We start from the raw sequence: 72,089 nt of genomic DNA on the forward strand, positions 1-72,089 counted from the left end.
ATTTGATTTGATTGTAAGCCTGAATTAAGGGGCAATGTTTTATAAAATTCTTTCATTCTTTGATCCCTATAATAAGAGAAAAGGGAAAACATTTTCAAACATGACAGTTTCAAGTGTGAAAGGTCCTTGAAGCTTTTGAGACTCATTATGCCTCTATTGGAGAAAAGGAATAAGCAATGCCAGAACATGAAGCATTCCATAATCTTGAAGTAAATGGTCCAAGAGAACAGAATGAATGAAGAATGAAACTTATTTTCCTTGTGACGTTGTCAATTACCCATCAAGAAGAAGATGATCTCATTATTCAGAAGGGGCACATATTACAGCTTGTATAAAATGCAAGACATTTGTTAGAAGAATTGACCACTTCTTAAGTGTTTGAGACAATGCGAAGAGACGCCCTCGAGCTATTCAACATTACTGTGTAGTGACACCAGAATGAGAACATTCAAGTTAGGATATGTTGGGCACGAAGAGACCCAAGAATACCCACTTTGAGACATGACCAGAAACCCAGATCATGTTGGGATGACAAGATTCATACCAAGAAGATATTGAGAATGAGTCTCACAACTTGAAGTGTTAGGGACATACCGTGAATTTGAGTTGAGCTTACCACGTAAGGCAAACCAACCGAGCATCAATCAATGGTAGAGTCCGGAAAGAACAACTTAGAAAGCGTAATTGAGCCAAGGATGGAAATGGGGCAACACAGCGGTATTTCTGATCATAGCAAGAAGTTGGGAGAGAAAGCAATTTCTCCGAAATGAAGATAGAAAATGAAGACAACAAGAAGATAAAGAAGATCAGAAGGCTCTTCAAAAATGCAAGTTAAAAATTATGAGTTGTTATATGGATATCTAAAGAAAAACCCCGAAGAGGAATCAAGTAGAAGAAGACTAAGTTTGTCACTTTGAGGTCAAATGAAGATGGAATCGATATTTATGCATTCATGAGAACATCATTTGCATAAAAGAAATGCATTACATTGATACATTTAATTGCATTCGTGTTTCATGCATAAACACATAGTTTTGACAGATCTTCCAGTGAAAAGAGAAGATGCAGGATGTTAAAATCCTGACAATTGAAAGGTAGAAGTTAAATATCAAATACAGGGGATCATGTTTAGTGAGGCAAAACCTGAAGAACGCAGGGGTCAATCCATAAGAGGAAGCATTGATTTGAAGTGGGGCACGTGGACCGATCATTAAGTCATTTTTATGAAGTGAAATGAGAAGGATTTCTCATTAAAATATGAAATTTGAGATTTTTAAAAACAAGTAAGGTTTCTTACCCAGTAAATAATTTAAGTCCTTCGGGCCATCAGTAAGTCTTTCGAGCATGATGATGAAATCCTTCGGGTTATCTGTAAGCCTTTAGAGCAAGATGATAAGTCATTTGGGCCATCCATAAAACCTTCGGGTAGGATGTTTTCACATGAATTTGAAAAATAAGAAAGTGATGTTTTAAGAAAATGAAACCTTTGAAAACTAAAAATGCGATTTCCAAAATTTCTCACTTAGTAAGTCCTTCGGGCCATCAATAAGTCTTTCGAGCATGATGCTTAAATCCTTCAGGCCATCAGTAAGTCTTTCGAGCATGATGATTAAATCCTTCGGGTAATTTGTAAGCCTTCACCGAAGAGTAGTGAAGCAAATCCATCAGTAAGTCTTTCGAGCATAATGATGAAATCCTTCAGGCCATCAGTAAGTCGTTCGGGCAAGATGATAAATCCTTCGTGTCATCCATAAGTCCTTCGGGTAGGATGTTTTCACACCAAGATGATAAGTCATCAGGGCCATTTTAAGCCTTCTCATAAGAGCGTTGGAGCAAAACGTCATATCATTAGATGTGAGAGAAAAGCGAAGGTTCTCGAGTATAAAGAAACGGATCAATTGATTAAAAAGAAATGCACACGAGGATTCATTAACCAATTCAAGGTCCCAGGAAGAGAGAGGTTTAGATGGCAGCCGAGTCCAAGAAGATTCTCATATCTAGTTGTTACAAGACAAGATCCCTCAAGAGAAAGGGATTCTCAAAGATTCTCTTAAATTCTAATTTTTTCTAGTATAATGTTTTTCAAAATCTTCAAGCATACATTAATGAGTGGTAATATTTGATTTTAGGTTTAACCTTCAAAGTTGAGCCTTCATGGAAGAATAGTGAAGCAGAATTACACCAGAAAATTGTTCGAGTTCTACTCCCTGAAGCAAGAGGGAGCGGACCCGTAGGCAGACGATTGTTCGAGTTCTACTCCCTGAAGAAAGAGGGAGCGAACCCGTAAGCAGAAGATTATTCAAGTTCTACTCCCTGAAGCAATAGGGAGCGAACCCGTTTTTAGAAGATTGTTTGAGTTCCTTAATCCCTGAGAAATAGGGAGTGGACCCGTCATTTGAAGATGTTTCAAGTCTCATTTATCCCGACGTAACAGTGAGTGGCTTAATCTTTTGAAGTTTTCATGACCGGACAAATTCGATCATCTTTTGATCTTTGCTCTATTCTCGTTATACGACAATGAGCAAAGAGGGGCAGCTGTAGATGCTCGATTTGTCCGGGGCCAAGTCGGAGCAAGCCCGGACCAATGGATTGGTTGGTTGTAGCTGTCTAACCATGCAACTTCTTTGATGTACTGCAATCAGAGAAAAAAGGATTTTCAGCCATGTATGATAACTGGTCAGTTATCAGCAGTTAACTAAAACAATTGAGTGAGCAGTTTGTAGAGAGTGGGGGGTTTTTAATTTTTATTTAACCACCAGAAGCATATGAAAAAAGGGACTATCGGCAGAGATGGGAAAAAAGGAGGAGACCAACGAAAAATTTAAAAGGAAAGCATTTGAGAAGAGAGGACAGGATCAACAGGCAGAGAAAAGAGAGAGTTTTACACAGGAGAGAAAAGGGAAAGAAAAGCACGAAAAGAGTAGGGGCTTCTTCATTTTTTGTTCTTTACACAATAGAGTACAAAGAAAAACAGTGAGGGGGTTCTGTTATCTGATTCGAAAAAAAAACAGCGTGTAAAAGAGTTTTTTTTCCTCCAATTCGAAGTTTACTACAAACAAAAGGCTCTTTCTCTTTCAAAGCAATACCAAGCAATCCAATGTGTAAGATTTTCCCTTCATGATTACTTATAGTTGCATTTTTATTGGTTTTAATAGATTTCACAATGAAAAATAAACAGAGAATAAAAAAACAGATGGTAGAATCTAAACAACCCGATAGCAATAACAGAGAACCATAGAACCAACATCGAATCAAAGTACTAACTATAACAATGTTTGCTAATCACAATTTTAGAAGCTAAAGCCTTACCATAAACTGAATTTAAGGTCTTCAGTCACCGCTCCATGCTCACTGTCTCTGCCATCACAGTTGTGTCCAGTGTTTCTTCTTCCAAAATTACCGACATTTCCTCCGTTTCAGTATAATTAAGTTTTGTTGATAGCATGCTTAGTCTCCATCGGAAGTAGTTAAACCATTAAGAGTCGTTGGTGGCTATGGTAGTGGTTAAAAAGCGTTGTAAGTGTTGGTTTAGAATCGTTGGTATGTATTTATTCGGCGATCATGGAGGTCTTGAGGGCTCGACCAAGGGTGATGAGGAGATAGAGGGCAGTAGCTAAGGATAGGTTTAGAATAAGTTTAGGGTTGGGTTAGGTTCGTTTCTAGGGTTGTAAAATATTGGCCATGTATGAGAGGAGTCAATTTACCTAGTTAAGAGATGGTGCCGGAGTTGAAGTCGCCGGGGTGGAGACTCGAACAATAGAGATAACAATGGTCGTTTGGCTTCGGTTACGTCCAATGGTCGGGGTTTAGTGTAGTCACCGTTGAGCGGTGGTCGTGAGGTTGGGAAGAAGACGATCGGAGAAGAAAGGGATAGTGAAGAGGAAACGTGAGGAGCGGCAGAGTTCAATTTAGTTTAGCTTAGGTTTAAGTTTTACTTAGGTTTTATATTAACATTTTAGGATTAATTAGTGTTTAGCCATTGTAACTTTAGATGTAAACTATCTTTAGATCCTAAGTTTAACGTTTTTGTAATTAGTCACCTTTAGGGCTTGATTTTGATTTTTTTTATGTCTTAACTTAGTTATTTTCTAGTTTTTGTTTTGGTTACTATTTTGAATTATTTAAGTTTAAGTTCCTTATATTTATATTCGTTTTATTTAAGTCTGTGTTTTGATTTTTAGTCAGTATGTTTAATTTTACGTGTGTTTAAATTTAGTCATTGCTTTAATATGATATATATTTTTAAAATTATAGTTTAGTATTCCATTTTTATTTTGTATTTGAGTCACTTGTACATTATGTTAATATGCATGATTTATGATTTTTTTTAATCAAAATATATATATGTAATTTTTTGTATGTCACATTGTATGATACTTTTAATGTTGTTTAATTAATTTTGGCATGACATCTACTTTTTGCATAATTTGCATGATAGCCTCACGCTCATAACTCGACCTATTACATAATCGGACTAAGGGTAATACCCTTTTAATTAAAATTGTTTCGAGTTGCCTGTCTTAACTGATTAGAGGGTCGTTTTGACTATTTTAAATTAAAAGTTTATCCCGAAAGTGAAACCAAAAAAATTGATTCGTCACCTAAAATTTGAGAACGAAAGAAAATGAAATGTTCGTTTATTTAAATTTATCGAGAAAAGGTTGTTATAATTTTTAAGACCTGGTCTCGATATTTGTAAATAATCGAACATTCTTTATCGTTCTAAAACGACTTGGTAATTTTAATTTAATTATTTTGAATGCTTTTGAATGTTTTTAAATTTACATCTTTGTTTTATGGGATCAAAAATCAAATTAAATTAGAATTTGTAAAGTTCATTGTAAAGACATTAATTAATCGACTAGGTACCGTTTTAGGGCGTTGTGGGGGTGCTAATCCTTCCCCGCACGTAACCGACTCCCGAACTTGGATTTTGGTAACGCAGACATTAATCTATTGTTTTAATTAAAATTAATTTTTATTTATTTAAAATAACAAAACATTTTTGGGTGCCCAATCACACCCTAATCAAAGATTGGTGGCGACTCTTTGAACAATATGTTTTAACGTAAAGAGAATTTCAAAATTTTTGAAACGAGGTTTTTGAATCGCATTGTTTTTTTAATTAAAAATCAATTGAAAGAGATAAGTTAAAATAGATGTAGTTTTCAAAATCTCGCCTCTACACGTTTAAAAATCGTTTCGACAATTTATAAATAAATATTTATTATTTAGAATATTAGAAAAGGACTTCTAGGTGCCTTAAGACAGCTCTTTTCCTCGATATTAAAAAATAAATAATAATTAAAATAATTAATATATAATTTATAAAATAGGATATTTATTTATTTAAAAATATTAGAAAATGGACATCCAGTTGTTTTAAGAATGCCCTTTCTTAATATTGAAAAATAAATAAATATTAAAACAAGATTAAAATAAGTTAAAAGTAATTAAATAAGATTTTAATAAATAAAATAAATATTATAAATATATATTTATGGCTAAATAATAATAATAATAGTAATAATAATTAAAGGTAAACATATTGTTGAACTATGTTTCGATATAACAATTTAAGGCAAAATGTATTTGGACTTAATTGAATTTATTCAAAATTTATAAAAATAATTCAAAGTTCTGGGTATCGATTCCCCCCAAGGGGGTACCGATTCCCCCCAAGGGGGTACCGATTCCCTCACTGTTCATCAGCCCAACGGTCATAATATTTGAATATTATGAAGGGGTATCGATTCCCTATGAAGGGGTACCGATTCCCCCCATTCTGGGTAACCTTTTTGAGTATAAAAATCATCCCCAAACGGCTCCAAAACATCCCCAACGGCTATATACGACTTCAAACTCATTCCAAGCTATAAATACAAGCTGAGGACACTTGAAGAAGGAAGAGAACAACTATCCAAGCAATCAAACACAAGAGAATAGTTTTTCAATCTTATTTCATCTTTCTCTTGTAAATATTTTGTTCTTGTGAGCTCAATCTTGTAAACACCTACCTTAGAGAGGTTTTCTTGTTTACACTTATTATCCTTTTGTAAAGGGGAAAGGTTCTAGCTTAGCCCGTGTAAAAGCTAGGGAAAGGTTCTAGTTTAGCCCGGAAAAACTAGGGAGTTGTAAGGTTATCTCTTGTCCTCAAAGAAAGAACAAATTAGTGAATTTGTTGGAAATCCTTGGTGAGGAGCTAAGGTAGTGGACGTAGACTTTGGTTGATAAAGTCGAACCACTATAAATCGCTGTGCAATTCTCTATCTTTCAATCTCCTTACTCCCTAAACACAAAACCGTTCCGACCCCTCTTTGCAAATCGTTCCGGTTGTCGTTTCGAGCTTCCGAAAATCCTAACACATATAAAATTAACATATAATGAACAAAATTAAAACTATATATTTAAAATAAATAAAACTTATAAAAATTGAAATTAGTGACTAAATTATAACTTAATATAATTCGTAATTAATTATTTAAAATTACAGGGATTAAACATGTTATTTTATCCATTTATTAATTTGGTGACTAAAATAAAATTATATTAAATTCGAATATCAGATTAAAATAAATTAAAAATATGTACTCGGGATTAAAATATTAATTATTAAAATTAAAGGACTAAATCTGTATTTTATCTAAAATATTTATAACATATTAGTGATTAAAATTAAAGTAAACAAATTAGAAGACCAAATTAAAACATTTAGAATTTGATTTCAGTGACTAAAATGGAATGTTCCAAACTAAGTTGGCTGCGGAAAGGGTTTGGCCAAAAGTGAAATTACGGATATACCCCTTCCCAAAACGACATCGTTTGGGAAGGGGTATATACTCCCCTTCCAGCTGGCCCGAAGGGCCAGCGTTTCCATTTCTTCTTTCTCTTCTCTCTCGCTTCTCTCTAGCTTCCTTCACCAGAGGGAAGCCGGTCATCGGCTGGCAGCCGTCTGTCGCCGTAATCCCCACCGCCGGCCACCGCATCCGGTGGCCGGAAAATTTTATTTTTATACCAAAACGTAGATCGGACCGTCCTAATGACGGTTTCGATGTTCCTTTCTCTTAATAGCTCCCGATCGGAGCAAATCTAGGAAAATACCTTCGGTTTTCGAAGGTTTTTGGTGACGCTTGGAGGCCGGTGGTGACTCCGATCGAGGTGTTGTCTTCCCCGGTAAGTTTCTCTCGCTCTTTTCTTTTGTTTTGTGGTTTGCTTTGTTTTTTTTTTTTGTTCTCTTTTCTTGCCTTTTCTCTGTTTTCATGTGAACCGAGGCTTTATAGCCTTGTCGAGACGTTCATTGGACCGGGTAATGGAATGGCCCTTAGTGAGTCACCGAACTATGGTGGTGACTAACCATAGGGTAGCAACGTGGATGGCTCAGTGGCACTTCTGGAGGCTTCTTTGAGGGCGGCGACAGCTGGAACGTCGACGTGGGGCAGCTGAAAACATCTGGAGGTGACAGTTGGGGTCTTCTGGAAGCAGCAGTGGCTGAGACGTGCCCTAGGGTTCCTTTGGAAGCTTCTGGACCGTTGGATCTTACCATATCCAACGGTTGAGGTGGAGGCGGCTGCTGGTGATGATATAAACCTAGATGGGTTTTTAGGGTTATTGTTGGGCTATCTGGGTTTGGGTTTGGTCTCTTGTAACTGGGCTCGTCTGGGTTGGGCCGGACTTGGCCTGTTTGTAATAATAATTATTATTTATTTAAATAATAATATAAATAATAATATTAAAACAAAAAATAATAATAAATAAAACAAATGAAATAAAAAACTAGTGTCTTAGCTACCCCTCTTTGTTCATTCTTGTGTTAACAAGAATATGACAAAGACTAAAGGACAATAAGTTTTTTTTTCATTTGACTTCACTTGATTAAGATGGTAATGTTGAACAAAATCTTCTTGGGATTAGTTCTTCTCATTATGAACTTTTCCACTGGGGATGATAATTTGTCTCCTTTTGAATGTAATTTAGCAAAAAGTTAACAAGTTCTTCTCATTATGAACTCTTCGCTGGGGATGACAATTCATCTCCTTATGTGATGTAATCTGGAAATGTTGATGCTGATCTATCTCCTTCTGTGATAGAATAATGCAAAAGATTGAACAAGTTTCTCATTATGAACTTCTTTTTCCTCAGATGAATTCTTCTCATTATGACTCTCTCTGGAAAAGTTGATCCATCGAGTGATGAATTCGAGCAACAAGTTCTTCTCATTATGAATTTCTTCTTCTTTCTTCAGATGAGTTCTTCTTATTATTAACTCGCCCTGGCAATGCTGTCCACGAATGATAAATTCAAGCGAAAAGTTGAACAAGTTCTTCTCATTATGAACTTCTTCTTCCTTCTTCAGATGAGTTCTTCTCATTATGAACTCGACCTGGTAATGCTGATCCATCGAATGATGAATTCAAGCGAAAAGTTGAACAAGTTCTTCTCATTATGAACTTCTTCTTCCTTCTTCAGATGAGTTTTTCTCATTATGAACTCTTTCAGAAATATTGATCCATCGAATGATGAATTCAAGCGAAAAGTTGAACAAGTTCTTCTCATTATGAACTTCTTCTTCCTTCTTCAGATGAGTTCTTCTCATTATGAACTCGATCTGGTAGTGCTGATCCATCGAATGATGAATTCAAGCGAAAGGTTGAACAAGTTCTTCTCATTATGAACTTCTTCTTCCTTCTTCAGATGAGTTCTTCTCATTATGAACTCTTTCAGAAATGTTGATCCATCGAATGATGAATTCAGCGAAAAGTTGAACAAGTTCTTCTCATTATGAACTTCTTCTTCCTTCTTCAAATGAGTTCTTCTCATTATGAACTCGACCTGGTAAAGTTGATCCATCAAGTGATGAATTCGAGCAAAAAGTTGAACAAGTTTTTCATTATGACTTATTCTTCCTTCTTCAGATGAGTTCTTCTCATTATGAACTCTACCTGGTAATGATGATCCATTGAATGATGAATTCAAACAAAAGGTTGAACAAATTCTTCTCATTATGAACTTTTTCTTCCTTCTTCAGATGAGTTCTTCTCATTATGAACTATCTCTGGAAAAGCTGATCCATCGAGTGATGGATTTGAGCAAAAGGTTGAACAAGCTCTTCTTATTATGAACTTCTTCTTCCTTCTTCAGATGAGTTCTTCTCATTATGAACTCTACCTGGAAATGCTGATCCATCAAGTAATGGATTTGAGCAAAAGGTTAAACAAGCTCTTCTTAATATGAACTTCTTCTTCCTTATTCAGATGAGTTCTTCTCATTATGAACTCTACCTGGTAATGATGATCCATCGAATGATGAATTCAAACAAAAGGTTGAATAAATTCTTCTCATTATGAACTTCTTCTTCCTTCTTCAGATGAGTTCTTCTCATTATGAACTATCTCTGGAAAAGCTGATCCATCGAGTGATGGATTTGAGCATAAGGTTGAACAAGCTCTTCTCATTATGAACTTCTTCTTCATTCTTCAGATGAGTTCTTCTCATTATGAACTCTACCTGGAAATGTTTTAAGAAAAAACATTCTGTTGAAAACATCAAAAAGCTCCCGAAGGCTTTTTGGAAACATCATGCACTGTAGGACTTACAGATGTGAGAAATAGTTTACTAAGTAAGAAACTATGAAAATCGTCTTCTTACTATTCAACAATTTCATTTTAGAAAAGATTGATGAGAAACTATGAAACCGTTTTCTCATTATTTTTCAAAGTAACATGTTGATTGGGTAACATGCCCCAATCTCAAGATAATGCTCACTCTTGCGGATTACGTTCATCTATTCTTCAGATGTTTGCGTGATTCCTATATTTGTGGTTTTGAATACCTTCTTCGTGTAAGGTATTTTTTTACCATGAATCTTCTTGTTCTTCCGAAGATCTGTAAAACTTCATGTTTGAATGCACTCAGATGTATCAATGTTACATTGTCTATTGTGTAAACGATGTTCTTATGAATGCATGAATGTTGATGCAATCTTTATTTGACTTCAAAATGGTTAACTTGGTCTTCCTTCACTTCATCATTTATTGCCAGGGTCACCTCTGGATATTAGTGTAGCAACTTATGCTATCAAACTTGCATTTTTGAAGAAACATCTGATCAACTTGTATCTTTATGTCTTCTTTGCTTCATGAAAGTCTCAGAAGAATTGTTTCATTTGTGGAACTCTTGTCGTAGTCAGAACTATGACCTTGATACCCCATTTTATCTTGGATAAAACCAACTTTTCTTTGCTTGGAGTTGTGCAGAAATCCGATAAAGATTTCATTTTTGAAAAGAGAATATATCATCTTTGAAGAGGTTAGATGTAGATATGCCTGACTCAGCAAGGATTAATTGGGAGAGTAGAGTCTGTTCTGTTTTAACTCTTGAAACACATCACAAGGAAGATTTATTCCAATTCCTTTCATGTCTCCACATATAATCAGATCTCGAATAAGGCAACTTGGACTATCATGACGAGATGCTTAACAACAACTTGTAGTTCAACCTTAGTTGGCACCACTAGTTCTTGTTTAAAATTTCAGCTCTCTGTGGAAAGAAATCTTCATCATATCTCATTTCTAATCTTGGGGTTGAAGAAGACAGATTTCATCTTTGATCAATAAATGGAAACCATATGATCGTAACATTGGTTCAGCATCAAAATAGCAGGTTCGTAAAACATTTGACAGCGCATTCATCCTTTCCTGTGGCTTCTGCTCAGATATTCGTAAAACATTTGACAACACATTCATCCTTTTCTGTGGCTTCTGCCAAGATTTCTCAATCATTGAAGCTCTTTGCCTAGTGTTCAAAGCTTTTGAATGACGTCACAAGACCACTTGAGAACAAAACTTAATAGGAATACAAATGAGATGCTGGTGTGACCAAAAAGTTGATCAAATTCTCAAGATATGCTAGTGATGAATTGAATAAGAGATACCAATTGATCTTGATATTTTCTCAGGCATGGGTAAGTGTGATATTGATCACGTTTTCTTCTGTAATGAGCGTGGTAGGAATTAGAAACACACCCACTATAAGAGCCATGTATGGAAAGATATCAGTAGAATTCTTGATGCTGGGGAGAAACGCACATGATAAACCAAATAGATGAAAACTCGGTTCAGTCTAGCTGGCAATGATGACCCCAGTAATAACAGTAATGTAAGTGAGTCGAGTCTCCCTTTCTAATGTCATCAAGCAAACAACAACTGATGTGAAAAACAGCTTCGTAACCTCAACATTATGGTTGAAACTAACTGCCAGGAATCTCAAATAAATATTTTCAATCATCACCGACACACAAAATACAAAATTCAAAGCCGAGATTTTGAGGAATTGAACCCTGGATCGACTGGTTGCCTGAGGACCATCTTTATTCATGCAACCATGATGTAGATTAACAAAGAACACACTATCATGTGACACATGGTTAAAAAGATTAGGTATTTGAAACCATACTTGCTGAGTAGATATTTGTTCAACAACATGATCATAATATAATTGCTTGATGAACGAAGCAATTATGTATAGTCAGCTCGACTATCACTGTTTTATCATTTTCATTCTTCATATCTTTCTGTCTAATTGGAAATATTTTCTTAAATCAATGATCTTTAACACATGATGATATGGGCCTTCAGCATGTCCCAGCATTGATGATTAAATATAAGGATACATCAACATTCCTGATTCTGATTGAAAAGGGTTTTCAGCATGCCCCAACATTTGTTTCTTGTTAATCTAAGCCTTCAAAATGCCCCACATGGATCTGTCTGAAGGAACCTTTAAAATGCCCCAACATTTGCTGATACAGATGTTAAAAGTGTGCTCAATCGTTACTTCTTGTTGAGATGAGCCTTCAAAAATGCCCAAATATTCATACTGGTTGAAATTGGCCCTCAAGATGTCCCACGTGGATCTTTCTGACTTGGACCTTCAAAATGCCCCCAACATTCTAATTCTGGTTTATTTTCAATGTCTGTTTGACTTGAATCTCATGATCCCTATGAGGTCCAATTTTAACAATGCATTGTTATGGGTATATGTGGATTTATTCGTGCCCCAAATCTGTTTATCTTGAATGCTCTCATTATGGTGTCACTAAACAGCAGTGTTGTCAAGTAACTGGAGGAATTCTCTTCACGTTGTCACAAACTTAAGAAACAATCAATCATTTTGACAGAAACGTCTGAGATATGTGCCTCTTTTGAATGAAGTGACCATTTTCTGTATATGGAGGGATTTAATCAGACAGAGTAGTAAAAATAGCTTGGTAATCCATTCCAGGCTGACACAGTGGCTTATCATCTTTCAGTGAAGGCCATCTCTGAAATATACTTTTCTGTGGGAGAGAAACCAATTTACGCAAACAGTAATCTGATGCAATGGCAAGACTACATATACAATGGTACAAGCTCATCAAAAATCCGCACCCATGCAACATGTTGATTCTGATAACAACTCATCTGATTATGAAGCGATCTTTCAGGATAATTTCACAGATATTGATAGTTCTTTCTGATACCGAGGAAATCCTGAATTCTTATTATGAGGAGAATAAACTGTTATACTTAACGAAAATGGGGTACTCAGAGGCTGAGGCTTCAATAGCCATGGAGATATGTGATCCAAATTCATCAATTACAGAGTTGACAGATTTTATATGTGCTGATCAACTGGCTAAGGCTACTGACGCACTTCTTATGGTAGAAGATAGGAAGTCATTATACAATGATCCCAATTACAAGCAAAGGCGAAACTTGGGCTATGATTTTTGAAAATGAAGAAGCAGAGGAAGTTTGAAAAGAAGCTTCTTAATGAAGACGATCATGCAGTTCATCTTTCAATTCCAATGATTGGTTCTGGGGTTCCTACCGAACCAGATCAGATAACTCAAAGAATACTTTCAGAAGATGCTATTGGGGCTCCTTATTTCTACTATGAGCAAATTCATCTTTCAAATCTAATGATTGGTTTTGGGGTTCATACCAAACCAGATCAGATAACTTAAAGAACACTTCCAGAAGATGCTATTGGGTCTCCTTATTTCTACTACGAGAACATGGCACTTGCTCCAATTAATGTTTGGACTGGAATATCACAGAACTTATTCGATGTAGAGCCAGAATTTGTAGGTTCGAAGCATTTTCATGCTGCTACACTGAAAAGGGCTATATTCATAATCTGCCAATTGAGAACAAATTTCCTCTTATTTTGTTTTCTCCACGCACTATACATGATATTTTTCCATTGACAAAGAAATGATGGCCTTCCTGGGATCCAAGAACAAAGTTGAACTATTTATAAACATGTACAGGAAGTGCCAAATTGACAGAAATGATCTGTAAGGCTCTTGAAGCTTATGACAATGAGCCACCTTCGAGTGTCCAAAAGTATGTTCTTGATGAGTGCTGAAAATGGAATCTGGTATGGGTTGGAAGGAATAAAATTGTTCCACTTGAATCTGATGAGGTGGAAATGCTTCTAGGTTTCCCTAAAAACCATACACAAGGATCTGTATAGAGACATGTTCCATGGTGGTATCAATGTCCTGTCTCTTTTCTCTGGGATCAATGATGCAGAAGTTGCCTTTTACTGTCTTGGCATACTTTTGAAAACAGATGTGCAAGAATTGAATGATGATCGATTGGAGCAATTGATGAATAGTTTTGTCGAATTCGACCTTGTTGTCAGTGGCATCCAGCGTAACAACCTTACTGGAAGAAATAAACATCATCAGGATGAGCTAGACAATTTTTGTTGGTGCATTTCCTTGCAATGATTGCTACAGTGACTGTCTCTTCTGCTGTTTCAATATATCCCACTCTTTTCGAATCATGGAACATTTTAGTTAACAGTAAAACTGGTCATCTTCAATTTTTGGAATCCTGTAAAAAGGCCTATAAGGATATATTCTGTTTCAATGTCTTGTTCTGTGCCATAAGTCCTCAAATTCAAATTCAGCAATCTTCTGAAGGACATAATGGATATCATCTTGACAAAGAAAATGATCGGCATAGAAGAAGTAGCAATGATGTATCAAGACTTGAGCCAATACCAGAGTGCAGGTAGTGACTTGTTCATGGCTCTATGATGTAATCTTCTAGAGAACATGAATTGATGGTTGGGGAAAATAATCTGTCTGGTGATGCTTATCGCCCTCAGCATGAAATAAACGATAATCTTTCTTGATGAGCTGCTAATAATGTCATAGGGGAGTGTCACAAGTTCAATTCTCCAGACTCTTTGGCTTCTTAGACCACTTGCCTTCAAAAATGTGAAGTGCTTCATTATTCTGGCCTCGTTCATTCTTTTTCTACAACAGAGGTAGAATAAGCAACAATTGCTTCAAGGACCTTCCTCATTTGAGACTGTCCTGTTTGAAAATGTTTTTTCTCCTTTCTTTATTGAAGAATGAAAGAATTTGTAAAGTATTACCCCTTTCAGGTTCACAATATAATTGAATCATAAACAATGAGTTTAATGAATATCAAATAAATCAACTACACTTTTAAATCATTCAAAAATCATAGTCCTATGGCAAGTGTCAAAACTATTGACTGATTTAAGGTGTAGGTGGATTCTGGTAAAGTAGGTTCTTTTAAGTTGGTTCAGTATGTCGCTTCGGGCTTCCACTAACTTGAAGAAATGGTTGTTATGCTCATCTTGTAGAGATGCTTCTCGTTTCCAGAATCTCAGGAACGTTTTTGAGATGTGTGGTGCTTCATTAAGAGCTTAAGATCGTCTCTTATGTCGTTATTGCACCATTCAATATTCGAGCCGCCTTTTCAGGTTTTCAACACGAATCCTCCTTTGGTTTCAAGATGTTTATTTAAAAATTTACATCTTGAACCCCCCTTTTATCATTTTTATATCATGCATTAAAGATTTTAAAAACCAATTTTTGCAAATAAAAATCAATCTTGAGAGGCGGAATGAATTCTGAAGATATTCTCTCTTAATTGGATGCCTTCAATTTTGCTTTGCTTGACTTGGATCTGCTTTGTTGGGGATTTTTCTATCATCTGGATCCCTCTAGACTGTCAAATTTTGGATTCATTTCCATTTTCTCATATCTTCATCATTTCTTGCTCTTCTTGTTGAATATGAATATCTGAATTAATTGTACTTGATCCATCTTGTAACTTGAGGCTCCCTGGAGTCACCCATCTTGATTCAATTTCTTCCCTTTTTCTTTTTCCCTTTTTTCCTTTTTCTCATTTTTTCTTTTTCATCTTTTTTTCTTTTTTCCTTTTTCCTCATTTTTTTTCATCTTTTTTCTTTTTTCTTTCTTTGCTAGATTTTTCTTTTTTCTTTCTTTGTTGGATGAGTATAAGACTTCAATTGCTTTGAACACCTCTTTTTCCTTTTTGTCCTTTTTTCTTCTTCAAGTATAATATTTCTTGACAGACTCTGAGTTTATTTGGTTTCTCAGAACTTTCCTTTCCATTTCTGCCAAAATCAATGCTTCTCCGAAAAAGGCCTTTTTTACAACGTATGGCCCTTCCCAATTAGGCATCCATTTCCCCCCGGAAATCTTTATGTATAGGCAAAATCTTTTTCAGCACTAGATCATCCTCTTGGAATTCTCTTGGATGTATTTTCTTGTCCGTTTCTAATGCATTTGCTCATGGTAAATAACTTTCAATTGATTCTCATCAATAAGGTTTAATTGATTAAATCGAGCTTAGATACATTCAGTCTTCTCCAATTTTTCCTCCTTTAGGATACAAAATGATGGGATCTCAACTTCAATTGGTAATACTGCTTCCATCCCATAGACTAAACAATAAGGTGTTGCCCCAGTAAATATTCGCACAGTAATTCAATATGCATATAAGGCAAAAAGTAGCTTCTCGTGCCAATCCTTGTAAGCTTCAGTGGTCTTTGTAATGATCCTCTTAAGGTACTTATTTGCTCCTGCAAATGCCCCATTCATCTTTGGGTGATATGACACTGAGTTGGCGTGCTTGATCTGTGCGCGAAGTTTAGTCATCTCATACATAGAAGTCCTTGTAAAAAGAGGTATCTCCAGGGGGATGAATATTCAAGATTAACTTTACTTACATGAAAAATGTGAGGGCCTTCCACGACATCATCTTTGGGTAGATCTAGGTATTATGTTACTTTTATTGACGATTTTTCACAGAAAGTTTGGGTGTATTTTTTGAAACAGAAGTATGACATTTTTTAGAAGTTCAAGCTGTGGAAAACTGAGGTAGAAAACCAAACAAGACAGAAAATCAAGTGTTTGCGGTCTGACAATGGTACGAAGTACACAGATTCACAGTTTCTAAACTTCTTAAGGAGAATGGGATTAAGAGACATTTTATAGTGCGCAAGACACCACAACAGAATGGTGTTGAAGAACGAATGAACATGTCGTTGAATGAAAGAGCCAGATGTTTGCGGTTGAATGTGGGGCTTCCCAAACACTTCTGGGTTGAGGCTGTTAACATGGCGTGTTATCTTATAAATGGATCGCCAAGGGCATCATTGACTGAGAAAGTTACAAAAGAGGTATGGACTGGTCATAATGTTACTTTTGATCACTTACAGATTTTTGCTTATCCTGCTTATGTGCATGTACCTGCTAGTGAGAGATCCAAACTTGATGCAAAATTGAATGAGTTCATTTTTCTGGGTTACAAGACAGGTGTCAAAGGATTCAAGTTCTGGGATCCAGTTGCGAAGAAAATTGTGATCAGTAGAGTTGTTTTTATGAACAACCCATGTTGCAGCAGAAGAAAGACACAACAGTGGTGGATTTCGAGCAGTTTCCAGTTGAGAAAATAAAAATTTCTCAATCGATTTCTGGTGGTTTCGCTACAGTTGATTTGTAGGATTATAGTCTCGCTAGAGACAGGGTGAGACGGACGAATATAAAGCCTCCGAACATATTGGGTTTTGAAAACTTGGTCTCTTTTGCACTTACTATTAGCAGTGATGATCCGGTTACTTTTCATGATGCTGTTATTAGTCAGGAAAACGACAAGTGGATGGATGACATGGTTGAGGAGATGGAGTCTTTGAATCACAATCGCACATGGGAGTTAGTTTGCCTTCCTGAGGGTAAGAAGCATATTGGTTGCAAATGGGTGTATAAGAAAAAACCAACAATAACAGAAAAAGAGGGGGGAGAAGTTTAAGGCTAGTTTGGTAGCAAAAGGTTTTTCACAGCAGAAATGAGTTGATTATGATGAAATTTTTTCTCCTGTGGTCAGACATAATTCAATCAAAGCATTACTTGCATTGGTGGCTAGTTGGGATTTGCATTTAGAGCAGATGGATGTGAAAACTACTTTTTTTGCATGGTGATTTAGAGGAGCAGATCTACATGCAGCAGCCTGAAGGTTTCACTCAACAAGGAAACGAGCATTTAGTTTACAGATTGAAGAAATCTTTGTACGGGTTGAAACAGTCTCCGTGATAATGGTACAAATGGTTTGACTCCTATATGATCAAGATTGGCTACAAGCGATGTGAGTATAATTGTTGTGTCTATGTTAAGAGCCTTGATGATGGTTCTTTTATTTTTCTGTTACTGTATGTTGATGATATGTTAATTGCTGCGAAGAACATGGATGATGTTATCGGTTTGAAAACTTTATTGAGTCAGGAATTTGATATGAAAGATTTAGGTGATGCAAAGAAAATTCTTGGAATGAAAATTTGCAGGGACTGAGACTCAAGGAAATTATGGCTATCTCAACAGGGTTATGTTGAGAAAATGCTAGAAAGGTTTGCGATCAGCAGCGTAAAACCAGTGAGCACTCCATTGGCGAATCACTTTAAGCTCTCATCAGAACAGTGCCCTAAGACAGATAAGGAAACTGAAGATATGGCAAAGGTTTCGTATTCTAATATTTTTGGTTGCTTGATGTATGCAATGGTATGTACTCGTCCTGATTTAGCTCATGTTGTTAGTCAAGTTTGTAAGTACATGTCTAAACCTGGTAAGCAATATTGGGAAGCAATCAAGTGGATCTTTAGGTACTTAAAGGATACTGTGGGATATGGAATTATTTTTGATAGTCAGCGGGATAATCCTTTGGTTATAGGATATGTGGATTCAGACTATACGGGTGACTTGGTGTTGGAGAAGATCTACGACAGGGTATGTCTTTACTCTTGGTGGAGGGCCTATTTGTTGGAAGTCTATTGTTCAATCTGTTGTGGCATTATCTACAACTGAAGCTGAATACATGACAGCGGCTGAAACTGCAAAAGAAGCTTTATAGCTTACTGGTTTAATGAAGGAGTTGGGTGTTCAACAAGGTGGAGTTCAGTTGCTTTGTGACAATCAAATAACTATTCACTTGGCTAAGAATCAGGTATATTGTTCTAGAACTAAGCATATTGATGTAAGGTTTCACAAGATGAGAGAGTTGGTTGCATCTGGAGAGATTTTGTTTCAGAAGGTACATACTAATGAGAATGTTGCTGATATGTTCACCAAGCCAGTTACAACAGACAAGTTCATGCATTGCTTGGACTTGTTGAATGTTTCGAGTTGTTAAAGAAGTAAGGTAACCCAAACCACATTGAATGTTTCCTAAGGGGCAGGATATTTGCCAAGGTAGAGTTTGTTAGGTATGACTCATAAATATACTGGTAAAGAGGACAGGGGATGGAGTGGAGTGAGCGAAGAGAACATCATATGTCCTTACAAAGAAAGCCTCCTAGTGGGGGTTAAGATTATGTGGGTTGGGGTGCAGGGGTGCAGCCCCGCGGTACGATACATGGTTATTTTTGTAAATATGTACCAGGGTTTATTTATTATAAAAGGAGATGTAACCAAAACCTATGAGATATTGAATAAAAATTCTAGTGCCACCTAGGGCATCGAGGACGTAAGCACATTGATGATCTCGTTAAAATTCTTGTGTTCTTTTCATTTTCTTTACCCGATTATTCAACAGGATTTATCATAAATTAGTGCCTTTATTTGAGAAGCTCGTCAAAGAGCGGAGGAATTTCATGCATGTTCGTTTCGCTTCACCCCTCGAACAGGTAATAAAGCAGCTCGCCTCCTTGCTCATGACCATGGTATTGGAGATTATGATCGGTTCTGGATTGAAGAAGCCTCGTCAACTGTTGAAGACCAAGCGGTAGAGGATCGAATGTTCCTAGACCCCCCCGTAGTAGAGTTCTGGGTTCTGGTGCATGCTTGCAGTTGAGTCGTTTGAATGTCCTAATTCACGCGCAAGAAAATGAAAACTCGGCCAAAGTAGACTGATAATTTTCTTTTACTTATCTTTAGACTTTACTCGTTTTGTTTTTGTTTGGTTTAGCTTTCTAGGGATATGAAATCGTTCAGATTTCAGTCAGATTTTAAGATTTGGTTAAATCAATACAGGTCGTGTCATGTCAATTTTATAGTTCGACTCAAATCAGGTCAGGTTCTGATCAAATTAATTCGAGTCATTTTCAGATTAATTTGACATCAAATTCAGTTTGTATTTAGATTGAGTTAATTTTAGTTTGGATAGATGTCAGCTCAGGTATATATATATGCGCATAAGTATAATATATACACAAGTATAATATATATATATATGATCAATGATATATGTTTTATATGTATATATATGATCAATGATGTATGTTTTATATGTATATATGTATATATATGTACATATGCAATTATAAAATATGTATAATGCATGTATATTTATATGTCATAATTTATTTTTTAAAAGTAAACGAAATATATATATATATATAAGAACAATAGTTCTTTGTTTATTTATTATTTTAAGATTAGAACTTCGAATTAAAAATTCTATTATTATTAAATTCTGTTCTTATTCTATTTCTATTAAATTTCTATTAAATCCATTTAATTTAATAATAAAATTGAATAAATAACCTTACCATTTAAATTGTTTTAAACTATTAAATTAGATTTTCTATTCAATTTGAATATTTAACTAGTAAAAAATATGCATAAGTTTTATACTTATACATATAAGTATATATGTGTACATACATATATGTACATAAAAAATGATCATCCAGCTCAGTTGGTAGAGCACAAGGTTCTTAACCTTGAGGTCGTGGGATCGAGTCCCACGGAGGGCATTTCATAATTCGGAGGTCTCCTACGGAAGCTACTCTCAACCTGGTGTTGGAGGCAACCTACTATCTTACCTCCCCTTACCCATACATATGGGAAAAAAAGGGACAGCCATATACATATATGTACATAAGTATATATGTATATATAATAAACTTATGCATATAAGTATATATGTATACATATACATAACAAATACTAAAACTAACCATTTATAAATGAACAAATAAAATTTATTACACTTTAATACACTAAAATTTCAATAAAGCTAACTTTTATATATATATATATATATATATATATATATATATATATATATATAATATACACATATGTAAATACATCATACATATATACTTATGTATGTATGTATATACAACCATGGATGCTTTTAGATTGTTCGATCTCATCCTTTAGATTGGCACCATGTGTCTACCCTAAAATTCAAATTTCTTTATATTAATTTATTTTACTGAAATTGTTAACCTAAAATTTTATAGTGTTCACCTTTAAATTTAATTTTTTTTATATTAATTATTTATTTTACTGAAGATGTTCATCCTAAAATTTTATTTGTGTTTGTCACATATGAATTTTTTTTATTAATACATATATGTCCATCCTAAAAAATATTTATAGATCCACGACTCATACAAAATAACCTTTACACTAGGATTGATGAGGTGGAAGAATTAAGTAGCTTTCCTAAAAAGCTGGTCCCATTAAATGCATGTTTATTCTTCAAGCAAATAAAGTAAAAAAAATCCCCAAAAAAACCCAAAGAGGGGCGGCAGCACCTTTTTCATGTTAGGGTTTCTGAAAATTTTAAACATGTGGGCTTGTATCATTGGGATTAGACTTTTATTTGTAATAGGATTTATGTAAATAGGTATTTATGGACTCAATTATTGAAATTGTAAAAAAATATTTATATATACTTTTATATATATATATACTTTTTATACTTATATAGATAATTATGTACATACATCATATTATATATATATATGTACATGCATCATACATGTATACTTATATATAAAATTATATATACATAAGTTGATTTTATTGAAATTATAGTGTATTGAAGTGTAATAAATTTTGTTTGTTCATTTATAAATTGTTAGTTTTAGTATTTATTATGTTATTCTAATTTTGAATCTCAAGTAAATTTATCTTATATACATTTCTTAAAATTTCAAGTTAAATTATATTTAAATTATTAATCAATTATCATATAAAAATTAATTAAATTTATAAATATTTAATTAAATTTATATAATCTAATAAAATTATGTTTAATAAATAAATTATTTAATAAAATTAATTTAATGATTATAATTAAGAGTTATAATTTAAGGATTATAGTTAATATGAAAAGTAAATTTATTAGTTTAACTATCATAACCAACAATTTATTTTAAATTTTAAAAAGTAATCATATTAGTTATCATAATTCATTATAAATTTAAAATCTCACAACTTCATTGATTGTAACTTATAAGTCAGGTAAATATCATATCAATTCAATAACAAGTCGGATCATTTACAAGTTGAGTCAATTACATGTCAGGTTCATAACAGGTTAGATAATACCAGTTATTTATCAAGTTAATCTCTAATTCACGTTCATATTCGGATGCAATTCAGATTCAATTATCATGTTATCTATTCAATTCGGGTTCAGTTCGTTCTCAAATCGGGTGCAGATCAGGTTATGATCCATAATTTTCAGGTCTAATTCGAATTCAGATAAACACCAATTTATACTCGAATCAACTTTGAATCACCACCTTAGATCACAAATAATTGACTTAAATAAGTTTCAATAAATTTTACAGGTAGTGTCAACTTTTTTTTCATCCCTATTAAGCTTTCCAATGTTCCATTTCTTAGTGTGGTGCCCGGCACCTTGGGAACATTTTCTTAGTTTTTATATGCCTTGTTTAGTAATAAATAGTTGGCTGGCATTTCTCTTTTAAACAAATAATTTTATTAAAAAAATAAAGATGATTACTTTTTATGAATAAAAATTATCTTTATAGTAAATAATAACATGATAATTTACATTTATGATGGTAAATATTTATTGTAATTTTAGATATTTTTTAATTAAAATTAGTGATTTTTATAAAAAAAATATTAATTCTTTTAAAAAAGTTTGAATGTCTAATTTTTAAAAAAGAATAAAAGTTTGGCTTTTTTTCCGAAAAATCATCTTTTTAATTTAATATTTCCGATCAGGCACCGGTCATACTATATTTCCCGATCCAACACCTTTTGCAGTAAGGCGCGCCCCTGCAACGCGCGCCCCTGCAACGCGTTATATGCATTATGTATGTTTGATAATTGAGATAATTGAATAGTGCGGCCCCTGCCCCGCGCCATACACACGTGTATCCATGTCAGCATAAGGCGAGCCGCAGGGGACTCGCCTTACTGCAAAGGGTGTTAGATCGGGAAATATAGTTTGACCGGTGCCTGATCGGGAATATTAAATTAAAAAAATGATTTTTCGGGAAAAACGCCTAAAAGTTTATTTAAAAGATAAAAATGGTTAGAGTTTGAATTTCAACACTTGCAAATGGATCAAATCAAATTGGGAGAGTCACACTCGTATTGGACCTCTATAGTATTCAATCCGAATTAGTCAATTGATAGATCGAATATCAATGATTATTCCAAAAATATATTAAAATATTGAAAATAAATTATCATAAATCATAAATAATAAATTATAAACTGTTAAAAATATTAAATATTTGAACACAATTTATCAAAGAAAAATCTTCAATTGTCTATTATTAACTTAAATTTACTATTATTTATTAATTATATTTTCAGTAGAAAATATAATACTAACATTTAAATATATTAAACAATAATACCATTCAGATGATAAAATAAATTGAATATATTAACTCATTTTTTAAAACTAATTACTTTAAAGTTTATCATATTTAGGTCATCATGAAATCAAATTATATTATTTATGATCTTCGTTGATCGTGAAATGCTGAATCAATAAGAGAGAAGAATAATAATAAAAAAAGGAAAAGATATTGCAATTGATAGTGGCAAGAAGTTGATCGTGATTCCCTACATTTACCCAGGCTTGCAAGCATTAGTGGAGAAATACAAAGGTTTTGTCCCTAATAGTCTCTTTACTGAATGAGCTTAATTGACCACAAAGTTACCTAAAAATGTATGCAACGCTAAAGAATGCTTGACATCATGGCCTTAACAAGCAGAAAATGCTTATTAATTCATGGTAGCTTGATTGGGTATAGTTTGTGTAGTCTTCTTAAGAATATGTTTTCTGCATCGCTCGAATATGCTGTCGTATATAACATCGAATTTGACGCCTGCTCTTTCTCTATTCAATATGAATAATATGTGATCTCCCTCTACTATCTTGTAATACCTGCATTTTTTTCATTACATTTCTATGTCAAGCTGATGCAACATGATTAAAACTCGACAGATAAGTCGGCGATACTAACCATATGCCTGGTTGCAAAGGTAGGCACTCAGAATCATTTGAAACACGACAGCTCGGATGCTCGACCGGGAGACGAGGGTGGGTCATGGATATCGTATTCAGTGCTCCATCGTTGTCCAACCAATCCTCGTCCCTGCAAATACAAACATGTTTTCAATCTTAAAACCCTGAGCATTACGGTTGGCTTAAAGCAACAAGTTGTTAGGGGCGCACCGGTAGCCTTTATATGGCGGAGGAACATCGATAGGGTGTCGATACAGGCTCATCTGTAGAACTCGTATAAAAAGCATAGGGTGTATGCTAAGAATACCAGAAGGAACTGTGACACCGAGGAACTTCCTTGTACGTTTCGTAGCGTAGCTGAAATAGAATGTATTCGGAAAGGTTTGCAGACTACTGTTCAGTTTCATGGCTCCTTGAATCGTAAGATCGGGAAGGATCCAATCTCCGGTAGCGCACGGCCCTGTGTTCCCCAAGAGGTAATCGACGAGACCCCAGAGGCCTACTTTTCTCCATGACAAGTTGAAGTGATCGAACCCGAAATTGTAGTAGGCCTTTAGCAAGGGGATATCCAACCAATCATATATCACAACACCTAACCGCAATAGCTGTAGCAGACATAAAGGTTTCAAATTTTTCCAGTCTTCCGGCCTGAAACCAGTCAAAATCACAGCAACCGAGAATAAGGAAACTCTTCACAAGGAAGATGGTTTGAATATCAATGCTAAAGAATCATGAAAATGAAATACAGATTCGAATGCAAGCGGATATTTTTCGGGATATCAATTCTATAACATCATTCGATCACAAATATCAGGGATATCAAAATTTAGCGTACTTAACATTGATGGTAGAATTCACTTCAATTAAAACTTTTGAATAGAGCAAAGAAGATTAGTTTAAAGGGAGCTCACAGCATTCCATCTAAATAAGTTCTTGTAGTTCCATTGAAGGCCCCAGATAAGGCTGTTATGCTTAACACCCAATTCTCAGATGTATTCTCATATCCCTTGAACGCCTAAGGAGAATAACATAATTATCAGCACTCAAACAAAGGGAAAAACCCCGTAAAAGGCGACTCTACATTCGAATCAGAAATGGACTAACTTTATCAGCAAGCATCTGCTGCAATACACGCGCAACCTGAGCACCGGCTGAATGGCCAACAATGTGAATAGGGTGATCTGCATCCCATTCCGGGTAATGCCCTGCCATTCCAATATCACAGTAAAACAATTTAAATCAGGCTTACATGGAATATAGATCAATCCAGTACAAAGAACGAAAATTGAAAAGTAAATCGGTATTCGGAACATAATTAAGGGATAGTCTTCTCCTGTCCACATTGTCATTCTAAAGTTAACAGAAGTATCTTAGAAGCATATACTATTATGCTAATCAAGTGAGCAAATTCGTCCGTTAAAACACATAAACAACAATAAAGGGAAGGGAAATTTCAGCTTGCCTTGTTCATAAAATCTTCCAAACTGAGAGTGCCCAGAAGCCTTGCTATGTTCTTCACCATAATCAACTCTCCCACCTTTCAAATAATAGAATAATTCACGAGCCCTGAAATCAACAAAAAAACCCTCTTAAAAACCCATATAAACATACAAAATCAAACCTAAATGGCGACCATTTATGCTACATAATCCATTTACCTATCATAAATGCTGGTGAGAGATCCCAAATCAGGCACAAGAACCCTCTCATCTTTCTTCTCAGCCCCTGCAAAATACGAAACACTTCCAAATTTCTGCAAAAAGAACCAAAATCAGATAATAAAATTCAGTTTAAAAAAAACCAGAACACCAAAAGGATGAAGATGAACATACTCCTTTGCCAAATCCAAAAATGCCATGAACCAAAACAATAGGAGGCAGATCTGCAACGTTAGTTTTACTGGGACCTTGTCTTTTCACCTCCAAACTTGCATTAGCCTTGAAAATCCGATCACTCAAAACTTGAGGAAGGTCCCCAGCAACAGCAGTGCTATACACATAAAACCCATATAAAAGATGAACCATTGAGCTAACAAACAGCTCGGCTAATTGAAAAAAACAAACCCACCACCATCTTATCATCTTCTCTCCAGAAGAATTTTAAAAAAAATAAATCTAAAACAGAGCCTCCAATTTCTTGTTCTTCAAAGAAATAAATGGAGGCCCTCCTTGTATGCTACCGCCGTTGAAGAAGGGAAAGGTGAAACAGGTAACCAGTTTCTCCCTGTATAATCTTTTTTTGGGGGGAATGAATATATAGGTTTCTTCTGGGATTCAACTTTCAAAGTTTGAAATAGTGTGTTAACAAACAAATTCTGGGAAATTTTTCCACTTTTCCAAACATATATAAGGAATGGCCAACAGGAAGACTCAATGTTGGTGACCCCACACCCAGTCCTCGCCCTCTCAAATTTGCACACGTATCTCTTCTCCGCATTGAAAGCGATTCGTTTTTGGATAACCCAACTCTTTTAAAAAAAATATTGCATTCCATGTGCTGATTTAATCAGAGTGCATAGTTTGGTCCTCAAATTAAATTTGCATGTCACGTTTATTTCATTAAAAGTTTTAAAATAAAGTGGATTAATAATTGTAGACACCCGTTTTTGTTCAGTTCTACAAAAATATTTTATTATATTATATATTTATTTATATATTATTATTATTAATATATTTTTATTTTATTATTTTTGCATGCCCCACACTCAACAACCTCGATTTAGTGAAATTCAGAAAATAAATCAACGTATTTGAGTACTATTAAAACACTAAAACCAATGTATTTGAGTCCTATTGAAACACTAAAATCGAAGCATTTTGAGACCAAGTAAGAATCTAAATCTGAGCTAAAAAATAGGTTTCTTTAGACTATAAATAGACTCATGCATCAAGAGGAAATGACACAAAGAAAAACGTAGAACCAAAATCAGAGGAAGTGACAACGATTTGAAAAAATTGAGGGAAGAAAATGACATAAAATAAGCGTGGATGATTAAAAGCTAACATCTAAAAGCACGAGGAGTGACAGAGCATTTTTATTGCAAATCTAGTTTCTCTACATGCAAAACATGGGAGATGTAACAACTTTTGTCTTATTCTTTTTATTTCATTTTGTATTTATTTACTTTATATATATTTTTCATTTTCTCCTAATTTTAATATTTTTATTTCTTTTTACATTGTTATATATATATTTTTTTCATTTTCATTTTTATTAATATTATTATATTAATATTTTTTATTATTCTTTTCATATGTTTATTTTCATTTTTACAATCCAACACTTTTGACTTTTTAGGGATACTTTCAAGCGATCAAAGATAATTAATTCAAATTGAATTTTTAAATTTCAACTTAAATTTTGATTTTCTCGATTAAGACAACCGATGAATTAATTGATACCGAAAGGGCGGTTCAAGGGTGCTAATCCTTCCTTGACCGTAACAGACTCCCGAACCCGACACGTTTCTGGTACAACGCAGATCAGGTAAGATGGTGTCTGACAAACCTAAATTCGTTTTAAATGGACGGTGGCGACTCCAATTCATTTAATCCAAGTTGAAGCCCAATTCCGGCCCCAACCGAAAGGCGGTTCCGACAGCTTGGCGACTCTGTTGGGGACAGGTAAGTGAGTCATGCCAAAATTAATTTTCGGTTGTCTTTTTAAGCGAAAATGGTAAATTTTAATTTTAATTTATTTATTCGATTCCAATTATTTACCTTTGATTATTTTTCAAATAAATAGTTGTACTAATGTTTTCTTTCAATGATTTCAGGTTTGAAAAACTTTCATCTTTGGCTCTATACCCGAGCTCCGAATCCGTTTTATGTGGGGGTGAAAGCGACGCCTTCGTGTGAATTTATTCACCGTACCTAGCAAGTAACCTTCGGGATTCATATACCTTATGCCTTCGTGTGAATTTATTCTCCGTATGAGCATAAGGGAATGTATCCTCTCGAGTTTAACTTAGTCCAAATAAGCTTGTAATGGGCTTAGGACTAAGGGAGAGTACAGGGAATTAGAGCCCACCCCAAAACCTCATTGCAAACCCTAGGTTGCTTTGATTTTATTTCCTGCTTTACTTTCTATTCAAAGCATGCGAACTAGACAAATATGCGGTTTAGGATTTGTTTGAAATTAGCATGCGGGATAGAAATCATGTCAGGGTAGGAACAATAAACATGTGGGGTAGATATCATGTGGGATAGGATTTTTTCATTTTTATTATTGTTTTGATTTACCTCACTAACTTTTTTTTGTCTTCTTTTATTTTGTTTTCATTCTTTGCATCATTTAAAACGAGGTGTTGATCCACCAAAAACGTGTTTGTTAAACATGAATAATCTGCATTAATGGGCAAAGAGGTTATAATACAAAGAGATAAAAATCTCAGAAGTCCAGCCGTGGTCAAAGAATACTCAGAGGCAAAGGTTGTAGGGGCAAGAAGAGGAAAAGGTTATTGACCTGGAGAGTTCTTTCGAAAACTATGAGAAAAAGATGGCGAAACCCTAGCTAAGCTGGAGACCATTATTGACGAATTCCAGAAACAAGTCGATAAACTTTGGATGGAGGACTCCAATGGCGCTTTCGTTTGGAACAAGCTCGACATAGAGTAAAAGCCAGAGATACAGTCCTTCGAGACCTTTTTGGGGTAAGTAGCTCGTTACCTACACAAGTTTAGCCAAAGGAGCTGGAATGGTTCGACAGGATGTTCAACCGGTGAAAAAAAAAGCGGAAGACGAACCAACTTGTCAGAAGCTGTGCGGGATCTATACCATCAAAAAGTTTTTTGTCTCTTCAAACGTAACACTTTTGTCCCCAATAAGGATTATTCATAATAGCAGGCACATTTTTTGGATCAATGCATCGGACATTTCATGCATCATGCATTTAGACATTTTTGCACTTTGTTATTTTCTTTGCATTCACGTTAACTAACGAAAACATGTCTCATCGGAAAGGAACAAATATTGGAGATACCACCTCAAGCTCAGGATATGCCCCATCCGCATAACACCTGCTTAAAAAAGCAAAAAAATGGAAGCCATAATTGCTCAGATTGAGGAGAACATGTTGAAGCTCCATAGAGAGTTGGAAGACAAAATAAACGAGAGTAGTCTGAGTACTCTGAATACAATCATGAAAAACCAAGAGTCATTGGTCGATCAAATTGTGGCCAAGTTAGTTAGCCTACAACAGACCAGTGCGCTTGGGGCAGGTTCACCGGATGGGGTAACTATACCTCCTATCCTACAAGTGGTTGTCTCACCTGAAATATTACCAGAACTTCGAGGGGACTCATTTGCTGCGAAAGTGAAGCCCTCGTCCTCTGTATTTAACCCTAAGAGCAATCCGTGTTATTACCATATACCGGATTCAGACGAAGAGGACAAATCAAAGAAGATGGAGGAGAAAATCAAGCAAATGGAGGACCAAATGAATGTAGGTAAAGGAGACCATGACTATCCTGGAGTCGATGCCGCGAAACTCAGCCTAGTCCCGGACTTGGTTCTTCCTCCAAAATTGAAGTCCCCAGAATTTGAGAAGTTTGACGGAAACATCTGCCCATCCGCTCACATCACCATGTTCTGCCGGAAGATGACATGATATGGAGGAAATGACCAACTCCTGATCCATTGCTTCTAGTAGAGTCTGTCAGGCTCAGTCATCCGGTGGTACAACCAGTTAAGCCGATCCCATATCAAGACTTGGAAGGACCTGGCCAAATCATTTCTGAAACAATACAAGCATGTCAATGACATAAGGCAGATCGAGTTATGCTACAAAGCATAAAAAGAATCATAACGAGAGTTTTAGGCAATACGCACAAAAATAAAGTGATTTGGATGTATAAGTTCATCCGCCCATGGATGAGAAAGAAACTAGAAAGTTGTTTGTACAAACCCTAAAGACACCTTACTTCGGGCATTTGGTGGCGATCACATCAGGAAGTTTCTCAGATCTGTTTATGGCCGGAGAAATGGTCGAGTCGGTCATAAAGCAAGGTAAGATAAAGGATGGAGAGGCCAGTAACAAACCTCCAATAAAGAAAAGGGATGAGGATATTAACAATGTTAACACCTACCACGCTAATAAAGGTATTACAATCTCCAAACCGAAATCAACTGTAGCTATACCATCAGGTACTTCTAAACAAGATTCCAGAAAACCTAGGAGAGAAAGAGAACATTTCAACCATATTCCCATGACCTACAAAGAGCTTTACCAGCAACTTCTTGATACCCATGTAGTGTCACCATATCTGGTGGAACCCATGAAGTCCCCCATACCCCAAGTGGTATGATGAGAATGCTCACTGTGAATATCACGGCGGTGTCCCAGGGAATACTATTGAGAACTGTTACGCATTCAAGATAGTCGTACAGAATATGTGTAACCAGAACTGGATCGACTTCAACAACTTGGGGGCATCCAAGTGAGGAAGATCATTTCACCATTTGAGGCATTCTGTTTAATTTTTTTTTCATTTTTTTCTCAAGTTTTGTAAGGATTTTTAAATAAATTTATGTTACTTTAAAGATGTTGAGCAATGAATCACATTTGCAAACTTATAATTCTTTGAATATCGACTGAATTTAAAAAACTCCGTAAATGATTCAAAGTTACAAATTTTTGACAATTTAACATGATAAAAAACTGATAAAACAATGACTTTTGACCTTACTTCAGAAAGATACACTCAAACACCTTACCATTTTCTTGCAAATAACCAATGTAGCCTTCTTCCTCCATAAGGCTTGGTATTTAGATGTACATAGGTACGGACAACAAGGGACATCGTTTGCACGTTCAGTTATGATAATGATCTTCACAGATAGAATAGTCAAGTAAGCAAATCTAGTTTAAGTCAGTTGCTTAGAAATTGAACTCTAAAAATAAGATTCCTTGACTTTCAACAACACCTAGACTATAACAGGTTCTTCTTGAAAAACTTAAGAAATTAAATCTGTAAAGCTGAGCTATTCCACTAAGGTAATTGGTTATAGAGGAAACTTGAAAGCCCTGGCCTTATGAGTAGATTACGTTTAAACCATGAAATTGCTCGAACACTTGGCAATTCGGTGTTTGCTCCACTACTATTGTCTGACCGAAGACTTTGTGATGAGATGAACCCTTCAGTTAACTTGATAAAACTGATTATAATGTTAAGTTGTCTCTCTAAAGCAATTGGTTAAACGCCCCGGCTTTCTGGATTCAGCTAGCCAGATAACGACAAATTAAATCAAATTTATAAGCAAGCAATTTTCGATAATGATGGACTAAGGGAGTTAGTTATAGTCAACTTCACACGAGCACTTAGGAATTTCATTTTTAGACCGATATTTCTGCACTGCCTTTATTAAAGGAGCTTACGAGGCTTGAACAAATGGAAGATTTCAGAGGACCAAAATAAAAGGTCTAGTAATTGATCATGCTAGTTGCGTCATTTTGTCCGCACCCAATTAAAATGCCAAACCAAAAAAAAGCACGTTGCAATAACAAAAAAATGACCTTTTTATGGCTGAAACCTTAGGTCAACCTAAAGCCAACCCATTTATTTGAACATTTTTCAAAGAGCTGTAACTCTGAAAGCATTAAAAAGCTATTGATTCCTTTGATATACTTTGAACTCATGTTTATAATTTGATTAAATTACGAATAATATTTTATAGAATTTTTATCCTTTTCCCTCCTAAAACAAGAAAAAGGATAAAAACATTTTCAAATAGGACAGTCTCAAATATGAAAGGTCTGTAAAGCCAAAGCTTGAAATGGGGCATGGTCGATTCTAACGACAAGACCAGCAAACAAAAATGAGGCTCCATCCAAGAGATAAAACATAATTAATTCATGTTACATACGTCTTAGACATATTTAAGAGCATCACATTTATCATTTTTAGCACGCATATTTTTTTACAGCTTTTAGAGTCAAATTTCAACTTCAAGATGAAAGATAATCAATTCAAAAAGTTCAATCAGAAATTGATGGTAATAGCTCAACTTCACAGCGAATGGGCGACTGACTGTCAATAAATAACTTTTCAGTTTCATTCAGAGTCAATTTCAACTTCACAGCGAAGGATATTGGACTCGATACAACACAAGCTCAACTTCATAGCGAAGGGGCGACTGACGGTCAACAAACAACTTTTCAGTTTTATTCAGAGTCAATTTCAATTTCACAACGAATGATATTGGACTCAAGACACACAAGCTCAACTTCACAGCGAATGGGCGACTGGTTGTCAACAAACAACTTTTCAGTTTCATTGTCAATTTCAACTTCACAACGAATGATATTGGACTCGAGACAACACAAGCTCAAATTCACAGCGAAGGGGCGACTGACTGTCAACAAACAACTTTTCAGTTTCATTCAGAGTCAATTTCAACTTCACAGCGAAGGATATTGGACTCGAGACAACACAAGCTCAACTTCACAGCGAAGGGGCTGTTGGCTATCAACAAACAACTTTCCAGTTTCAGAGTCAATTTCAACTTCACGATGAAGGATATTGGCCTCGAAACAGTAAAAATATTTGGATTTCAACTTCACGATGAAGGATATCCAGTTCGAGGCTCAACTTCACAACGAATGGGCCATCCACGATTTCAACTTCATGACGAAGGGAATCGTGCCCACCAAAAGACCTTCGAGTTCGACTACGCTCAGCTCCAAGGTATATCATTTGCAGCATAACTTAAGTCGAGAAGGGTTATCTGCCAACCAAATACCTTCGAGTTCGGCTACGCTCAGCTTCAAGGCACATCATTTGCAGCATAGCTTAAGTCAAGAAGGGATATCTGCCAAAGACCCTCGAGTTTGATTACACTCAGCTTCGAGGGCACATCATTTACAACATAACTCAAGGCAAAAAGGGTTATTTGTGACCAAAAGACCTTCGAGTTCGACTACGCTAAGCTCCAAAGCATATTATTTGAAGCATAACTTAAGTCGAGAAGTGTTATCTGCCAACCAAAGACCTTCGAGTTTAACTACACTCAGCTCAAAGGCACCATCATTTGCAGCATAGCTCAAGGCAAGAAGGGATATCTTCCAAAGACCTTCGAGTTTGATTCCATTCAGCTCGAAGGCATATCAACCGAATTGCATCAGCCAAGAACAATTTTCCGGTCAAATTTTTACACCCAGGTCTCTAAATCGAGAAGAAGACCAAGGTTGACCAAGATTGGCAACAAAGAGTCACTTTTCGATTCCCCACGATTTCAACTTCAAGAAGAAGGATATCGTGCCCAATGGATAGACTTAGTGTTACAACAAACACTATCAAGTCTCAAATCAAAGAGAACCGGACAAAAACTAGTTGTCTTTTTCATGAATTGGAGTTGCCACCGACCATTTAAAATGAATTTAGCTAGGCTGGACACCATCTTACCTGATCTGCGTTGTACCAGAAACGTGTCGGTTCGGGAGTTGGTTACGGTCAAGGAAGGATTAACACCCTTGAACCGCCCTTTCAGTACCAATTAATTCATCGGTTGTCTTAATCGCAAAAATCAAAATTTAAGTTAAAATTTAAAAATTTAATTCGAATTAATTATCTTTGATAGATTGAAAATATCCCTAAAAAGTCAAAAGTGTTGGATTGTAAAAATGAAAATAAACATGAGAAAAGAATAATAAAAAAGATTAATAAAATAATATTAATAAAAATGAAAAAATAAAATATATATATATATATATATATAACAATGTAAAAAGAAATAAAAAATATTAAAATTAGGAGAAAATGAAATATATATATATATATATATATATATAAAGTAAATAAATACAAAATGAAATAAAAAGAATAAGTCAAAAGTTGTTACATCTCCCATGTTTTGCGTGTAGAGAAATTAGATTTGCAATGAAAATGTTCTGCACTCCTCTTGCTTTTAGATACTGGCTTTGGATCCTCCACGCTTATTTTTTGTCCTTTTCTTCCCTCAGTTTTTTCAAATCGTTGCCCCTTCCTCTGATTTTGGTTCCACATTTTTCTATGTGTCATTTCCTCTTGATGCATAAGTCTATTTATAGTCTAAAGAAACCTATTTTTAGCTCAGATTTAGAGTCCTACTTGGACTCAAAATGCTTCGATTTTAGTATTTCAATAGGACTCAAATACGTTGGTTTATTTTTTTGAATATCACTAAATCGAGATTGTTGAGTGCAGGGCCTATAAAAATAATAAAATAAAAATATAATAATAATAATAATAAATATATATATAAATATATAAATAAATAAATATAATATAATAAAATATTTTTGTAGACCCGGACAAAAATGACATTTTGGGTTACCGAAACCTTAAAAATGAGTAGCCAAGCTGTCAGAACCGCCTTTCGGTTGGGGCCGGAATTGGGCTTCGACTTGGATTAAATGAATTGGAGTCGCCACCGACCATTTAAAACGAATTTAGGTAGGTCGGACACTATCTTACCTTATCTGCGTTGTACCAAAAACGTGTCGGGTTCGGGAGTCGGTTACGGTCAAGGAAGGATTAGCACCCTTGAATCGCCCTTTTGGTACCAATTAATTCATTGGTTGTCTTAATCGCGAAAATCAAAATTTTCAAATTCAAAAATTCAATCCGAATTAATTACCTTTGATCGATTGAAAGTATCCCTAAAAAATCAAAAGTGTTGGATTGTAAAAATGAAAATAAACATGAGAAAAAAATAACAAAAAATATTAATATAATAATATTAATAAAAAAAGAAATATATATATATAACAATGTATAAAAGAAATAAAAATATTAAAATTAGGAGAAAATGAAAAATATATATAAAGTAAATAAATAAAAATGAAATAAAAAGAATAAGTCAAAACTTGTTACATCTCTCATATTTTGCGTGTAGAGAAACTGGATTTGCAATGAAAATGCTTTGCCACTCCTCGTGCTTTTAGATACTGGCTTTGGATCTTCCACGCTTATATTTTGTCATTTTCTTTCCTCGGTTTTTTCAAATCGTTGTCCATTCCTCTGATTTTGATTCCACGTTTTTCTCTCTTCTTTCCTCTTGATTCATAGGTCTATTTATAGTTTAAAGAAACCTATTTTTAGCTCAGATTTAAAGTCCTACTTGGACTCAAAATGTTTCGGTTTTAGTGTTTTAATATGACTCAAATACGTTGGTTTTAGTGTTTCAATAGGACTCAAATACGTTGGTTTATTTTCTTAATCTCATTAAATTGAGGTTGTTGAGTATGGGCCTGCAAAAATAATAAAATAAAAATATATTAATGATAATATATATATATATATATATATATATATAATAAAATAAAATATTTTTATAGACCCGAACAAAAAACAGTGTCTACAATAATAATAATTTATATCTCAATTGATAATGGTTATTCGAATATTTTATTACTATTGGTGCTCCAATCCATGGCCTAAGGACAATAACTATCTATTTAAACGATAAGGTAGTTTGATTCGTGTAATTTTTTATCTCATTTTAGATATAAATTTTATGTTTTGTATTATTGTTAATTAAAGAAAGAGACTGATGTAAAAATTTATGTAGGAAATGTGAACTTAAAAAATTATATTAAAAATTTATAAGTGTGAAATTAAAAAAAATTAGGATTATGAAATCGTACAATAAATAAAAATATTTAAAATTTCTAAGGAGTAGAATGGTATTCCTAAAACGGTGATTCTTGTCCCGTTTATGACCTGATTTTTGTGCATATATATACCCAAATAATATATCTTCAATTTTATTTAATATTTGGAGTCATATTTGATAAATTAATTATTAAGTTTTTAGTCTACTAGTGAGTTAAAAACTACCATGTGTTTCATTTAATTGATTTTTTTAAAAATATTAATCAATAACATACGATTTTTTTCTCAATATAACTAGTGGAATTAAAAAATTATACCTACCAAATAGTTTTCCTTGGTGTTATACGGAGATTAAAAATATATATTATACAATTTATTAGGGGTGAGCAACGAAACCGAGAAAACCAAAAAATCGACACGAACCGAGTAAAACGGTTCGGTTCGGTTCGGTTTGGTTTTAAACGGTTCGGTTTTCGGTTCGGTTTAAAGGCTTCATTTTTTTGATTCGGTTCGGTTCGGGTTTTTCATATGGAACCCATTTGTTCCATATTGAACCGAATAGGCAATTTTTGCAAAAAAATTATAGTTTCAAGTGATTTTTTCATTGAAAAACAGAAAAAACGAATCGAACCGAACCGAAAAACCCGAACCGTTAAAAAACCCGAACCGAATCGAAAAAACCGGTTTCGGTTTTTTCGGTTTTTTAACTATTCGGTTTCGGTTTCAGTTTAAATATTGAAAAACCGTTTATTTCGGTTCGATTCAGTTTTTGGTAAAAAACCGAACCGAACCAAACCGAATACACCCCTACAATTTATAGATTTGCTTTATACAAAGACGGGTAGATGGATGAGGGCAGCCAATGATTTGTGGTGTCAAAATTGTTATATCAGCGGATGGAGGCGGCATGGGAGTGGTCTGAATTATTTGTGATTAAATTTGTAAGATTTTTAATTTAGTGATTAAAATAAAACACAGACAGTAATTTCGTGACAAGAGGGTTGTTTACCCAATATCTTAATAGGAGAACTTGATACGTGAAATCCCAAACTCAGAAAAGAAATCAGGTATTGTATATTTTAGGGAAAGTGGATCGGTAAAAGATCCAAACGAAATAAATAGAGAGATCGACTTTAAAGTAAAAACAAAAAAAAAGTGTAAAAGACGATTCTAGGCGAGAGTTTTCAGGAAAGGTGTGCTGGAGCCGAGCTGGAAGGTTCGAGTCCATCCAATCACCCAACTCTTCAACCCTAGCCATTCATTCTTCTTAGCCTTAATTCAAGAATGAGTGCCCAAACTATATCCTTTTTTTCAATAGGTGTCTAAATTTTTTTCGATCCAAACTTTATCATTTTAGGTTCTCGAGCCATAATAACCGTTAAATTTCTCTGTTAAGTTATACTGTCACGTCAAATAATTTTAAAAAATTTATTTTAAAATTATTTAAAATGAATAAAAAACTTGAAATTATTTTTTTTAAAACCCCTGAAATTTTCAAAAATCCTTAAAAAAAGCAACTACGAAAACCTTAAATATAATCCTTATACCAACGTCGCCGCCGCCCTTTTATGTCATCGTTTCCGTCGAATGAACCTACCGTCGACCTTGCCTCCATCGAATGACCACATACGTGACGAACAACCACCGAATAGCGATTTAAAGGGAGAAAATCAATAACATTCGGGTGTTTGGTGATTTAAAGGTTTTTGGTGTTTGGCAAACGACGATGATAGCAGGGACGGCACAATGGGTGAGTGATTGGTCGATGACGAAAATAATGGTGATGATCGATGACAATAAAGAGAAATAAGGGTTAGTGTTTTGAGTGTTTTGTAATTTTAGAAAAAACAAGGTTTTTTATAAATATAATAATATTTTTAAGTTTTTTAAGTTAAATAATTTTTTTAAATTTTATAAAGGGAACATGATAGAATTCAACAACCGGTATAACATGGTACCTAAAGTGATAATATTTGTAATGATAAACATTTGGATAACTCAAAAAAGCTTGCACACCAATTTGAAAACAATGGTATAATTTGAGCACTTATTTTATAATTAATCATTCTTCTTATTAAAACCTTCTCCACCACGCGCTTAGCCCTCAAGTCAATATGACCAGCACTCCAGCAGCCCCTGCGACTATCCCACATTCATGATCCCTTTTAACAGATTTAATGCTTAAATTATTATATTCAAACGTACTTAATATTAATACAGTCACAGTACCAATTGATATAATCAACAAAAATTAAATTTGATTTTCTGTTACAATGAAATAGACTAAAGATTCAAACCTTAAAAAATTATATATAAAATTAAGGTTTAAGGGTTATTTTTGTCCGTAGTAGACTCAATTTATTATTTTTGTCCATATGGTATTTTCGCATCATTCTATACCTTAAACCCTAATTTAAAACCATAAATCATAAATCTTAAACTATATCTCATAACTCCTAAACCCTAATTTAAAACTCTAAATAATAATAAATGTTTTAAACATTGATGCAATTGAGCATCTTCGAATATTAAATTGATTCAAAAATACCATTAAAGAGAAAATGATAAATTATGTCTACTACAAAAACAAAAACTATCCTAATATTTTTAGATAATTGATAAAAAAATAATGTTATTTATTAGGGCTATTCATTCAGTTAAAATCGAACCGAATTAACCGAACTTTTTTTTTCTTTAACCGTTAACCGAACCAAATTTTTTTTTTAAAAATATTAACCGAACCGAATAAATTTCGGTTAATTCGGTTAATTTTCGAATTAACCGATTTTGTTTTAAAATTTTATAATTTATATAAAAATTAAATGTTTTTTAATTCAAAAAAGTTTATAATTAATTTAAATAATATATAATTATAAAATAAAAATTTCAGATAAATTTTTTAATTAATTAATATTGATTTAGGTTTAAAAGTTATTAGATCTTAAATTATTAATTGGGTTTTAAATGATTTGGGCTTAACCCATATGTTATATATAATATATTTAATATTTTTTAATTAAAAAATAGTTTACAATTAATTTAAATAATATATAATTATAAAATAAAAATTTTATATAATTTTTTTAATAAATTAATATTGATTTAGGTTTAAAAATTATTGGATCTTAAATTATTAATTGGGTTTTAAATGGTTTGGGCTGAGCCTATATGTTATATATAATATATTTAAAATTTAAAATTTAATTTCGGTTAATTCGGTTAATTAACCGTTAACCGAATTCTAAAAATTTTCTTAATCGTTAACCGACCGAACTAATTTGGTAACCGAACCGAATTAACTGAACTAATTCGGTTCGGTCGATTAACCGAATTAATTTGGTTATTTGAACACCCCTATTATTTATTGTCAATTTAATCAATATGAACTTATTATCAGGTTTGTAGCTGATGGAGAGGATACTTACCCGGCCTAAAATTTAGTTGATATACAACTAAAAAAATAAATTATATATTTAATTATTCATCTATTTATTTTAATTTTTTTGTCTTCAATTATTTTTTAAAATCATTCCTATGTTATGTTTTATTGTTGGCCACTCATAGTTAATTGATGGCAATGCTTTCGTGAATTTTATAGTTATTTTTTTAAATTTCTATGTAATTGTTCTTTTATTATTTTTTGATAAGACTGAGATGGCTAAATCAAATTGTATCATTCTTAAAAGAGAGCTATGCTTATTTTAAGTAAGTAATTGGGTGTTAAATAAAATTTCTTAATATTTTTTATTTGAATTTTTTGTATTTATTAGATAATTTCTTAAGAAAAAATATATATAATTCAGAAATAAACTAATTTATTTTTCTTACTCTTACAATTCAATTTCTTTCCAATACTTATTATTAGAGACCTAATGTTAGCTCTAGGACCACCAAAATCACAAAATTGAATTTGTCTGTTACTTGAAAAATAGCGGTTAATGTATTTAAACATTAAATTAATTTAGATTATTTACATAGATCATTATGAATTTAATTTAAACAAAACTTATTCCTTTGATGCGGACTTGTAATAAGTACTTAATTTTAATTAGATGTAGGCATGTAAATGAACCAAACGTTCAACGAACTGTTTATGAACCATTCTATTGGAAGTTCATTTATTAAATGAACGAACATAAACAATATTTTATGTTCTTTTAATTAATTGAAAGAACAAGAACAAATGACTCATTCGTTCATTTACGTTTGTGAACTTTGGGTAATTCATTCATTTATGTACAGTAATTTATGTTCGTTTGTTTATATTCTGTTCAATCTAAAGATTCGTTTGAAATATTATGGTCTAATAAATTTTAAACTTAAACTCATTAATATTTTAAAACCTAATTAATTTTAAACCCAAATAAAAAAATACTCAAAACAATTAAAGAAAATAAAAATCCTAAAATTATGTGAAAAGAAAAAAGAATTATTCTCAATTATAAACCCAATTAATTTTATGTTCGTTTACATTCGTTTGTGTTTGTTTACGTTCATTCTCTTGTGTTCGTTTATCATTGTAACGAATGAACATGAATGAACATGAACGGGCACGAAGAATAAATTTTGTTTGTTTAGTTATTTGTATTTGTTCGTTTATCTGATTAAAGTTAAACGAACGAACATGAATATATCCCCGTTTGTTGGATATATTAATTGCAAAACTACACCATTAGCAGTGACTGGAAATATAAACAGTAATTAAAAGGAATAGATTCGTAAACCGTGTCGTGGTAAAAACCATTGCCTTCGAAATGAATTCGCCCCGATGTGTGTAATCGCTGCAGTAGGCGGACCGTCCTCCGAGGTTAACACGGTCGCTCCGAATTCCGTATACCCGAAATCGGAGTGGACTGCTGGCAGTATTGCTTTTCTGATCGGAAAGCACACAGAGAGAATATTTAGAAAACACTTGGAGAGTGAATTCTTAATGTTGAGAGTGAGTTAAGAAGCTGAATATAGCTCTCTATTTATTGGCTAGAAATAGGGTTAAAATCGTCCATAAAATTTCAGGACTAAATCTCTTCTTTTGTAATAGCTGAAACGTCTAGATGAACCTGACTCAAAAATAGTCCAGGTTCATTGCATCATTATTCAGCTATTATAACTCCCGCAATTATATCATGTAACCCCTGGAATTAAATAAAATAACTCATGTAACTCCTGATATTAACAGTTTGTCTCCTATGTACAAAGCTGGAAATCAATCTAGATACATCTTAACTTTTTTTATTTAATTTAGGAAAAAAACTGTTTAATTCCTGATAACTCATAAATCAGCTGTTATCATTTTGAATTTAAACAGTCCTCAACAACCTATAAATATTAGTTGAAATCTTTCACATTTTCCATTTGTTTCTTTCAAAGAAAAATTCCTCGAGAATTTTCTCTAAAAAGATAGTATCTGCGCGGACGTGTCAAAGACACGTATTACCACGACCACGAGCAGAGCCGTGTCGTGCTGTGCCGAGATAAACGACGGCGGCGGCGGTGCGCGAGAGTCCCCCTTGTTCTCTATCACTCAACAAGGAAGTGGGAAATCCAAACCTTAAATACCCATTCCCAATAGTGTTTCCAATACTATGTGGGATTGAGCATTACCAACATTCCCCCACTAATGCGAAAGAATTCTTCTAAAACTCAAAAATAAACTTTCCAGAAGAGCAATAGCGAGATTAGTTGCTTAAGCACTAGTGAACGTATCTGGAACTAGTACATAGTGATGATGAGCAATCATTCTCTTAGATAAGTGAAACTAGTATGGAACTTTCTAAGATGGGGGTAAACTCATAACACACAACTAACCTCTTCATCTGCCTAAGTCCTCGATGTGTAAGATATATATATATATATATATATATATATATATATATATATATATATATATATATACAAAAGTATATATTTGGCCATCTTACCTCAAGATTCTAGTAAGTGTGCTAGAAAAATGGCCCAACATTTTTCATAGAAGGTGACTAACCCTTCTCACTTACATAGGTTATTTCATCAAGTTTATCTCAACATAAACCACCCTTTAAAAAGGGATATGAAATAATTAAGAGCTTTTATAATTGCTCAACCTCACAAAGGGTATGGTGACTTTCTTCAAGTTCATTATTAATGAACCACCCAAACTCTGGGCTAAGAAGTCATTAAGAATAAATATTCAACCTCGTTTATTGGTAAATTCAATAAGTCATTCTCACTAGAACCATCCAAATACTTGGATTTGAATTTATTAAAAGTTTAACAAACTCAACCTTTCTGTCGGTAAGTCCATCATTTCCTACCCACTCACTCTGGGTTATGAACTTATTAAGAATAGATATTCAGCCAAAATTGGTAAATTCATCAAGTCTTTCTCACTAAGACCACCCAAAGCCTGGGCTAAGAATTTATTAAGAGCAATTAAGCTCATCATGGGCATGCACATTATTCATCATAGGGATAGGCAGTAGGAATGTGAACTATGAGTCTTTTCATGGTTTCGTTTGACCTCATGGAACTTAGATAACTAAGTTGGGTATCCACCATGAATTCATCAACCAATGGGCTTTAGACCCATCCCCCTCAACGAATCTAGGACCAACTTCTGACTTAACCCTTTGGTAAGTGAATCTACTAGGTTCATTTCCGACTTCACATACTCTAAAGAGAGCACTCCATTCTTTATTAAGTGTCTAACAAATTCATGTTTTATGCGAATGTGTCTTTTCTTACCATTGTAAGCTTGGTTCTTAGCCACACATATCGCAGCTTGTGAATCACACAATAATGAAACCGGAGGAGTCGATCTTCCCCACAATAGAATATCTGCTAACAAGCTTCTGAGCCACTCGGCTTCTTGTCCAGCTAGGTCAAGAGTTATAAACTCTGACTTCATGGTAGAACGAGCAATACAAGTATGCTTTGATGATTTCCACGAGATTGATGCTCCACCCAAAGTAAAAATATACCCGCTCGTAGAGCTTACCTCATCATTATCAGAAACCCAGTTGGCATCACAATATCCTTCTAGTACCGCAGGAAAACCAACAAACTCAAGTTTCCAATCCAAAGTACCCTTAAGATAATTCAGTAAGCGTTTAAGAGCAATCCAATGCTCACCACTCGGATTATAAGTATATCTACTCAGTCTACTCACATCATAAGCAATATCAGGCCGAGTATAGTTCATTAAGAGCATTAAGCTCCCAATTAATTTAGCATATTCAATTTGGGAAACACTACTTCCTTTATTCTTAACTAGATGTATGCTAGGGTCATAAGGAGTTTGAACAGGGATGACATCAAAACTGTCAAATTTCTTTAGCACTTTCTCTATATAATGTGCTTGACATAAAGAAAATCCCTTCTCAGTTTCGGTAACTTTGACTCCTAAGATTATCTACTTCTCCCAAATCTGTCATCTCAAACTTAGTGGACAAGAAATTTTTAACTTTGTTAATGGACTCAATGTTAGAACTGAAAATCAACATGTCATCAACATAAAGGCTTATGATAACACATTCAGTGTCAAACATCTTTGAATACACACAAGCATCAGAACCATTCATAACAAAACCAGAACTAAGAATAGTTTTATGAAATTTCTCATACCACTGTTTAGGAGCCTGCTTAAGTCCATAGAGTGACTTTTTGAGTCAACAGACTTTGCCTTCCATACCAGGTGCTTCAAAACCTAGTGGTTGCTCCATGTAAATCTCATTATCTAGATCTCCATTTAAGAAAGAAGTCTTAACATCCATTTGATGTACCTGTAACTTATGAATAAAGGCTAGTGCAAATAATGCACGAATCGTTGAGATTTTTGTAACGGGAGAGTATGTATCAAAGTAGTCTAAACCAAACCTTTGAGTGAACCCTTTGACGACTAACCTTTCCTTGTACCGCTGAATCGAACCATCTAGCCTTAGTTTCTTCCGAAAGACTCATTTGTTAGAGATTGGTTTGAATCCCTTAGGCAAGTCAACTAGTTCCCAAGTATGATTAGACATTATCGATTCTAGTTCATCATTAACAGAGCTTTTCCAAAAATTAGCATTGATAGATCTTATAGCTTCTTCAAAAGTTTTAGGATCCTCATCTAACAAAAAAATTTGAGCTATAGGATCTGAAATGGAGCCTAAATCATTTATCTCAGAAATAAAGGAAGTAATAAAGTCTGGTCCAAAAGAGGCAACTCTTTGCCTTTTACTTCTTCTAGGCTCAAAATCAATTTGTTCAGAAGACAAAGCAGGATTACTAGAAGAAGTTGATGGAATATATTCTATTTGTGTTTCAATATTTATTCTTGGTTCCTTTAAAGGAAAAGTATTTTCAAAGAAAACAACATCCCTTGACTCACAAATAGAATAATCTTGTAAAAGCATGAATCTGTATGCAGCACTATTCGTAGTATACCCTATAAACACTGCATCAACGGTTTTAGGTTCGATGGTGGACTTCTTAAAGTCTGGAAAACCCACTTTAGCCAGACACCCCTACATTTTCAGGTATTGTAAATTAAGAGTGTATCCTTTCCACAATTCATATGGGGTAGAATCTAATTTCTTATGAGGAACTCAGTTCAAGATATGAGTTGACGATAGATAGCTTCCCCTCATATGTTATCAGATAACCCTAAACTTATTAGTAAAGAATTCATCATCTCTTTTAAAGTTCTATTTTTCTTTCGGCTATACCATTCTGTTGAGGAAAATAGGGGGCTGAAGTTTCATGAATTATGCCATTCTTTTCACAAATATCTTTTAAGAAATTAGATCCATATTCACCACCTGTATAGAATCTAACTCGTTTGATTCTCCTATCTAATTGATTTTCAACTTCTGCCTTATAAATAAGAAAGAAGTTTTAGCTTCATCTTTAGTCCTTAGGAGATAAACTTTTGTATATCTTGAATAATCATCTACAAAAGTTATGTAGTAGTGTTTTCCTCCTTTACTTTTAGTGTTTCTAAAATCTGCTAGATCAGTATGAATAAGTTTTAGCAGCTCAGTCTTTCTATTAGAAACAATCTTAAAGTGGGTCTAGTATGCTTAACTTCTACACAAATTTCACATTTGTTAAAGCTAGTTATGTCTAGTTTAGGCAGAACATTCATATTTTTCAATTTCTTTAAAGCGTGAATATTCACGTGTCATAATCTAGCATGCCACATATCAATGGATTCAATAATATAAGCAGAAGTGGTAGCTTTATTTTCATTAAATTGAGTTTTTATGACAAATAAACCATTGCTTAAAAACCCTTTCCCAACATAATCACCATTTCAGGAAAGTACAAGTTTATCTGTCTAAAAAACTAACTTAATGCCTGCCTTATTCAGAAGCCCACCACTTATCAAATTTTTACGCAAGGAAGGTACATACATAACATTATTTAAAGCCAGAGTTTTAGCAGAGGTCAGCTTGAGTAAAACTTTGCCTTTGCCTAGCACTTCAGAGCTGCTAGAGTTCCCCATGTACACATGTTCACCTACGTTCCCATCCTCGAATTCTATGAAAAACTCCTTCCTTACGAAGAAATGCTTTGAAACGCCAGTGTCAACAACCCATTCCGAACTGTTTCCCACCAGATTGACTTCTGAGACACCCGCACAATGATCTCATCATCTTCTTTTACAACATGCATCTGTGGTTTGTTGTCATTCTGGCGGTCTGAGCGGTGTTGGCATTGGTAAGCTTTGTGGCCGGGTAAACCGTAGATATAACACTTGAGTGTCTTTCCTTCAGGTTTGGCCTTTCCTGACTTCTTGAAGTTGGTAGCCTTCTGAGGTTTCGTCTTCTTGTCTTGATTCCCACGTTTCATGATCTTCTTAAATTTAAACTCAACCAAGTTAGCTCTAAAAGATAAATTACTCATAGAATTAGTAAGCTTATCTTTTAACCGGTTGGCTTCTTCAATCTTCATATGGCCCACGAGCTCTTCAAGCGAAATTTCTCACTTCTTATGCTTAAGAGAGTTGCGGTAGTCGGACCAGGACTTGGGCAGCTTCTCAATGAGAACATTGGCTTGCAGCACCTCGTACATTTGCATCCCTTCGACGATGATGTCAGCGACTAGGTTCTCATAGTCATGGACTTGATCCATTATCGGCTTATCATCAGTCGTCTGGAATTTGAGCCATTCGTCGACAACGTACTTCTTGATGCCAGCATCGTTCGCACCATACTTTTTATCGAGAGTATCCCATATTGCCTTAGCACTCCTTTCTCTAAGGAACATATCAAATAATTTATTTAACATGTGACTGAGCAGATGTCCTCGCACCGTTTTGTTATCTTTCTCGTACTTCTCGTAGGTAGCGAGTGCAGCAGTGACAGTTGCTAAGGCATCATCATTGAGGACAGTATCAGCATCATTACCGGTAGCTGGGGTTGGCGGTATGGTAGGTGGTGGCTTGAGCAGCGCGTAGTCAAGATCAAGTTGCTCGAAGAATATCAGGATTCTTTGAGACCACCTTCTATAATTCTTTCCATCAAGTGCATCGAGCTTGGAAAGATTGGGTATCAGTTTGCTCAAAGGTGTTGACATGATTGCAGTATATTTGAATTCGTTTATAAATTGTTGGATATATGAACTGTAAAACTACACCGTTAGCACTGACGGGAAATATAAACAGTAATTAAAAGGAACAAATTTGTAAACCGTGTCGTGGTAAAAACCACTGCCTTCGAAATGAATTGCCCTGATGTGTGTAATCGCTGTAGTAGGTAGACCATCCCCCGAGGTTAACACGGTCGCTCCGAATTCGTACACCCAAAACCGGAGTGGACTGCTGACAGTATTGTTTTTCTGATCGGAAAGCACACACAGAGAATATTTAGAAAACACTTGGAGAGTAAATTCTGAATCCTGAGAGTGAGTTAAGAAGCTGAATATAGCTCTCTATTTATAGGCTAGAAATAGGGTTAAATCGTCCATAAAATTTCAGGATTAAATCTCTTCTTTTGTAACAGTTGAAACGTCTAGATGAACCAGACTCAAAAATAGTCCAGGTTTATTGCATCATTATTCAGCTGTTATAACTCCTGAAATTATATCATGTAACCCATGGAATTAAATCAAATAACTCCTATAACTCCTGATATTAACAGCTTGTCTCCTATGTACAAAGCTGGAAATCAGTCCATATACATCTTAACGTTCTTTGATTTAATCTAGGAAAAAACTGTTTAATTTCTGATAACTCATAAATTAGTTGTTATCATTTTGAATTTAAACAGTCCTCAGCAGCCTATAAATATCAGTTGAAATCTTTCACATTTTCCATTTGTTTCTTTCAAAGAAAAATTCCTCAAGAATTTTCTCTAAAAAGATAGTATCCGTGCGGACGTGTCGAAGACACGTATCACCACGAATACAACCATGACCACGGCCACGACCACGAGCCAAGCCGAGCTGTGTCATGCCGTGTCGAGACGAGACGAACGGCGACGGTGCGTGAAAATCCCCCTTGTTCTCTATCACTCAACAAGGAAGTGGGAAATCCAAACCTTAAATACCCATTCCCAATAGTGTTTCCAATACTATGTGGGATTGAGCATTACCAACACCATTCATGTTCTGTTCATGTCCGTTTGATTCTTTTATAGGCTTAATTAATTGGGTATTTAACGATTATATGAAATTTTAAAAGGGTAAAACTACATTTTTAGAACGCTATATAATAAAGACTAGTTTAAGGTTTAAAGTTGTTGGAAAAAAATGAATGAATTGATTTATTCAATCATGACTATTCAACATTTATATTCATGAAAAAAAGTTAAGTCTTTTCAAGAAAAATAGTTAATTCATTTCACACAAAAAGTCAAGTCTTTTCATGTTAACCTTTTTATCAAAATGTTATAATTTTTAATCAAATGATTAAGTCATTTCATTTAAAGGTCTTAACCTTTCAATACAAATTCCTCTCCCGATATAAAGGCTAAATTGTGACACATCTCAACACACAACTTTTTCTATTTTCTTTTAAATACTTTCCTTTTAATTCTCTAATTCTTCCAAAGTCATTTTCCGGTGATAGATAAAGACAAAGATTGTGATCGATTCTTTACTACGGTTGTGCTTACTATTGTGAACGTTTGTTGTTGTATCCTGGGAGACCGACGTCCAACGTTACTATAAGCACCGAGGAGAGGACGAATATGTCTTAAGGAAACTGTTCATACATGCCTCAACAAAACTCTTCTTCTATTTATTCAGTTCTATTTGATTACAGGTTCTATTTTAATTTCACAATATTTTTTAATTTTATTATTGAAACATAATTTTTAGATTATAATACTAAAACACTATTTTTGAATATTTACAACAATCTTAAGAAAGATTTCTTGTATTGTAGTTCAATCTAAACTCAAACAGATTACCGTGGTAATATATTTAGGTTAATATATATCTTGTTTCATATTATATTTATTATTTCGGTTTTGATTCCGATTATAGAAAAATGTCTGATACTTCATCTAATTCACAGTCTAATGCGATTGTCACTAAACAAAATCAGGATGCGAGCCAAACGTTACCTATGACCATGAGTCATAATGAAAAGCCTACGAAATTCAATGGAGAGAATTTCAAAACATGGCAACAGAAAATGTTGTTTTATTTGACGACATTGAATCTGGCCAAATTTTTGAAGGATGATCCTCATACTATTAGAGATGATGCTACAACCACATTCAACATTACCGAAGCATAGAAGCACTCTGATTTCCTATGTTTTAACTACATCTTGAATGGTTTATCTGATGCACTTTATGAAGTATACAACGTAAAGAAAGTGGCTAAGGAACTATGGGAATCATTGGAACATAAATACAAAAATGAAGATGTTGGTGCTAAGAAATTCTTAGTTGCCAAATTCTTAAACTTTGTAATGGTTGATTCTAAAACTGTTTTGAATCAGGTACAAGAATTCTAACTGATCATTCATGGTATTCTCGTAGAAGGGATGATTATAAGTGAATATTTTCAAGTGGCAACCATTATTGAAAAACTTTTTCCTGCTTGGAATGACTTTAATAATTATCTTAAGCATAAGAGAAAAGAAATTACAGTGGAAGATCTAATTGTGAGACATCGGATTGAAGAAGAAAATCGATGTGCTATTAAAAGGCTAAACAAAATAGCCAATCATAATATTGGCAAGGCAAATGTGGTGGAAGTAAAAAAAGGACTTCAAGAAAAGGAAGCAAGCTCAAATTGAGTCTAAACTAGGACCAAAATGTGGTGTTTCTAAGAAGCAAAAATTCCAAGGGAAATGCTTTAATTGCAATAAGACGTGACACATGTCATCTGAATGTAGGCTTCCAAAAAGGTCCAGAACAAAATATGCTAATATTGTGACATAAATTTCCAAGAAAGTATATGAACTTGACCTATGTGATGTGGTCTCTAAAGTTAACTTGGTTGATTCAAATCCAAGAGAATGGTGGCTTGATATTGGTGCCACGCGCCATATTTGTTGTGACAAGGACTCCTTTGCTGAGTTGGTTTCTTGTGAGAAAGAAGAAAAGCTTTATACGGGAAATGTTGCAACTTCTAAGATCAAGGGGGAAACACTGTAATTTTAAAGATGACTTTTGGCAAAGAGTTGAAACTTCAAAACGTGTTGTATGTTCCTGACATACGAAAGAACATTGTCTCTAGGACCTTCCTAAGTATACATGGCTTTAAGATGGTGTTTCAATCCCAAAAGTTAGTTTTATCAAAAGGGGGAATATTTTTGGGAAGGGGATATGTATTGAACAATATGTGGAAACTCAATGTTATCTCTGTAAAAGCTAAAAATATAAATAAGAATGATTTTCTTCTTCTGTTTATATGATCGAGTCATTAAATTTATGGCATGGTAGACTCGAACATGTTAATTATGATACTTTACATAGATTAATTAACTTAGAACACATTCCCACATTTCACATTAATTATAATCATAAATGTGAAACATGTGTTGAAGCTAAACTAACAAGGTCTTTATTTAAACCCGTTAAAAGAAATACATAACCTCTTGATCTAATACACAGTGATGTTGTGACTTAAAATTTGTTCAAACTAGATGTTGAAATAAATATTTTATTACCTTCATTGATGATAGGACAAAATATTGCTATGTATATTTGTTTTAAAGCAAAGATGAAGCTATAGAAAAATTTATTCTCTATAAGCAGAAAGTTGAAACCCAACTTAACAAAATGATTAAGAGGGTGAGAAGTGATTGTGGTGGTGAATATGTTGAACCATTTGGTCAATATTGTGCATAACATGGTATTATTCATGAAGTAACACCACCATACTCTCCTCAATCGAATGGAGTATCAGAGCGGAAAAATCGAACATTAAAGGAAATGATGAACGTTATGCTAGGAAGTTCTGGGTTGTCACAGAACATGTGGGGGGAAGCTGTCTTATCAGCAAATTACCTTTTAAATAAGGTGCCCCTCAAGAAAAAAGACAAGACACCATATGAGTTGTGGATAGGCAAGAAACCCTCCTACAATTACTTGAAAGTGTGGGGGTGTCTTGCAAAGGTAATGGCTCATTTGTCAAAGAAAAGGAAAATAAGTCCTAAAACAATTGATTGTATTTTCATTGGCTATGATCACTACAACAATGCATATTGATTTCTTGTGCATGAATCAAAAAATCCAGAAATTCACAAGATTATGATATTAGAATCTAAAAATGTATCATTCTTTGAAAATATATTTCCTTGTAAAATTAGAGAAGTTGGCTCAAGTTCAAGGAAACAAACTTTAGAAACTATTAATGAAAATAGTCAAGACTTCCAACAAGAGGTTAAAGTCGAGATAAAGCCAAGAAGAAGTAAAAGGGCACAGGTAGAAAAATCTTTTGGATCAGATTTTCTAACCTATATGCTAGAGATTGAACCTATAACTTATAGTGAATCTATAGGTTCATCTGAAAGTAATTTTTGGAAAGATTCCATCAAGAGTGAAATTGATTCCATCATGCAAAATCATACGTGGAATTAGTGGATTTTCCTCATGGAATTAAACCATTAAATTCTAAATGAATTTTCAAACGAAAAATGAAAACAGATGGACTAATTGATAAGTACAAGGTCATATTGGTTATTAAAGGGTACCGAAAAAAGGAAGTCTTGATTACTTTGATACATATTCACCTGTATCAAGAATAACTTCTATAAGAATGATATTTACAATTGCCGTTTTACGGAATTTAAAAATACATCAAATGGATGTTAAGACCGCTTTCCTTAATGGAGACCTTGATGAGGAAATTTACATGGAACAACCTAAGGGTTATGTAGCTCCATGACCAGAAAAGAAAGTATGTAGGTTGGTAAAGTCATTATATGGACTTAAGAAAGCAACAAAGCAATGGCATGAAAAGTTTGATAGTGTTATGATATCAAATGGATTTAAAATAAATGAGTGTGACAAATGTGTGTTTGTCAAAACCACTGTTGATGGATATGTAATCATATGCCTATATGTTGACGACATACTCATTGTTGGAAGTAACAATGAAATGACAAAATGTACCAAAAATATGTTAAATTCAAAATTTGACATGAAAGACATGATACTTGCTAACATGATTTTGGGCATCCAAATCAAAAGGTCCTCTGAAGGTCTCATATTGACTCAGTCACACTATGTAGACAAGATTCTTGAAAATTTTGGCAAGGATGATTCTGGTGTAGCCAAAACTCTGATAGATACAAGTCAACATCTATATAAAAATAAAGGTGAAAGTGTTAATCAAGTGGAATATGCAAGGATCATAGGCAGTCTAATGTACCTTAAAGGTTGCACTAGACCTGATATTTCTTTCACAATAAGCACTTTAAGCAGATTTACAAGAAATCTAGGGGAGAAACACTGGAAAACAATTGTGAGGGTATTGAGATATCTCAGATATACTCGAAACTATGGATTGCATTATTCTAGATATCCTACTATGTTAAAAGGATTCTCTGATGCCAGTTGGATATCTGATATTCAAGATACCAAAGGCACAAGTGATTATATTTTCACATTGGGAGGAGGAGTTATGTCATGGAAATCCTCAAGACAAACAATTATAACCAGATCCACGATGGAATCTGAGTTTGTAGCCTTGGACAAAACTGGAGAAGAGGCAGAATGGTTACGATTTTTTTGGAAAATATTTATGAATGGCCAAAGTATGTACCCAAAATATGTATATATTGTGATAACCAAACAACAATTGGTAGAGCACAAAATGTAATGTATAATGGTAAGTCGAGGCACATGCAACATCGACACAATACAATTAGACAACTGATCTCAACTGGAGTTATCTCTATTGATTTTGTAAGATCAAAAGATAACATTGCGGATTCGCTAACCAAAGGAATCGAGATCAAGTTGATAAAACATAAAGAGGAATGAGACTAAAGCCCATGAATTGTTAAGGCTCTATATGAATGAAAACCCAACCTAGTTGACCGGAGATCCCAAGATCTAGGTTCAATGGGACAACCTACTTGCATAGACCTGGTGAGGTCATTGTGAGGTTTTTTTATCCCCAAGCCCATTCCTATGATGAAAACATTGACTGAAATGTGGATGAGGTTAAGCAATGCTTTTAATTACCAATATGTGTTTCGTTGAACCGAACAACATAAGTCATCTAAGTGAGAGTGAAGTGAAACTACTTCAAAGAGACTATTGGGGCATAGTTCTCTAAGCTCTTGCAGAACCATGAGATGTCCACGGCTATATAGACATAACCATGAGAACCAAACTCTTGTCAATGAGATATTTGTGTGAGGTATGTCATCACTTACACAAACGACAGGACAGTTCAAGGACATCACGTATACTGGACAGCCAGTAAGGTAAACATATTTTCACAAGGGAAGGTTCAAAGGGGGACGCCTACCTATCCTATGCAAATATCGAACGTAGAATCTATTACCACATCGAGTCAATGTTTTAAACAATCAAATTCATTCGTGTGGAGGATTGTTGGAAAAATATGAATGAATTGATTTATTCAATCATGACTATTCAACATCTCTATTCATGAAAAATAGTTAAGTCTTTTCATGAATAATAATTAATTCATTTCACCCAAAAATCTAGTCTTTTCATGTTAACCTTTTCATCAAAAGGTTATATTTTTTAATCAAATGGTTAAGTCATTTCATTTAAAGATCTTAACCTTTCAATACAAATTCCTCTCCCTATATAAAAGCTAAGTTGTGACACATCTCAACACACATTTTTTCCTATTTTCTTTCAAATATTTCCCTTTCAATTCTCTGATTCTTCCAAAGTCATTTTCCGGTGATAGATAAAGACAAAGATTGTGTTCGATTCTTCACTACGGTTGTCTTACTATTGTGAACGTTTGTTGTTGTATCCTGGGAGACCGACGTCCAACGTTACTCAAAGCACCAAGGAGATGAGGAATTTGTCTTAAGAAAACTGTTCATACATGCCTAAACAAAACTCTTCTTCTATTTATTCAGTTCCATCCGATTACAGTTTCTATTTTAATTTCACAATTTTTTTAACTTTATTATTGAAATGAAATTTTTAGATTATAATACTGCAACACTATTTTTCAATATTTGCAAGAAAATTCACCTGCAAGTTGAAAAGAAAGACATAATCCTAATGTGATATTAGGGCACGAGATAGATCGTGAATTATTCGAGTTTAATTCGGTCAAAGTTCGGTTAAAATATTTGAAATAATCAATGAATTCAGCTCGAGCTTAAATTCGATTCAATATCTTAACTAGTTGAAGCGAACTACTCGATATCTGGCTCGAAAAACTTGCGAGTAAATCGAAAAATTAATATATTAATTTTTTATTTTAAAATTAAACTATTAAAATTATTAACATTTATATGTTGTTATGTTATTGTTTTAATACAATATAAGATTTTCATGTACTCAAGATTCATGTTCAAACTCAAGTTCAAGCTTATATCGTGTTTGTCTTTAAGCTTCGGTTGAGTTAAGTCTGAGAATATTTCGAGTTCAAATTATTTTTTGCTCGAGTCGAGCTTTAATTTTTTATTATGAATCGTGCTTGAAAAATTTAAGCTCACAAATTTTCGTGTTGAGCTTTACTTTTTTTATTTTAAATTCTAGTAGAGCTTAATAGTTTTAAAATCTCGAGTTTTTGAATCGAATTAAAATTAACTTTAAACTTTTAAATCGAAACAAATTTAACAATACTTACTCTTTATGATCCTACGTGAGATGGCAAAAGTTTAGGCATTTAGGTGGTGTTTGTTTTTGCAGAGGTAAAAGGTATGCAGTCTGTGGACCACATCTGCAGCAGAAGAGGTGGACCAAAAGTCTGCAGTCTGCAAGAAGAAGACTGTTTGTTTTTTAACGCCTGCAGACTGCTAAAATAAATTGAAATATAAATAAACTGATTTTTTAAACTTAAAAGAGTTTTACAATACTGAGATTTAAATAATTTTAGTTTTACAATACTAGAATTTAAATAATTCATACAACTACAATAATAATTTTTTTAGAAAAACAAACATCACCTTATTAATTTTATTATAAGTCTCACATAATCACATGTATTATTAGTTTTATAAGTTTTATAGAATAAAATTTATAAATGATCATTAAATTATATAATTTTTTTAAATATGTAATTATGTAATACTTTTAATTTTTTAAATATATATTCATAATTTATTTTTATAATTATATGATATTTTTAGAAAATATTTTTTAATTTATCAAATTATTTTATGATTATTTTTTATTTAATTGTGATTATATTTTTAAATTTTAAAAACATAATTTATAATTTTGTATATTTTAAAATCTTAATTATCAAAAAATGAAATCATTTTTATTAAACAATGTGGTTTAAATACTTACATTTTGTTTAAAAAGTTTAAATATAATTTAAAAATAACAAATCCAAAAAAAATATTATATTTAAACTTAAATCAAAATAATTAAAATAAATATGAAATTTTAATAATATATAAAATAATTTATATGATATAAAATTAAATATCTATAATATAATATTAAAAATTAATATTTAATTTATTTAAAAATTAATATTAAAATTAATATCTATAATATAATATTAAAAAATTAATATTTAATTTATTTAAAAAAATTAATATTAAAATTAAAATCAAATATAATATAAAATTAAATATAAAACCTATTTGAAGATGTTAAAAGACGTCTCTAGATATAAGACCACGTCTGCGCCGCGCAGACCACGCTCAACATTAAAAGAATTTCTATCTTCTAAAAAATAAACGGTCTGCTAAAAACAAACACAACCTTAATGATGCTATAAAATAATAAAAAATGTTTGGGTTCGAAACCGGTAGCGGTCAAAGGATTGGATTGGGGAAGTCTAAAGTTGAAAGCGCGTGAAGGAATAGTGTAGAGATGCGGCAAATGAGCGATATATTAATTAGTTAGGTGTCGGTTGTCTAACCCACGTGTATGTTCTGTTTGCTTTCTATTGTCTTTATTACCATTATTATTATTTAATTTATTTTTTATTGATTCACAATGTTTAACATGTTACATTTACTCAATGTGTGAAACATTTAAAGTAATTTTAAAACAATAATTAGAGATTAAAAATATGAATAGTTTTAACTTGTTTAAAAATGTTCTCTCCAAATCTCTTCATGAAGAAAATGGTTTGGTGGACAAAGTTGACCAGAAGTTTTAACTAAATAAAATTAGGATAAATTATATGTTTAGGGCTCCAACTATTACTTTTACTTCGTTTTGGTCACTCAATTTTTTCTCAAAAAATATATATTGTTTATTTTTTTTATTTCATTTTGGTAATCCACCATAAAAGTAAACAAAACTACTAATGTGATATTTTTTTAATGATAGTTGACCAAAGTGAAACCAAACTAAACTATTACTTTTATTTCGTTTTGGTCACTCAATTATTTATATTTTGTTTAATGTGATATTTTTTAATGATAGTTGGCAAATCAAAACTTCTATGTTACGAAGATGGAACGACCTTTGGAAGTTGTTATGTCAAATTTATTCTAGGTGATGCAATTGTTGTTTCTTTCAAACACTCAAGTTGTTACAAGATGGTATTGATGCAAAACAAAATCTATTAGTATTGATTAACAAATAATGCTAAAATAATGAAGGAAATAACATGATTTATTGTGTCATCGTAAAGATCACTACCTTAGAAACAATTTCGTCCAGATTGTTGTAACCCTGAAATAAACATTGCTTTCAAGGTTAACATAATCTATCAAACCTCGTACACCTGAAGTGAGAAAATGAAGCTCGTTCGTGTTGCACTCTTTAATAAGAAATTTATGGTAAAGAAATAAGGAAACTATCAATTTCTGTGAATTCTAATTAGGGAGAGGGACTTCCCTTTTATAAGAGTAGTAAAGGGGTAAAATTGTCAAATAACAGCTACCTACTCCAATTATTCCTTAAAAATGGGTAACATACTTCTTAAAATATATTTCCACTATTTGCATTACTAATAATTCCCCACTAATGCAAATGAGTAGGAAATTTTGAATACAAAAATAGCAACAACGAAACTAGTCGCTTAAGTATTAGTGAACATATCTGGAACTAATACATAGTGAAATGAACAATTATTTTCTTAATAAGTGAACGAATCTGAAACTTTTTAAAATAAGGGTAAATTCAGAACACATAGATAACATATTCACCAAGTGAGTTTCGCAATTGATCAACAAATTTGACCAAATATATCTCGGGATAATGATAAGTGCTGAGAAAGATCGTCCAAAGTCTTCATATAAGATGACTAATCCTTCATACTTACATAGGTAATTTTATCAAGTTTATCTCAATATAGACCACCCAAATTATGGATATCAAATCATTAAGAGTATTTGAAAAGCTTAGTCTCTCATTTTTAAGATTTAGTGAATTCATCATGTTCGTCTCACAAGGACCACCCAAAGTCTAGGATAAGAACTTATTTAGAACATATAATAGTTCATTCTATCAATTTGGTAAATTCATCAAGTCCATATCAACAAAGACCATCAAAATCCTAGGCTATGAACTCATTAAGAGCATAAAATTCAACATATTAAATTGGTGAATTCATCAAGTCCGTCTCACTATGATAACCCAAATCTTGGGCACTGAATTCATTGATAGTGTAAAGCTCATTCTTTCACATCGGTGGATTCATCAAGTCCTTCTAACTAGAACCATCAAAAACATGGGCTATGAATCCATTAATTATATAGCCAAATGGGTTCAAGAATAATTCCCTTCGACTCTTAAGTTAAAAGATTAATATAATCCTCTTTTATCCTATCGTACTCATGCTTAAGTACTATCTCTTTATTTTATGAACTAATGTATTCTCTTATCATTGTAGACTTGATTTTAAACCATTCACATGTTATCTCACGAGTCACGTAAAAACAAAAAAAAAATAAATAATTTTTTCTTTAAATATTTTCAACAAGATTCTAAAGGCTTCATAGTATTAAATAAATTTTCACAAAAGTTACTCTACTTATATAAATATTTACCTACTATGATTTCATATATATCATTCAAGATTTCTAAACTAAGAGAATTAATTTATTTCATGCAATTTTAAATAAATATTCTTATACGTATAAATTATAAACTTATATGCTTTACAACACAATACATGAAATCATTGATATGTTTTAGACACCCTACATACTATAACATTTATAGGGTGGAAAATTTCCAATTGCCCCCACATTCTCTAACCTTAAGGTGTCTAAATTAATACCATGTAAGACATGTAAACAATATTCTCCTTCAACTTTACTCAAGTAAACTAGAGTAAATTCATGCTAGATTTCAAACATAAAATCACATAGATAAACAATCACTCTTCCTTTATCAATTATAGGAGTATATTAATAGAAATTTAATAGCTACAAAATATTTAGTAGCATTGTCTATCACATTAATCAAATATTAACTTTGAAGAGACACTTAATAGTTCAACTACTATAACAAAAAGTTTTATCTTAATAAAATTATCAATTATCAATTTTTAATTTATTCTCTAAGTTAATAAGAGTGTAAACTTGTCATGGTATTTTATGAATTGAAATAATATGCATAGAAATGAATAATGCACAAGGTAGGTCTTTAAAAAAAAGGAGGTAGTGCACTAGGCACACTTAAATATCAAGTGTTTCCAAAATCAATCCTAGACATGCACTCTCATTCTGTTACACTAGTTTCTAATTAATCATCTATAAATTTTCTCACTTTTATTATAAAGGTATCAAATATTATTGATGAAAAAGTGTTATCTCTTATGTATAGAACCAACATATATGCCTTTGTAAAACAAAATCATGTGATATTAAACATTAATAAAAAGATAATAAATCTAAATAGTATGACCTCATAGGTTAAAATGTAACTACCAAGAAGATTTATTCGTTCTCAATATGTCTTTAATTTAAGTCTTCTCATCATCATCCCCAGATTAAATCAATCATTCATTTGAAACTCGAAATCATAGACTTAAAGTTGTTGTTTAGATTTTTAAGTCCTTGTATGACCTCTATCACATGATTGGTCCCTTAATAAATCACAAATTAGAAGTAAATAATATTAACCAATAAGTTAGGGATTTAAAAAGAAATTGGAAACTAACACAATAAAATTAGTGAATTAATTATAAATAGAAACTAAATTGATTATCCAGTAAAATAGATATGACACAAGAAAGAATATCCTTATTTTAAATGAAACAATAAATAAGCCCAAAATAATCCATGCATCTGTCCAATTTAGAGCCCTTAGATGCTCATGAGCCCACTCCAAAAACCTAATTGATTGCCCAATAATTATTCCTAATACTTGACCCACCAACAGAATCCCAAAGCTTATCACCCATGTTATTAGTAGTGTCACACCCCTAGAGATTAGGCTCGAGACATGTGTGCCTGAGACCAGGACAACGGTTCTCAAGAAGGTGTTAGGCGTGACTAATCCACCATAATTGGCCCAATCCATGGAGAAAGCTAATGATCCATTCACATTAAACATACAAATATGGAAAGTGATATCATATCAGAAGATGATCACAAGGGCTTGGCAAATATGGTAGGGGATGAGATCATATCAAAGAGGATTATGGAGGAATCTTTTTATATCCAAGGAGATCTTCAATCAAAGGAAAAAATGAGACTAATTCATTTGTATAGATGCTAATTTTATTGATTTTCCTTAGATAGAAAGGTTTTTAATTAATAGAGCTCATCTTAGCCATTGATCTAGATTGATCTTAGACATCCATTGTAAGGGATTCAACTATAAATAGAGGCATTCCCTACCTCATTTGTACTAACTTCACTTTTTATTTCATTTGGTGGAATACAAAGAGCATTCACCTAACTTTATCTCTTATTTGATTGAGCTATCTTCTTCCCAAGTTCTTTTGTGCTTTTGTGTTGTACTAAGCCTTCTAGTTTAGTGTTTTCAAGCTAACTTAGGTGCAAAACGCCCAAGAGTGGTTCTGAAGCATCTAAGGCCACACATTCCTGAGTTTAAGGTTCCAAGGTTGTGACAAGTGGTATCAGAGTGAGTTCGTTGTGGTAAACAATAAGTTTTCAAGCCAGTTTTAAGAGAGATGACATCAAAAAACCAAGAAGAAGTCCCAATTTCTATTGTGGGGGTCGAGACTCATGCTTCTGCTAAGAAGAAGAGAAGAAAGTCTAGGGATGCTCTTTCATCCTTGGAAAAAATGGGTTACCAAGTTGGAGGAATTAAAAAGCCAGACCCAAGGGGAGTTGCAAGAGCTTCTCGACTAGTTCAGTGAGAAAATGATTCGGGAGTGTGAGTCGATTAGGACTGAGGTAGATGATCTAAGGTAAGAGATAAATGAAGTCAAGAGCACCATGGAGGATATGTCTCAACGCATCCTAAGGTTGGAGGCTACAAAGGAGGGCTCGGTGCGGAGACTCAATAAGTCATCAATGACATGGTCGAGAAGGTTGATGAGCGGACCAAGGGTCTTGAGAGCATGTTCTTGGCCATGAAAGCGTACATGATGTGAGATATGAAGGAGCTCCAAAGAATGGTGCTGGTTTACAAGGCTGACATGATGAACGGGGAGCTAGGAGAAGCACCAACAGTAAAACCCAGGATCGATGTTTTAAAGTCGAAGGAGTTCAGGGGAACCTGCTCGGCACATGAAGTTGAAAACTTCATTTGGAGTATGGAGTAATACTTTCGGTGTATAGGTGTCGAGAACAAAGCCACTATGGTAAATGCAGTTTCTGATTACTTAACTGATGTTGCTCTGTTATGATGGTGACGCATATGCTCGGAGGGGACGAACTAAGAGATCCCAATGAAGAAATAGGGGGAGTTTAAAGTGGAGTTCAAGGAACAGTTCTACCCCAAGAATGCCAAACTTGAGGCACGAAAAAAGCTACAATAGCTTAAGCATGATGGTTTCATCCAGGAGTATGTGAAACGATTCATAGAACTTAAACTGCAAATCTCGCCCATGAGAGAAGATGAGGGATTCTACGCTTTCATGGATGGACTACAATGATGGGTCGAAATAGAGATCCATTAGAGGGATGTCCACAACCTTTCTAAAGCGCTAACCTTAGCTGAGGCCATAGTACAATATGAGACTGTGAAGAGTGAGCCAAAGTCGAGATACAATGGAAATAGTGGGGGAGATAGAGAGAAGTCATCCAAAGATGAAATCGAAGAGCATCAAAAAGGTGAGGGATGCCAAGAAGAAGAGGATTCAAATGATTATGTATGAAAGACAAGTTCAGGTCATCTGATGTGAGAGACCGAGAGAACATATCATGTGCTACCTTTGTGGGGACAAGCACATGGCAAGGGATTACCCGAAGAGGGACAAGTTGGTTGTCATCTTGAGTTAGAAGGACGAGCCAGAGGTTGAGCAACCGAGGTAACACCAAGGTGAGGGGACATATGGTTGCATGGATCGAGCCAAAGTGTCCAAGAAGTGGACAAGCCCAAAGGTGATGAGGCTGTGAGGCTCAACATGATGATCCTAAGTTCTGTCAAGGCGAATGGGAGCCAAAATCAAAAAGGGTTAATGTATGTAGACATCAATATTGCGGGAAGGTTGAAGAGTGTTTTGGTAGACACTAAGGCAACTGATCTATTTATGTCCAAAAGAGATGCCGAAAATCTTTGTCTCTGAGTGGAGAATACAAAGGAGGTGATCAAGACTGTCAACTATAAGGAAGTACTAGTTGGTGGAGAGATACGGAATATTGAACTAAATATTGGGGAATAGAAGGACAAGATGGACTTCAAGGTAGTCCCATTGGATGATTATGATTTTGTGATTAGTCTAAGTTTTCTTGACCGTGTTAAAGCTTTCATTTTCCCCTACGCTGATACTTTAACCATCCTTGATCCCAAAAAACAATGCATTGTGCCTTTGAAACTAGATAAGGGAAAAGGGATCAAGGGATTTAACACCATTAAGTTTGTTGAAGATGTTCCAAGGGAGGTGAACATCCAGGAAGGGACGATAAGACCCGAGCTCTCGAAGGACATGGAGACACCACCAATGGGTGAGGTGGTAGAGGCACCAAACTTCAAGGTGGAAGAGCTTATGCTAAAAGGAGCACCGAACTTCAAGGGAGAAGTGTCGATGTATGGAGTAACAGACTCCAAGGAGAAATAAGGGTTGATGTATTTTTGGGTAAATGCAACCGAAAGGGACAAGGTCATCTTGAACATAACTCTTGTGTTGTTAAGTCTAATTTGCCATATTCAATGAGTCTAGGTTAGGGAGGACCTGACCACAAAATGAGAGCAGTCAAAGGTTAGAAGGAACCGGGGGAGTCATCCAAGCCTTTGCCAAATGATCGAGGCGGTTCGTTAGAAGGTAAGTATATATGGGAAGAAAGGGGTTCCCACAATCGAAGGGTACCCAATGAGACAAAATAGTACAAGGTTACATGGCGGCAAAAGCCAAGGTAAGCAATCCATATGGGGGACTACCAAGATGGGAAAGTCCAAGTACATTCAAATGGTGTAACAAAGGCGTCGCTAAGTTCGGTGGGGGAGAATGTCACGCCTTTAGAGATTAATTCCAAGACATGTACACTTGAGACTGAGACTGAGGTTCTCAAGAAGGTGTTGGGCTTGACTAATCCATCAAACTTGGCCCAATCCATGGAGAAAGCTAAGGAGCCCATTCACATTGAACCTGCAAATATGGAAAGTGATATCATATCAAATATGATCACAAGGGCTTGGCTAAAATGACAGGGGATGAGATCATATCAAAGAGGATTATGGAAGAATCTTTCCAAATCGAAGGATATCTTCAATCAAAGGAAAGAATAAGACTAATTGATTTGTATAGATGCTAATTTGATTGAGTTTCCTTAGATGGGAAGATTTGTAATTAATAGGGCTTATCTTAGCCATTGGCCTAGATTAATCTTAGTCATCCATTGTAAGGGGATTCAACTATAAATAGAGGCCATCCTCACCTTATTTTTACTCACTTCACTTTTCATTTCATTTGGTGGAATACAAAGAGCATTCACTCTGACTCTCTCTTGTTTGTGCGAGCTATCTCCTTCCCAAGTTCTTTTGTGCTTCCTTGTTGTACTAAGCCTTCTAGCTCAGTGTTTTCAGGCTGACTTAGGTGTGAAACGCCCAAGAGTGGTTCCAAAGCATCTAAGATCATATGTTCCCGAGTTTAAGGCTCCAAGGGCCTGACAATAACAACTAGCATGCCTCCTTATTTAATCTCTACCTTATATTATTTTTTATTTAAAGCTCACAAAATCATTAAACATTGGCTCAATGACAATTGCATGAGCCTTGGAGACCACAACCTTTTAAGAGAGTTTAAATCAACAAAGGACTTATCAACTACCCAAAAAAATTTCTTATATTTTTAGTGTTTTAAAATTATGTAATCATGAGATTCATGACCACTTTCAGGTAATTTTTCATAATGTATTACACTCACACTTTTCAACAATACACTATTTATATTGGCTAATAGCGGACAACAAAGTGGTGATAAGTATTCTAATTTGAATACCATTTCAACCAAACTTTGTATTCAATCCCTTTAAAAAATTTCTTTTCCATACCAAAGATATCATAAATATCATTTACATGTGTTTCTTTAAACATTAAAACAAATGAACAAACACTAAAAATCAATATAACCCACTTTTATCGAACCATAAATTATTAAGGGGAAATAAAGCTCTCAAATAGAGCATGTTTCAAGTAGCAGGTAAACAAAAATAACAACAACAACAATAACAATATAAAAGAATGAACAATAGACTGTACGTACATAATATTGCTCGATAGTTATTTGTCTCATGTTTCAATAGCAGTAAAAAAAATGCTTCTAAAATATTATAAAATTTTACTGTAAAACAAAAGTTCAATACAATTAACTAACAAATAATATTAAAATAATAAAAGAAATAATACACTTTACTATGTCGTGATAAAAGTCACTACCTTAGAAGCAATTTCTTCTAGGTCAGCATAATCCTGAAATAGAACTTGTCGTAACGGTCATTTGAGTGGTCTCGAGTTCTCGTTTTGACTTGGAATTGATTATTAAGTCACCACCGATCATTTTTGAAATAGGTGAATTAGACACCTCGAACTTACTAGTTATTGGATCTACGTCTTACTAGAGATTTATTAAATTTGAGAGTCATTTACGATCGAGGAATGATGAACACCCTCGAATCGTGCTTTCGAAATTATTAGATTACCCAATTGTCTTGATCGTAAAAATAAAAAAATTAAATAAAAATTAAAAAGAGTTATTTACCTTTGACGGTCGTTTGAGATTTAATAAGATTCCTTTAATAAATTAAAGTTAAAAAGAAAATAATAATAATAATAAATAATGAAATAATAATAATAATAGAATAAAAAAAAGTGTAATTAAAATACTGCAAAACAAGAAAATGGGTCAGGGTACCTAATTATAAATAAAAAATGAGATAATAAATGATTAAATCGAAATAAATAAAAAATCATGGATTAAATTGAATAAAGGGACGAAAATGAATTACACAACAAAAGTTTAGGGACCACAAACGTGATTTAAGAAACTTAAAATTACAAGAAAGTCTCTCATATATAAATCCCCAAAACCTATTCATTTTTGTCCTTCCCCAGACTTTCTACCTCAAAACACTCTCAATTCTCTCATCTTACCCCTAAAATAAACCCAGAATCTAACGACCGAAAACTCTTTCGACCACCACTGTTCCATAATTCTGGCCACCATCATCGGTGACTGGGAAACCAAAAATACCTCTAAAGGTTTCCTCTCTTCACCGTGAACCAAAACCTGTTAACCAAACAACTTACAAACACCCCAAACGGCCTAGATCTGCGTGAGATGCCCTCGGTATTACCTTTTCTCCGGTGACCGTTCAGTTTTCCCACGACGTTTCGTTCTCCCGATGGCTCTTCTCTCCTCCACGATCAAAGCTAAGTCTTGCTCTCCTCTTTCACATTTTTTTTTTTTTGTGTTTTCAAAAGCTCCCAAAAACTGATAGTCTCAACTTTCTTGCAGGGGTTTTATAGCATCGAGGGGGAATGATTCCTTTCCTTCAACACCTCATTCAATCCCAAAATTAATGGGATTTGATTTCTTCATGATTTTTTGCTTTATCTTACATGCATTACCTTCCGACGATTTTGTTGATATCTTTGTTTCGGCCTAATTGTTGTTGTCTATTGTATTCGTCTTTTATGGTCGAAGACTTAGGAACATAATTTGTTTCATTCTGTTTTCTCATGGATATGATTGTCATTTTTTTTTATCTGATTTGTTTTGGATTCATGTCTGTGGTTCCTTCTTTGTTTAATTTTCTTACTAAAATTACTCGATTTGATCTAAAAATGGATTCTGGCTAAACATATGGGGCTTTTTCGCCGGCACGTGGTCTTCACGCATCGTCAACCACTCAATCAGTGAATTTTTATGTCCCTTTGTACCTTCTGGAATGTTATGAGATTAATTTTGACCATTGGATCAAGTCATATCCTACGATCTAGGTTGATTGTGTGAAGTTATTTTACGTATGGGGTTTTATAACCCTGATTTACCTTGATCTTGACAGTTGGCTATTCCTTGATCGTGCGGCCCTTGTGATTACGACGTTTAAATTGATTTTTGAAACCCTAATATGTTAGTTCAAGCACATTTGGGCTTCATCTTTGCTGGACTTGGACTGGAATAAGTCTCTTTGCTGGGTCCGGCAAACGGCCCCTACGTATTTTAGACCCTTGCTTGGATTTTGATACTTATTTGGACTTAGACTTTTATTAGACCTAACTTGAAATTAAAAGAATAAAAAAAATAAAAGAAATAATATAATATAAATTATATATTATAATATATATTTTCTAAAAAATATGATAAGTTATACATTTTCAAAACTATATAATATATTATATATTTTTTTCAAAAAATTACATACATTATACTATGTATAATATAAATATTGTACTATATAACATAGATATAGAAACCCTTGAAATAACCCCCGGATGAATATGTGTCTACAACTGCCCCTATATTTCTATTATCGTGTAACGACAATAACATAAAGATAAAAAGACATAAAGTTCCACTCAGTTCTCAAAGTAAATAGATTCTGAAGGATATCTCGCTCTTTTGAGGTTGAGACATTCAGGGTTTTTTTAGGAATCAAATCAAATTTATTACTGAATTGGACTTTCTTCGAACTCAATATCATTCCCCGTGCAGTTTACATATAAATTGAAGTTGTAGATGATCACACCCTAAGTCAGATATCTTTCATCATGGATTGAAATCTGACTTTGAAAAGGTTTGATTTTAAAGGCTCATCGTTGTTGAGTTAAGCCAATTTGCAGTCAGTTCTGGATGTGCTTCCAAATCAAGTATCATTTATAGTGAAGTTGAAACTTGACCTTGGAGAATTTAACTGGATAATAGTTCTTTGTTGCTAGACTGCAGTTGATTTGGTCTTCGAACCCAAAATCCTCCGTTGCGGAGTTGAAATTGACTTTGAAATTTTAATCGGACAACAGTTCATCGATGTTATCATGCAATCAATATGCTCTTGAGTTGAGTATCCTTTTTCATGAAGTTGAAACTGAAATTAAAATCTTTGGTTAACATATAGCTCTTTTTAACTTAAGTTATTCTATAGATGACCCTTCTATCGTAAGCTGATCTTGATTCTTCAAATGACTTCCCTTTGCGGGTTTAAACTAGGTGAAGGATTCTTTAGATGACTGCCCATTGTGGGTTTAAGTCTAGTAAGATGACTCCTCTAAGTGAGTTTAAGCTAGTCTTGATTCTTTGGATGATTTCTTTTCATGGGTTTAATTCAAGAGAGACGACTCTCATTCGCAGTTTAAGTTAGTCTTGAATCTTTGGATGACTCCCCTTCACGGGTTTAAGTTAAATAAGACGACCTTCTTTCACAGTTTAAGACAATCTTGATTTTTTGGATGACTCATTTATGGGTCTTAGTCAAGTGAGACAACTCTCTTTCATGGTTTAAGTCATTCTTGATTCTTTAGATGGTTTCCCTTCGCAGGTTTAAGCCAAATGAGATAACTCCCATTTGCGGGTTAAGTCAGTCTTTAATTCTTTGGATGACTCCCCTTCGCGAGTTTAAGCCAATCCTAGATTTTCAAGTGTAATATCTTTCATCATGAATTTGAAATTGACTCGAACAAATCTAAAAATTGTATATACATGAGAGATGTAATGTCCTAAAGTATACCTAAAATAAAAATGTATAATTTTTTGGCAATCTTGTTTTCAAAAAGAAGTCTCAATCTTCTGCTGTCAATCTTGATCTTTCATGTTTATTAGAGCCGATCTTGCCCCAATACTGACACAATCATTAGATGATATTACTTCTCAGAAAATAAGTTTATCACTGTTCCCAACTCGGAAATCTTATAACTTCATTCTTTTTATCTATATACACTAATTCAGTCTTGGTTTCATTGAGATAAGGATCTTTGGCCATTTTAAGAAGTTAGGATTTCATTGTGGATTCTTATCGAGCTAAATCCATTCCAGGATGGTTTTGAGTGGAAACACATCGGGACACACATTGATAGAAGAAATATGGATTCTAGAAATGCCCTACTTCATTTCAAATTCTTCAATGAATCTTCAGAAATATTTCTTGTTTAAAAAATATATTTTTCTTCAAAGTATTGAAAAGTTAGGTGTGAAAATGATGTCAAAGCAATTAAAGTAAAATTTCAGTTCACTGAGTATCAAATAAATAAATTATACATGTTGATTTCAAAAATTATAGCCCTTTGACAAGTGTCAAGATCGATGGGTTGATTGGTGAAAGTAATGTATTTTGGTTTAGTTTCATCTTGTTTCTTAAATTTTACCATCAGGATTTCAGGGTTTTTATGAATATTTTCAAAATCCCCCCAAAATTCTGGCATGGCCTTTAAATAGGATGGAACAAAATAGTACAACTAATACATTTCATTGATAGACTTTTTAAAGAACATTTCTGTTTCAGTTCTCTGGAATCTTTCATTTGTTCAAGTTTCATAGACTCCTTAAGTAGAGATAGTGCAGAAATATCGATCTAAAAAAATATTCTTGAGTGTTTTTGTGTATTTGATTATAACATGTATTTTTAACTCTTTTAGTCCATCTTTCATTGAAACACAATCTTAATTCATATTTATTTTAGATCTTACCACATTTATTTAAATTATACTTCATTAAGTTTGACGTCATCACTTTTGATTTTCCTGTGAGATTCATCTTGACACATAGAGACTAGTGTCATAATTTGAATGTAATCATATTCATAAAATTAATGATATTGACATGACATATTACTTTAGTGGAATACCCCTAATTAGAGGATTCAAGTGGCAGAAAGTCATTGACTTTACAACTCGAACGTAACTTACTTAATAAAGATCTGACATCACCTCCATACATTACCTCTGAAGATTAACATCTTACTATTTTCAGCTGAGTGCCCCCAGTAATGTGAAGACAACTTGTATTAATTTCATATTATTCCTTGAGTTCTTAATTTCAAGATTTTCTAAGCTCTTCAAGAAGAATTTTTTATAGTCTGAGTGTCTTTAAAAGTCAAGAAATCTCATCTTTAGAGCTCAATTTCCAAGCAACTAACTAAGCTTAATTCATCCATTCCACAATTATATTTGTGAATAATGTATATCGTCACCGAACTTCTTTAATAGATATGCAAACTAATCGGTCTTGCATTGTTATGCATCGAATATGCCTCATTTTATCTTCTTCCATACTTACCTGAGTATCTGATGGCTTCATTGTGTGCGGAAAATGTTATCTTCGTTTGTTGTTTTTAAGAGGTATGTTGATATATCAGTGGTAAATGGTTCTCATTTTTTCAATGAATTTTTATCTTGTCATATGTCAAAAGATTATAACCTCATTTCTCAAATTTGTATTTCGTTATATTTGATATTCATTGAATTTTAAAAAATTACTTCATTGCTCATATAAAAAATGACATTTATTTAATAAAAAATATTTCTGACATAAAAAGACAGATTAAAACAAGACATGTCATTTTTTCAAGAAGCATAAATTTTGGACATATCATCCCCCATTGTGGTGTTAACTTTTAGTTCCTCGTCAATATAACTATTTGCCTTATTAGAGTCTTTCATATCGTTGAAATGAATGTGATTTCTATCTCGCAGCCTTTGGAATGCATGACAGTTTTTTATATAATACCCAGGAATATTGCCATGATATTCATAAAGTGTGTTTTCATCATACCACCTATGATATTATGGTTGCAGGGGATCCACTAGATAAGGAAATATCATATGTGTATCATAGAGTTGTTGAAACAACTCCCGATACATCATTGGAATAGGGTTAAATTGCCTTAGAGGATTCGATTATGCAATTGTCGTTAATTATGGTCGAGAGATAGTGACGTCTTTTCTAGAACTAATGGCGCTCACATTGTTGACCTCCCATTCTTTATTCTTTGAGGATGACCTCATATGGGAATTATTTATCTCAAATTTTCCTTGTTTGATGGTTGTCTCTACCATTTATCGGCCATTACAATATCCACAAAGCCTCCGGAGGTGATTGCAAACAAATGTCTAAAGAAAATAACCTTCATGGTGTATACAAAGAGTTTCATCGTCTCTTTTACATCTCAGTGATAATGAACCTGTACAACCATATCTTTCCATTTTTATGTGTACTGTCAGAAACTTTCATTAGCATTCTTCTCCATACTCTACAACATAACCTGGTCGGCCTCATGTCATTAACATGCTTATATTGCTCAAAGAAGGATTTGCAGAGGTCCTTCTAGGTCCTGATGTGAGACATGTATAGCTGGTTGTACCATCGGATACCTGATCCTAATAAGCTCTCTTAGAAGTAGTGGATAAAGAGTTGGTCATTTCTAACATGTCCCGTCATCTTCCGACAGAATATGGTTATATGTGCTAACGGGCACCTATTTCCATCAAAATTTTCAAAGTCCGGGATTTTAAATTTTGGAGGTAGGATCAAATCTGGTATCATGCTTAGTTCCATGTCATCAATTCTATATAGATTGTCTTCTCCCTTCACAATCTTCATTTAGTCCTCAAAAATTTCGATTTTATCCTCTAGCCTCTTTGTTTCATCATCTTCGCTGAAGTCTGGATACGATGATCTTTCGGGTTGATAAAAAGATTTGTTACTGAATCTTGTGCCTTTATGGCATAAGATTCTATTGGGTACCCTTGAAAGTTTCTAGGTGTGATTACCAGCTTTGATGGTGACAATGATGCCACTACTTCTTCAAATGTCCCTACCCCATGGGCACTTGCAAAGTTCATTCCTGCTAGCCTAGCCATAATTTGATCAACAAGACTGCTCTGGTTCTTAGTAATAGTGCCTATGGTGTCCTTATGATTTGGGCTTATTCTGTTTTCTAAATCCTTTGCTTTCTAAATCCTTTTGCTTTCTAAATCTTGCTGAAGTTGTCCTCTATCTCCTCAATTCTAACTTCTATTTGTTTCTCTTTGAATCGAGTGTTATGCGGATGTGGTGGGTCCTATGATTTTCCTTTGCGAATGAAATAATCTTTATTAGTATTTTGAGTTTTAATCGTGAATGCGTACTAAGAAATTAATTGAATTAGAATACAAAAATGTGTGATGAATACATGACTAATTTAAGGCATTGACCGAAAAAGTGTCTGTCACAATAGAATAACCTTCATTAAGACAAAAGTGTTATTATAATGAGACCAAAAACATCTTGAGGTGCACTTGGGCTAGTTTCTCTAAACTCTGGACAACTTTTAGTAAGTCTTCTTATTTCAATAGTTATTGGCTAGATATTATGTCTCACTGCCCCAGCTTCTCCGTCAAATACTTCAATGATGAATCGTTTTGTGAACTAGCCCCAATAACTCTAGGATGACTGCATCTATTTCCTTCACTTTCGTTGGGTCTATTCCCATTGAAATCACCAATGTTGCTCTTATAATAGGGAACTATCGCTCACTTTTTTTTTGTTCTTTTTAGGACTCCACGTTTAATGTTTCCTTTTGCATTTGAAAAAAATTTCATCATTTTGTTTGACTTGATCTTCCCAAAATCTTGTCATGTTTGAAATAGACTCGATATGTTCAAACTATTTCGTAAAGTCGTGCATCATGTATTTATTTTTATCACAGATTTCAGAACTGTGTTAGAGCGATAGAACTGTATTAACATTTCCTCTCATTTCTATTTACCCTAGATGCTTTGTAACTCCTGGACGTTGTAGTTGTTTTGAATACTATTTCCTTTTGTCTTTTTGAGTCTTCTCTAACCATTTTCTTACATCTACATTTTTAACCTCTTGCATTATAACCCTTTTTCAATTAATGAAAGCTATCGAGAATTAACGAACACTTAGCGGGTCAACATCTCTTATATGTAATGATGTAGATAAAAAAATAAAACCAAGAAGAAAAACAATGAGTTAGTACGGTAAATTAATAATAAAAGCAAAATTATAATCACCCATACCCACATGATATCTACCTGACATGCTTTCATTCCTACCCGAACATGATTTCTAATCCTACATGATTTTCGTTAGAAATAAAATCCTAATTGTATATTTATCTAGTTCGCATACTTACAACGACATAATTAAAGTAGAAATAAATTACCAACATCTAGGGTTTTGCGTGTGGTTTCGAGGTGGGCTCTAATTCCCGTAGCGACACAATTTGGGTTCTAAAACTAGGACCCGAGTTCTCTTTGTTGGTGCTCCCTTAGGCTTGCCATACACTCTATCCTAAACCCATCACATGCTTATGTTGACCGAGTTAAAGTCGAGAGGATACATTCATATATGTCTATGTAAAGAATAACTTCATACGAAGACGTAGAGTTTATGAACCCCATAGGCTAATTGCTAGGCCCATACAAGGAATAAATTCCCACGAAGGCATCGCTTTCACCCCCACTTAAAAAAGTTTGGAGCTCGGGTATAGAGCTTGAAATATTTTTTAAAAGATCTGAAAACACTGAGAGAAAACATCAATACAACTATTTATTTGAAAAAATAATCAAAGGTAAATAAAAGGGACCGACAATAAATTAAACTTTAAATTTACAATCTTCACTTAAGAAGACAAACGAGTAATCGATTTTGGTTTGACTCTCAAAGTCCCTAGTGGAGTCGCCAAGCTGTCACAATAATCCTTTGGGTGATCCCGAGTTCGCGTTTCGACTTGGAATTGATGTGATTGAGTCGCCATTGATTGCTTTTGAAATAGATGGACCGGACACCTCGAAATTACCCTTTACCGGATCCAAGTCTTACCAGAGATTTATCAGATTCGGGAGTCATTTACGATAGAGGAATGATGAGCACCCTCGAATCACCATTTCGATACCATTCGATTACCCAGTTGTCTTGATCACGAAAATATAAAATATAAAATATAAATTAAAATTAAAAATCGATCCGAGTTATTTACCTTTGCCGGTCGTTTAAGATTTAATTGGAGTCCCTTAAGAAAATAAATTATTGTTAAAAAAGAATAAAATAATAATAATAGAATAAATAAAAATGTGTAATTAAAATACTGTAAAATAAGAAAATGGGTCAGAGTACCTATTTGTAAAAAATTAAATAAATAAAATGAGATAAGAAATGACTAAATCAAAATAAATCAAAATTCATGGATTAAATTGAATAAAGGGACGAAAATGAATTACACATCAAAAGTTCAAGGATCGTGTGCGTGATTTAAAAAACATGAAATTACATGGAGGTCCCTCATATATAAATCCCCCAAAACCCATTTTCCACTCATTTGTGTCATTCCCTCAAACTTTCCACCCAAAACACTCTCAATTCTCTTAATTTACCCCTAAACAAACCCATAATCTGACAATCGAAAACCTTATGACCACCATTGTTTCGTCGCTCCAGCCACTACCCACGGTGATAAAAAAAATCAAAATACCCCTAAAAGTTTCCTTTTTTCATCGTGAACCCAAATCCTTCAACCAAACACGCTACAAACACTCCAAACGACCTAGATCTACATTCATTGTACTATATATAATATAAACATTGTAGTATATAACATAAACATAGAAACCCAAGAAATAACCCTGGATGAAAATGAGTCTACAAACATTGCCCCAATGTTAACGTAGTCTTCCACATCTCGTATACTCAAAAAGAGAAAGTGAAACCCGCTTGTGTTGTACTATTCAATAAAAAAATTTGAGAAATAAATAATTGAACTATCAATTTTTGTGTATTCTAATTAGGGAGATCAGTTTCCCTTTTATAGTAGTAGAGGGGTAAAGTTCTCAAATAACAGCTACCTACTCCAA

The 72,089-nt window shown here is 33.7% G+C and overlaps 1 protein-coding gene and 1 long non-coding RNA gene across 2 annotated transcripts; one reads left to right on the forward strand and one right to left on the reverse strand.

Moving 5' to 3' along the window:
* Nucleotides 1-23,204: 23,204 nt before the first annotated feature.
* Nucleotides 23,205-25,680, reverse strand: LOC120141793 (lipase-like). Its single transcript, XM_039156585.1, has 8 exons — nt 25,409-25,680; nt 25,235-25,329; nt 25,039-25,142; nt 24,681-24,781; nt 24,488-24,591; nt 23,787-24,224; nt 23,575-23,706; nt 23,205-23,495 (listed from the first exon to the last, which is right to left on the reverse strand). The coding sequence occupies exons 1-8, from the start codon at nt 25,655-25,657 to the stop codon at nt 23,333-23,335; spliced, it is 1,386 nt and encodes a 461-aa protein (XP_039012516.1). The 5' UTR covers nt 25,658-25,680; the 3' UTR covers nt 23,205-23,332.
* LOC120141803 lies at nt 23,636-34,711 on the forward strand. Its single transcript, XR_005517803.1, has 3 exons — nt 23,636-23,770; nt 26,595-26,596; nt 34,699-34,711. It is a non-coding gene; the product is annotated as an uncharacterized LOC120141803 (long non-coding RNA).
* Nucleotides 34,712-72,089: the final 37,378 nt, after the last annotated feature.

Source organism: Hibiscus syriacus, unplaced genomic scaffold, assembly GCF_006381635.1.
Source record: "Hibiscus syriacus cultivar Baekdansim isolate YM2019G1 unplaced genomic scaffold, ASM638163v2 tig00002237_pilon, whole genome shotgun sequence".
Lineage (NCBI taxonomy): Eukaryota > Viridiplantae > Streptophyta > Magnoliopsida > Malvales > Malvaceae > Hibiscus > Hibiscus syriacus.

Excerpts from the sequence above, each read along its gene's own strand:
- LOC120141793 (XM_039156585.1), bottom strand. The coding sequence starts at position 25,657 with ATGATAAGATGGTGGTGGGTTTGTTTTTTTCAATTAGCCGAGCTGTTT. Across the intron at positions 25,330-25,408 it reads TTTTTGGATTTGGCAAAGGA|AAATTTGGAAGTGTTTCGTA; the intron begins GTATGTTCATCT and ends TTCTTTTTGCAG. Across the intron at positions 24,782-25,038 it reads TGGAAGATTTTATGAACAAG|GGCATTACCCGGAATGGGAT; the intron begins GCAAGCTGAAAT and ends TTGGAATGGCAG.